Source organism: Cnephaeus nilssonii (genome assembly GCF_951640355.1).
Source record: "Cnephaeus nilssonii genome assembly, chromosome: 12".
Lineage (NCBI taxonomy): Eukaryota > Metazoa > Chordata > Mammalia > Chiroptera > Vespertilionidae > Cnephaeus > Cnephaeus nilssonii.
This window is the reverse complement of record NC_137083.1, coordinates 1,365,708-1,435,578: the sequence shown is the minus strand read 5'-3', so window position 1 is coordinate 1,435,578 and position 69,871 is coordinate 1,365,708. Positions and strand designations below refer to the sequence as shown.

Genomic DNA, 69,871 nt, shown 5'->3' with positions numbered 1-69,871 from the left:
GGGAAAGAGACCGAGTGGGATGAAACCCGGGTCCTCGAACACGTTCCGGCCTCAGTCGTCCTGACGAAGGGATGGATGGAAAGCTGGACAAAAAGCTACAAGCCCCGCATCCCTTAGAGATGCCACATCTCCTGACCTTCGCGTGTCCCGTGAACTCTCACCTGCGCGTGACTTGCTCTGTGTTTTATTATCACGTTGGCACGCTAGTGCCTCAGGGCGTCATTGCTGACCGGCCTCATGGGGCCTCCCTCCAGGGAGTCCCCCGTCCCTTCGGACCGACCTCCACCCCTGCCTTGGATGCTGAGACCTGACCCTGAAGAGCCCCAGGGCGCTCCCAGGAAGGCAGACCCACCCCTGTGCACCCCACTCTGTCTGAGGTCGGGGTGGGGCCTCAGGCTGCATCCCTAAGGAGCCCCCAGGTGACTCAGCGCTGCGGCTGGGGGTTTGAGTGACAGGCTCAGGTGGTAGCGTCGCGGGCTCGTCCGCAGTGGCTGCTCAGCTTCATCACCGCGGCAAGTCCCTTCGCCCTCCCAGCGTGCTCCCAGGCTCCCGTGAGGATGGCGGTCATGGATGTCCCGGGCCTTCGCTGGGTTCCTTCCCTTCCCACGGGCCCTTCCCTTTGCCCACCTGAGCCCCTCTTCCAGCCAGGCTCTGGCCTCCCTATCGGGGGACCCCACCAGCAGGGTCACCCCTGGGGCCTGGGCTTGGCCCCAGCGCATGCTCTCAGCTGTGGCCCAGGGACTGCGGCCCCCACACCTGCTCTTCCTGGGCCCGGGTTCGACACCGCCCACCCACAGGGCTGCCGACGGAGAGGGGGGTCTTGCTTCTGTGCCGAGCGGCCTTGGTTCATTCTCAGGGCACGCTCCCGCCTGTGAGCTGCTGCTCTGAGGGCGGCTCCGGCCCGCACTCCCCGGAGGCCGAGTGACAAGCGGCAACCGGAGAAGTGGTTCCTTCTAAGCATCTAAAGATCACCCCGAATCCAGCCGGCCTGGCCCAGCGGATGAGCGTCGACCTAGGAACCAGGAGGTCACAGTTCAATTCCCGGTCGGGGCACAGGCCCGGGTTGTGGGCTCGATCCCCAGTGGGGGGCGTGCAGGAGGCAGCCGATCCAGGATTCTCTCTCATCATGGATGTCTCTCTCCCTCCCTCTCTGAGATCAATAAAAATACATGTAACAAAAGACCACCCCGACTTCGCCTCCACGTGAGATGCCACAGACTATGGAGCAAGCGGAGCCGGGGCCCAGTTTCCCAGCTGCGAGGGAGGAAGCGGCCGCGCTCCTACGAGACGGGAATCGCCGAGCCGCCCGTGATTACCAAAGGCCGGGCAAGAAGTATGTCGTCTCAGGTGGAAATTGCTGCCCTTGGGCAACAGGAAAAGGCGGCCATTACATTAGCAGTAGGAAGCGGGAGGTAATGAAATCGCCGCCGAGCGCGGCGCAATCAGGCGGGTTTGCCTCATTTCCACGGCCCCTTTCTCTCGGGCATTTAAACCTCATCCCCCAGGTCAGCGGCAGATGAGCAGGAGATTGGCACAGCCGCCGTTATGATCGTCATTGGAGACGAACGCCGCTCAGTGTCAGTCCAATGGCCACGAGGTCGCCGGAGACGCCGGCACCTGAGGGCCGAGCTGGGAGTCGCACGCTGAGAGGCCGGCGCGGGCCGCGGGGTCACAGGGAGTCGCTGCCCTCGGGTCTTAACCGACTGAGGCTGCGGCTCAGTACAGTGTGTTCCCCCAACACGCGTGGAATCCTGTTAACCACATCCCTGGCCTGCTCGCCGGACATGCCAGGCCGCCGGGGGGTCGGGTTCTCGGGGAGAAATGGGGCAAAAAGGACATTTCCCAGCGCGCCGGACAGGAGTTTACTCCCAGGCCCCTGGAATGGCCTGCCGGTCACACGAGGTCCCCGCCCGAGCGGCCACGGCTGCGGGAGCCACGTGAGCGGAGGCCACGTGGCCTCCTCCTTCTGTGGCTTCAGAACACGGGGCTCCGAGAGGGGAGCCCCTGATGGACAAGTTAGGGCCCACGTTGGCCAGAGGCTCCTGACCCCCGTGTGGTGGGTGGTACCCACGAACCCTGACGTGGCCCTTCCCCCTGGCCCGCCCTCTGCCCGCAGTCTGCTCTAAGGTGGGGTGCACACGGGGAGACAGCAGGGAGGCCGACCCTGCCCCCTGCCCCCCCACACGAGTGGCCCAGGAGACCTGGCTGTGTGAAATCTCCCACGCTCAGCCCGTGGGCCGCTCGTGGCCTATGCCTGGGACAGCCGTGACCTGCCCAGTGACACGCACGGATGTTAAAGGGTCCGCAGGGCACGAGGAAATGGTGGTGGGCAGCCCCCCACCCCCGACAGCAAAACCCCAGCGGAGCTCGGGCCTCGGTCCCTAGGATGGCGCCGTGGAGGGAGGGGCAGGCCGGCCTTCTGGGCAGAGGAGGGCAGGTTGGGCCCAGTGGGAGGGGCTCGCTCAGTGCCACTCAGAGCATCACGGGCCGAGCCAGGTGAGCACCAGGGCGCGGGTGCAGGGCCGGGCCTCCCCCCCCGGGGCCTTCAAGGCCGCGAGCACAGGGCTCTGGGAAAGGTGGGCCTGGGCTGGGCGTCAGCGGGAACGGCTGACGTCAGGACCCCGATCACTTCTACAAGCCAAGGCCTGGGAGAGTTTGTCACGGAAGTCACGGGCTCTTCTCTCCCTCCCCCTCCCCCCCCGCCTCCCCTCTCTGTCACACACACACACCGCCCACCTCTCACTCTTCCCCCTTCTCCTCTCAAATCCAGATCCCAGCTCCTAACCGATGCCGTTTGGCGGCGCACGCTGAGCCCCTCGGCGGAGGCAGGGCTGGCAGGAACAGCCTCAGACGCGGGACAAGTTCACCCGGAGGACCCAGGGGCTGAGCAGAGAGGACCACCCGTGACTCGCGCACACAGCTGGGAACCTGGGCCCGACCCGCGTCCCGGGCAGCCTCGCCGACTCGGGACACACAGGACCCCGAGTCCTGTCTTCTCCCCCCGGGCACAGGCCACAGGCCCGAGGAGGGAGGAGGGGAGGTGGCCCCGCTGTTCGCTCCCCACGCTGTCCTGTCGGGAGAGATTCCGGACCCCCCCGCACGCCGGCCCCAGCGGCAGCTCCTACTGTGCGCCAGGCAAAGTGGTCCCTGCCAGACCCAGTGCTGCTCCCTGTGTTACAGCTGGGGAAACTGAGGCCACCTCCTAGGGAGCGGTCTCCGGGGTCCCGCCCAGCCCTGTGAGCTGAGGTCGGACCCCTGACCTCTAACCCCGTGGGTGTCTGCGGGGCAGACCTGGAGCAGCGGGGGAGGATGCACAGTGATGGGGGGTGGGGGACGGGGACAGCAGTGGAGGCAGACGGACCCCAGGTCCCCCCAGTGCCCTGGCGGAGCAGGTGCCACACGAGGTCAGCAGCTCTCAGGGGCTGGCAGCCGGGCCGGCCCCTCGCTGTGTGCGGAGGCTGGGCCGGCACGTTGTCGGCCGGGGATGCGGGCGAGGGCGCTGTGCACACTGAGCTGCGGCCTGGGCCCCGCCGCCGGGAGTGGGGAGCAGGAGCCGGGAGCGGGAGCTGGGCCGGTGCTGAGCGGGGGTGCTGGCAGGAAGCGGAGGCAGCTGGGAAGGCCGGGCTCCAGCCGGGCGGTTCCTGCCGGCAGCCGGGGTGCGGATGTGGTTTCACGCTGGAGGCCCAGCGCTGTGCCTCCTGGCCCTGCGCACTGATGGGGAGATAACAGCGCCGGGAGCAGGGAGGGGGGTGCCGGCCCAGACCCCAATTCCTGCACCCACCGCCTGCGGCTCCTGGTGCCCCTGCCCCTGCACGCTGCCGCCTCTGCCAGGCCCCGGGCCTCGGGGTCTGAGGCTGCCCAGTGGCCGCAGCCCTCCCGCCCCGTCCTCCCCCGACGTGAGGACCCGGCTCCGCGTGGGTCAGAGCCGCGTGGGTCAGAGCCCGCGTGGGACGGTCCAGAAACGTCAGCAGGAGGCAGCCTCCGTCCTGCCCATCGCTTCCTCGGCCCCCACCCCTGGCAGCACCCGCCCTCCTGTGCCCAGTCCTCACTGCGGTGCTGCCTGGCCACCGGCGCCCCCTGCAGGACTCAGGCCCCCCTCCCGCCTCTTTACCCCCTGAGCCGGCTCCTCCGTCTCAGCAGCCGCTCCTCAGGGCCTCAGGCCCAGCCAGGCCCCCTCCGGCCCTCCACCCTCCGTTCCTCACGGCACCGGTGCTGTCTCTGTGCCCACCTCACGGACAGCCGTCCCCTCGACCCGGCCACCCCAGGGCACCTGGCCAGGCCCTGCGCCTGCCGTCTGGTGATCAGCGTGGCCGGCCCCTCCTCCTGCCAGGCTCGGGGGCCAGGGGCCGGTCGGGAAGGCACTCGGGGGGCTGTGGGCCTGCCTGCACCTCCCTCCTGTGCCCGCCGGGACAGAGCCGTGAAATGGCGCCCACACAGCCTGAAGGGCACCGGCGCCTGGGCAGGAGCCATGGGCCTGGGAGAGGGGAGAGGGGAGTGGCCGGGCGGGGAGGGACGGGGACCCTGGGAGGGACGGGGATCCTGGAGGGTGCGCCAGGCACTGGGCCTCGGGGCCGGGAATCTGCCCGTGACAGGGACCTGCCTCCCTGGCCTGGTCTCAGCTTTCCCACCTGGAAATGGGCCGGGCCAGCGGGGGCGGGGGGGGGGGCACTCCCAGTCTCAGGGCTCAGAAGGAGCCGAGCGTGTTTCAGGGGCCTTTGTGCTGAGCGGCGGCGGCTCCAGGGCCGGCCTCGCCCCGTGAGAGGGCTCTGGGCAACCTCGCTCAGGGCACCCCTCCTGGCAGACTGACCACACAGCCAGGAGGGCAGGAGCGGCCTCGGGAGGAGAGGGGACAGAGGGCGCAGGCACTGAGCGCGGGAGGCAAGGGCCCGGCGGACCTCCATCCCGACCGACCGGGGCAGCAGCGCCCGGCGCCCGGCTGTCCGCGCCCGTGGTTGTGACAAGGAGACGGAGATGAGGGGTGAGGACGACCGAGTTCCAACGCTCCGCCTCTGGGGAGGGCTTCCCCTCGCTCAGCGCTAGCTCACGAGGAAGGACAGCCGGGCGTGAACTGGGGCCTCTCCAACCTGGGGAAACTGAGGCACGGGGTGACCTGACTGCTCCAGCCTGTACAGAGCGGCGGGTCGAGGAGAAGCTGAGCTCCCAGGCCCAGGCGCCGCCCACGGCGGGAGCCACCCGCCGGCCACCCGCCTCCCAGCTTCGGGCCCGGGCGCAGGGCTCTGGTGTACGAGGACCCCGGACAGTGGCCGCGGCGCAGGCGCTGGGTGAAGCCACGGGGTGCTCTGCCTCGAGCTGGGGACGCAGCCATTGCACAGCCCGCCGCGCAGATAAGGAGGGGTCCGCGCAGTGCTCGGCGGGGTGCCCACGCGCCCACCCGGCCCCGCGCTCCGACGTGAAATCACCAGCTGGCGGGAGGATTCGGAAAAACAGCCGTCTGTCCATCCAGCGGCCGCCACCCAGTGACTGAGGGGCCAGGGGGCTCCTAGGGGCCGTCCCACCTGGATCAGCGGGACGGACGGACAGACAGACGGACGGACAGACAGACGGACCGGCCCCAACCCAGCACGTCTGTGTGACCCTGGGCGCATCACCCCGCTCTCTGGGGACTGAGCTGATGGCCAGCGGCGGGCGGCCTCTCCTGCTTAAAAGATGGGACCTGAGGCCACCTCCTCGGAAGTGGCTCCCGGGGTTCCGCGTCGGAAAGCCGCTTTCCCCGAAGTCCTCCTGCTGCAGTGAGGCCAGAGTCCGCGGGTGCAGGGGTGGCGAAGGGAGCACCGCGGGGACGAGGCCTCGCCAGGCACAGGCCCGGGGCAGCCTGCCGCTTCTCTGCTTCTCCCATGTCGTGTGCCCGAGGCCAGCACGTCTGGTGGCCCCTCCGACGGACGAGAGCGCGGCGTGAGGCACGCAGGCGGCCACCACCTCACCCCCCACCCCAAGCAAGGACGGGGCTGCACAGGCTCTGTTTGGGGTCCCTGCCAGCGCCACCTCCCCAGAGGGCCTGCCCACCGCCGTGTGGGAGCAGCGGGGCGGCGCTCAGGGGGCAGGAAGGAAGACGGGTGGTGAGCAGGGAGGTCCCGGGGTCAGCTGGCGGGTCCCCTGAGCTGGGCGACCTCGGGCGGCGGCCTCCGCGAGGCAGAGAGCACCCGGCCAGCCGAGCGCCTCTGTCTGGTCCCTCCCTGCCCGCTGTCTCACCAGCACACCCTCACAGCCCTCAGCCTCCGCAGGGAAGACCCTCACAGCCCTCAGCCTCCGCAGGGAAGACCCGCAAACTCCACCCCCCAGCCCGGCCGGCCGGCTCAGGGCTGAGCATCGGCCTAGGAACCAGGAGGTCAGGGTTCGATTCCCGGTCAGGTCACAGGCCCGGGTTGCAGCTCAGGCCCCAGTGTGGGGCGTGCAGGAGGCAGCAGATCCATGATCCTCTCTCATCATGGATGCTTCTCTCTCTCTCCCTTTCCCTTCCTCTCTGACATCAATAAAAACATTTAAAAAAGAAAAAGAGATGAGAGCAGCCGTCAGCGATGAGGTCGGGAGGGCCCCAGGGCACTGGGCAGCGGGGACTGGCGCAGCGTGCGTCATGAGGGGCCCTTCGACGCTCCCCCAGCCACAGAAGTGTGGCCTCCATCTGCCCCAAACCTCAGCCTGCACTGCCAAAGGTCTTGGATGACGTCACAGGCCCCGCCCAGCTCACATCCCTCCCGTTCCACCCCGTGGACCTTTCCGTGGCATTTCCCCAGTTCCCCTCCCACGGCCCCCACCCCGACACATCGCTCCATGGGCCCCACCCCCGACACATCACTCCATCGGGGGGCCCCCAACCCCACCCCGACACATCACTCCATCGGGGGCCCCCCACCCTGACACATCACTCCATGGGGGCCCCCACCCTGACACATCACTCCATCGGGGGCCCCCACCCCGACACATCACTCCATCGGGGGCCCCACCCTGACACACCGCTCCATCGGGGGCCCACCCAGGGCTTCCCCTTCACTTCACACAGCCCCCGGCCTGTGCGCTGTCCTCACCCGACTGCTAACTGGGGCCCACGCCTGCGGCCAAGTGCCTGCTCCCTCACGCTCCATTTTGTGTGTTTTTTCAAATCCTCACCTGAGGATACGTTTTTACTGATTTTTAGAGTTAGGTGACGGGAGAGAGAGAGAGAGAGAGAGAGAGAGAGAGAGAGAAACATTGTGAGAAACATCGATCGGTGGCCTCCCATACGCTCCCTGCTCCCTGACCAGGAATCAAACCCACAGACTTGTGCTCTCCCAGACGGCGCTCCGACCGACCCACCACCTGCCCCACCGCCCGCACCCCACCCTGCCGCCATCTTCCCGCGACGGAGGGCGGGCCGTGCAGGCCTCTAGGCGGTGTCAGACTCACCTGAGCCCCAGCCCCTCCTTCTCAGAGGGAAATCCCAGCCCCGGGCCCAGCACCCACTCCTGGGCCTGCTCCTCCCCACGTGTGGGAGCCCCGGCCTCGCTGCCGTCCCGCTGCCGGGAACGGGGCCTCCTCACTGACCACACGAAGGGCCACCACGCTGTCCCCAACCTCACTTCACCTCTGCCCCGTCAGCCCCACCCCTGCAACCTGAGTTCCCTGTGGGAGTGGGTGTGGCCCCAGGTCCCCCAGTGCTCACACCCATGACCCCAGGGCCCCCCAGTGCTCACACCCATGACCCCAGGTCCCCCAGTGCTCACACCCATGACCCCAGGGCCCCCCAGTGCTCACACCCATGACCCCAGGTTCCCCCAGTGCTCACACCCATGACCCCAGGTCCCCCAGTGCTCACACCCATGACCCCAGGGGTCCCCAGTGCTCACACACATGACCCCAGGTCCCCCAGTGCTCAGACCCATGACCCCAGGGGTCCCTCAGTGCTCAGACCCATGACCCCAGGGGTCCCCAGTGCTCAGACCTATGACCCCAGGGGTCCCTCAGTGCTCAGACCCATGACCCCAGGGGTCCCTCAGTTTTCAGACCCATGACCCCAGGTTCCCCAGTGCTCAGACCTATGACCCCAGGGGTCCCTCAGTGCTCACACCCATGACCCCAGGGTCCCCTCAGTGCTCACACCCATGACCCCAGGGTCCCCTCAGTGCTCACACCCATGACCCCAGGGTCCCCCGGTGCTCAGACCCATGACCCCAGGGCCCCCCAGTGCTCACACCCATGACCCCAGGGCCCCCCAGTGCTCAGACCCATGACCCCAGGGGTCCCCCAGTGCTCACACCCATGGCCCCAGGGTCCCCCAGTGCTCACACCCATGACCCCAGGGCCCCCCAGTGTTCAGACCCATGACCCAGGTCCCCCAGTGTTCAGACCCATGACCCCAGGGCCCCCCAGTGCTCAGACCCATGACCCCAGGGCCCCCAGTGCTCAGAGTGGCCCCTCATTCTGAGTGAGGGACAGGGTTGATGTGAACAACTAAACGGTCCATTTTCCAACTCTGCCTCTGAGCACCCTGGGCCCTGCTCCTTCCGCACGAGGGTGTCCCCTGCACGTCCTCCTCACCGTCGGCCAAGTGGGAGACACCGGGGCCGAGAGGACTCAGAGGCACCGGGCCCCCTCGTCCCCCATCAGGCCGGGCCTGTGCTGAGCGCCCCGCACGTGGGTCCCGGGACAGAGGGGCACCGAGGAACAGGCACGAACGCTCGTGTCCCTCCCAGTTTCCCGGAGAGACCACCTGTCCAGGGGACAGACCCGCCGGGCCTCCCGCCCCTCCTCCACGCCCGCTGCACCTGGGCCTCCTCGCCGGCCTCAGCCCGAAGAGCCTCCCCTGCCCCCACCCGCCGGGAGGTGAGTCACAGGTGCTTCAAACAGCTCAAATGTCACCCCCTTTGAAGAGTACCTGCCCTCTTCCTGCCGCCCCCCAGGCGGCACGGCTCCCTGTGAACTGGGCAGGGCCTCCATGTGGGCTGAGGGCAGCTCCCCGCAGACCCGGGCCTCCTGCCACCCTGCACACGGTGCCCCCCGCCTGTGGGTGCCCCCCGCCTGTGGGTGCCCCCCGCCTGTGGGTGCCCTCCGCCTGTGGGTGCCTCCGCCTGTGGGTGCCCCCGCCCGTGGGTGCCCTCTGCACGTGGGTGTCCACCTCGGAATCAGGACTTGCCCCGCCCGGAGAGAGGAACTGGGCACCTGGGAGCCGGGGGGGGGGGGGGGAGGGAGGGGGGGGAAGCATTACTCCAGGGCGAGAGGGAGGAATATTCTCCCCCGACTTCCTCTCCGTGCTCGCACCCCAGCCCTGACGGCTGCGGTCCACGTGGCAGCTCTGGCGATGCCGCCTGCCCTGCGGCCCCAGCGCCCTCTGGCTGCAGAGACACCTGCCCGAGGGGGTGGAGGCCGCAGCGTGAGCCCCGGGCCCAGTCAGACCAGGAGGGGGGCGGGCCGCAGCGTGAGCCCCGGGCCCGGTCAGAGCGGGAGGGCGGGTGGACCGCAGCCTCAGCCCCTGGTCCGGGTCAGAGCGGGTGGGCCGCAGCCTCAGCCCCGGGCCCGGTCAGAGCGGGAAGGGGGGGGCGGGCAGGGGCCGCCAGCAGCACTGGACGCGCCAGGCCAGCGGGGAGACAGCGTGCAGGTCAGAGCGCGCAGAGGGCAGCCGCCAGCGAGCCCCGGGCACGGCCCCGTGACTAACAGCTCAGGGACACAAAGCTGCCTTCCCCGGGCGCAGCTGCCTGGGACCCCGCGCCCCCGCCGTGACCCCGGTTCCAGAAACACGGCCTCCTTTCTCCGCTCAGCAGTGCGGGGCCTGCAGGGCGGGGCCTCGTGCCCGGAGCGGCCAGACCGACCATCTGCAGGAGCAGCAGCGTCTCTGGTCCCTGAGCACAACCAGGGGCCCTGGAGACGCCGGTACCCTCCCCAGCTCGCGCACGCAGCCCCTACCTCTCCATCCGAAGGCGGCACGGCTGCAGGGGGACGGAGTCCGGGGCTCGGGCGTCCGAGGCGCCAGCAGCCAGTTCACCTGAGCGCCTCCCAGGCTGCCCCGGGCCGGCAGCGGGCGGGCCCACGAGGCGGCTCTGGGCTCCAGGTGGAAGGGGTGAGGATCAGGCAGGAAGATGGCCGAGCCTGGTGGGAGGGCCTTGCTCCCCACGAGGTCTGTGCAGGGCCCTGCTTTGCCCTCGATGAGCTCAGGGGACGCCCCTGCATTCATTCATTCATTCATTCATTCATTCATTCCCTCCCTCACAGGGAGTCACTGATCCTCCTCCGCAGGCAGGACCGTGCGGGGCCGGGGACGGGACAGCTGGGTGACCAGAGCTTCGGTGGGCGTGTGATGACCAGGGGACACAGCACGTGGGGCTCACGTGGAGGGTTACTGGCCTGGGCGCAGCCGGCTTCCCGGGAAGGGGCCTCGGTGCAGAGAAGGGGGGGGGTGGACGTGGGGGTGTGGGGGGCGTGGGAGCTCATGGGTGGAGAGGAGGGACGAGGAAGGCGGTCAGAAGGGAGAGGCCTCCGGGAGGCTCTGAAAGGAGCCGAAGCCTCAGCTGCGGGGGTGGGTGCGGGGCGGCGTGTCCCCCTCCTCCCGGCCAGCGCGGGGGGCTCTGTTCCTGGGGCACCGAGCAGGGCCGCACGCTCCCGGGAGGCTGTCCAGCGCCCAGGAGAGCACGGGCCCGAGCAGAAGCCTCCCTCGGGGCCTCGTCTCGCGGTGCCGAGCAGCAGGCTGGTTGGAAGAGTGAGAAGGTCCCAGGGGCCCCCCACTGGGAGGCAGCCCCAGCAGGGGGAACACACCGGCCAGGGCTCCCCACGGCAACAGGCCCCATCCGTGTTTTCAGCCAGGAAGCTTTGGGACGTTCGTCAGCTATCAGCCAATCGCTAAGCCTCGCCTCCAGCACGTCAGCCCTCCCCGCTCCCTCTCGTTCTGTCCGCCCAACGACGCTCAGCTCCTTCTCTGCAAGATAACGAGACCCTTGAGGACCCCAGCGGGACCCCTGCCCGAGGCTGCACCGAGGACGGAGCAGAGGTCCTGTGCCCTGACATCTGCCCGGTGAGCAGGGTGGAGGGCCGGGCACCGCCTGGCGCAGGTGTGAGCTTGGCCCAGAACCTAAGATGGTTATAACGGAATTTCTGGTGCGAAGACCTATAAGGGCTCCACCCTATCCATGGAAGCGGGAGCTCCTAAAATGTTAGTTGTGCTCAGATGCCCGTCGCACACAGGCACCATCTCATCTGCCATGCGGTGCCGGTGCGGCGGCCGTGAGCGCATTCCCGTGGGGTGCAGCCACCGCCCCCCCGTCCGAGGCCTGCGCTCCCCGCGGCTGCGCCACCTGCGTCCCTCCTGGCACAGGAGTCCCCATGAGCTTCTGCCGTAGCTGCAGGTTCTCCTGGCGCCACATTCCCACCAGCGCTGGTTTTCCGTCTGTGAATACGAGGCACCGATGGGTGTGGAGCTTCTGGGTTTGATGAACTAGGGCAGTGGTCGGCAAACCGCGGCTCGCGAGCCACATGCGGGTCTTTGGCCCCGTGAGTGTTCTAACGCCACTTCTTCAAAATAGACTCGCCCAGGCCGAAAACCGACGTCTGCGTATGGGCCACGAAGTTTCAATCGCACTGTACGCGCGCGCCCGCACGTGGTATTTTGTGGAAGAGCCACACTCAAGGGGCCAAAGAGCCGCCTGTGGCTCGCGAGCCGCGGTTTGCCGACCACTGGCCTGGGGGACCGAGACCTGGCCGCTCACACAGCGCATTCAGGCTCACCCACCACCAGGGCAGCCTGGGACGGCACTGGAGGGTGTGAGTGCGAAGTGTGTTCTCCCTGCTTGTCTTTTTTTAAAAAATATTTCTATTGGTTTCAGAGAGGAAGGGAGAGGGAGAGGAAGAGAGAGAGAAACATCCATGATGAGGGAGAATCATGGATCGGCTGCCGCCTGCACGCCCCACGCTGGGGATCGAGCCTGAAACCCGGGCCTGTGCCCTGACGGGCATCGAACCCTGACCTCCTGGGTCATAGGTCAACGCTCAACCACGGAGCCACCCGGCCGGGCACCTCCCTGCTGTGCTCCCAGGAGGGCAGGGTGCAGGCTCGGGCTGCGGCTCCCCTCGGCCGAGCTCAGCACACGGGCGGCGTGACGAGCGAGACCAGCAGCAGGTCCACCCGCGGGAAGTGTGTCTGCCCGGCTCGGCCAGAACAGGTCGATACCTGGACCTGCACCCGTCAGCCGCTCCGACCTCGGGGAAGTGCCAGGGGACGGCCCGCGGATAATTTTGGAGCCAGCTGCGGGTGAGTTATGACTTGTCTCGGCGCTTCCTGCTTTCGGTTGGGACGGGAGCGGGAGGCCGGCCTGCCAGGAAGCCTCCCCGCGGTTTTACCGGTCGGCTAATTTAGGAAGCGCTGGAAACCTCGCAGAAGCCCTCGGGAAAGTTCCACCTTGTGCTCCCGCCTCGGAGGTTCCACTCGTTACAAACCTCAGAAGTGACATCTGGCCGCCTGCGGGCTTATCTGGGCCCAGCACGGCGTCGTTCCTCCGGCGCCGTCCGGCTCAGGCTGCACGGCCAGGTGGCGGGTGGCCCGGGCGGGGCCGCCGTGGGGCCTTCTGCCGGCTCCGGGCCCCCTCCCACCCCCGCGGGCGCTGTCCTGCGAGCGGGCGTCGTGTGTCCGTCCCTCGGGGAGACCTGCGGTCAGGGCAGGCCAGTCACTTACCCAGCATCCCAGCCGGTCACCCGTCGGCTCAGCACCCGCACACGTCTCGTTGGAAAACGCAGCCTCCCATCGCCGTCCGTCTCTCAAACTCCTCTTGAAGGGGACCGAGCTCTTCCTATCGGGGGGACAGTGTAAGGTCCCCGTCAGACAGGAGCACGCCTGTGGCCTTCGGTCCAAGCTCGGCCGGCGCCGTGGGCCCGGGTCCCCGTGAGCTCCCGCCCTGGCTGCCCGGAGCACCTGCGCCCCGGCCACACCTGCCCTCCCTGGCCCCGGGCAGGCCTGCTCCCCCCGGGCCCCTGCGGCGGCCCCCACCCCATGCTCACCCTCCGAGGCCTCGCCCAAAGGCTTGCAGGAGAAGCGTGTCCTCCCTCTTCCCAGTCCCCGCAGCAGGACACGCGGACCTTTCCCATGCTCGCCACTGTCTCCCCGGGAGCTGCCCACACGGCCGCCCCTCCCAGAGGCCGTGCCCACAGCATGCCCAGCCGGTGCCCACCCTCCCGAGTCCCGTCGCGGAGCAGTGCGTGGCCAAGGGCCGCGGGGAAGGCAGTGGACGGAGCGGAAACCCCGTCAGCGCTGACATGAGGTTCAGCTGAGATCCGAGGCCGGGGCCAGGGAGGCGGCCCGCGGGGGGCCCGGTGGGGGGCCCTGCAGGACTGGCGTGTGGTGGTGCGGACACTCACGGGGGACCAGTGGGACGCCCGCCCTGTCCTTACAAATGGCCTCGGGTCCTCCATGGAGCAGAGAGCCAAGGAGGAGGTGCACACAGCGCTCCTGCACTGCCCACGGCTCCACGTGACGCACCCCTGAAGCTGAAAACGCGTCCACTGCGCCTCATCCACAGGGCGGATGCCAGCCCAGCCGAGCGGAGCCGAGCCGAGCCTGGACCAGTGGACCGAGCCGAGCCGAGCCGAGCCGAGCCGAGCCGAGCCTGGCCGAGCCGAGCCTGGCCGAGCCGAGCCTGGCCCAGTGGAGCCGAGCCGAGCCGAGCTGAGCCTGGCCCAGTGGAGCCGACCCGAGCCTGGCCCAGTGGAGCCGAGCTGAGCCGAGTCTGGCCGAGCGGAGCCAGGCCCAGTGGAGCTGAGCGGAGACGAGTCTAGCCGAGCCGAGCCTGGCCCAGTGGAGCCGAGCCGAGCCGAGCCTGGCCCAGTGGAGTCGACCCGAACCGAGCCGAGCCGAGCCTGGCCCAGTGGAGCCGACTCAAGCCGAACCGAGCCTGGCCGAGCCGAGCCTGGCCCAGTGGAGCCGAGCCAAGCCGAGCCGAGCCTGGCCCAGTGGAGCCGACCCGAGCCGAGCCGAGCTGAGCCGAGTCTGGCCGAGCGGAGCCAGGCCCAGTGGAGCCGAGCGGAGACGACCCGAGCCTGGCCCAGTGGAGCCGACCCGAGCCGAGCCGAGCCGAGCCGAGTCTAGCCGAGCTGAGCCTGGCCCAGTGGAGCCGAGCCGAGCCGAGCCGAGCTGAGCCTGGCCCAGTGGAGCCGAGCCGAGCCGAGCCGAGCCGAGCCTGGCCCAGTGGAGCCGACCTGAGCCGAGCCAAGCTGAGCCGAGTCTGGCCGAGCGGAGCCAGGCCCAGTGGAGCCGAACGGAGACGACCCGAGCCTGGCCCAGTGGAGCCGACCCGAACCTGGCCCAGTGGAGCCGACCCGAGCCGAGCCGAGTCTAGCCGAGCCGAGCCTGGCCCAGTGGAGCTGAGCCGAGCCGAGCCGAGCCTGGCCCAGTGGAGCCGAGCCGAGCCGAGCCGAGCCGAGCCGAGCCGAGCCTGGCCCAGTGGAGCCGAGCCGAGCCGAGCCGAGCCTGGCCCAGTGGAGCCGACCCGAGCTGAGCCGAGCTGAGCCGAGTCTGGCCGAGCGGAGCCAGGCCCAGTGGAGCCGACCCGAACCTGGCCCAGTGGAGCCGACCCGAGCCGAGCCGAGCCGAGTCTAGCCGAGCCGAGCCTGGCCCAGTGGAGCCGAGCCGAGCCGAGCCGAGCCTGGCCCAGTGGAGCCGAGCCGAGCCGAGCCGAGCCTGGCCCAGTGGAATCGACCCGAGCGGAGCCGAGTCTGGCCGAGCCTGGCCGAGTGGAGCCGTACCGAGCCTGGCCGAGCCGAGCCGAGCCTGGCCCAGTTGAGCCGAACTGAGCCGAGCTGAGCCCAGTCTGGCCGAGAAGAGCCGAGCCTGGCCGAGTGGAGCCGAGCCTGGCCAAGCCGAGCCGAGCCGAGCCTGGCCCAGTGGAGCCGAGCGGAGACGAGCCTGGCCCAGTGGAGCTGAGCCGAGCCTGGCCCAGTGGAACCGAGCCAAGCCGAGCCGAACCTGGCCCAGTGGAGCTGAGCCGAGCCGAGCCGAGCCGAGACTGGCCGAGTGTAGCCGAGACTGGCCGAGTGGAGCCGAGACTGGCCGTGCTGAGCCAGTGGAACCGAGCCGAGCCGAGCCGAGACTGGCCGAGCTGAGCCTGGCCCAGTGGAGCTGTACCAAGCGTGGCCGAGCCTGGCCCAGTGGAGCTGAGCCGAGCCGAGCTGAGCAGAGCCTGGCCCAGTGGAGCCAAGCAGAGCAGAGCCGGGCCGGGCCGGGCCGGCCCGGGCCGAGCCTAGCTGACTGGACCCAAGTCGAGCCGAGCCTGGCCCAGTGGAGCCGAGCAGAGCTTGGCGGGGCTCAGAACACTGACATTGGGGACTGGCCAGTTTGCCTCAGTGGATAGAGCATCAGCCCAAGGACTGAAGGGTCCCGGGTTTGATTCCGGTCAATGGCACGTACCTTGGTTGCACACTCGATCCCCAGCCCTGGTCAGGGACCCTTGCAGGAGGCAACCAATTGATGTGTCTCTCTCACATCGATGTTTCTCTCTTTGTCACTCACCCACTCCCTCCCATTCTCTCTAAAAATCACAACAAAAAATAAAATAAAATACAAAGCACAAAAAAAGAGAACACTATGAGGACAAATATGTGATACCTTAATCAATAAAGAAATTTAAACAACAAAAAAAGGAACACTGACATGTGCCCACAGCTGGACCAATCATCCAATTCGAAGCCTGTTTCATAATGAAGTGTTGACTCTCATGCAGCCTACTGACCACCGTGGCTCAGCACATGCACACGGCTCAGCACATGCACACGGCTCAGCCCATGCACACGGCTCAGCACATGCATACGGCTCAGCACATGCACACGGCTCAGCACATGCACACGGCTCAGTGCGTACTGCCCTGAGGAATGCTGAGCACAGAGCTGGCACTCACCGGGGTGCCGGGTGGGGCCGTGATGGGTCCTCCATCCTCTGTCTTCCCAGGAGGCTCGGGAGCAGTGGTGGACGACGGGGCCAGGGCAGCGTGTTCTGGGACTGATTTCACGTGACACAATGTCAAAACATGACATCGAACCACTGTCTTCAGGGACCATCTGTGCCATCCTGCACGGGGCCTCGCGTCAGCCACCCCACTCTGTAGTGAATGTTTGAGTGTGGCCCGCGTTGGGAGGTCAGGGGGGTCCCGGCCTCCGAGGGGAGACAGTGGAGCGAGGAGGGATCAAAGACAAGACCCCGTCTTCCCCTCACGTCTGTCGTGGGACGAAGCCTGGCGGCGGCCGGAGCAGCGGGGGAGACCACTTCATCCCGAGGACGGTGCCCTGCAGACGCAGGTCCACTGGTGGCAGCACCGTAACCCACTCGCTCACGCACTGGTGAAAAGCTGACCATCGAGAGGGAGAATCCCAGCTTGCATTTTCCTCCTTAAAATCGATGTTAACAACTAAGAACTGAGCTTCCCGCAGGCTGGCGAATCCGTCTATCCCAGTGGTCGGCAAACTCATTAGTCAACAGAGCCAAATATCAACAGGACAACGATGGAAATTTCTTTTGAGAGCTAAATTTTTTAAACTTAAACTTCTTCTAACGCCACTTCTTCAACATAGACTCGCCCAGGCCGTGGTATTTTGTGGAAGAGCCACACTCAAGGGGCCAAAGAGCCACATGTGGCTCTCGAGCCGCAGTTTGCCGACCTCGGGTCTATCCCAGTGGACAAATAGAGGGAAAGCCTTTAATACTCCGGGACACCCGTGATCAGGGAGGTACAGAGGCCCACCCCTGTTCTTCAGACATCTGGAGCTTTCATGTAAGCTCTCCACACGTGGTTTACATGCCCAGCAGCACTTGGAGCTAAAAAGGTAAGTTCGAATCAAAACAACACTTTCCCTGGGAAAGTGGGTCCCGAGACCGTGGCGGCCCCGCCGTGAGTCATCCCCATACCCCCGCCCCCCGCTGGGCGCCCGGCCACAGGGGCGGGCGGTGACTCAGAGCAGCCCTGGTCCCGGCGGGCGCCCACCTGGCTCTGGCGTGGCGGTGGGTGACTCACCCCGCCCCTCCCCTGGGAGCCGCTGGGCCCCCTCCGGGACGGGAGCTTCCTGTCAGCAGGGCCCGCCTCGCTGCTCATCACGGAGCAGGACCCACAGGCCTCGTCACCGCACGGGGCCGGGGACAGACGAGCCATTTTATTTACTTGTTTGGTTTTTCCTTATAAAGAAAGGCGTACATTTCTAGATCCCTTTTCTGACATTTCTTTTTAAAAATGTTTTTACTGAATTTGAGAAAGAGAGGAAGGGAGAGGGAGAGAGAATCCTGGATCGGCTGCCTCCTGCACGCCCCCCACTGGGATGGAGCCTGCACCCCGGGCCTGTGCCCTGACTGGGGATCCAACCGTGACTCCTGGGTCACAGGTCGACGCTCAGCCACGGAGCCGCCCGGCCAGGCCAGATGCACCATTTAAATGGGGTCAGTCCCGGGGTCCCCAGCAGGCCTCGGGGAGGCGCTTCCTTGGGGACAAGAGTGGGGTGAGCTTTCGGGCACCGTCGCTCCCACGAAGAGTCAGCACGGGGACAGGGGGCGCCGAGGCTCTGGGCGGAGGGCGCCTCTGCGAGGGGACAGGAGGGAAGGGCCTCTGCCCGTCTGCGCCGTGGAGGCCAAGGTGGCACGGAGCTGGGGCGTCCCGAGGAGGAAGGAGGGGGCCCCGCCTGTGGGGGCCCCGCTGGGACCAAGGAGAGCGGCAGGCGGGAGGGGCCGACGCCTGAGCAGGAGCAGGACATCCGGACAGCCGTGAGGGGGGACGGCCCCCGAGGCGCTGGGCTTGCAGCCGAGCGGGATAAGCTTGGACGGCGTCTCCGTCTCCGTGAACGCGGACGGAGACTCCCACGCCCTGGCAGCGAGGCCCCGAGGGAGGACGGGCGCCTTGGGCTGCTCAGAAGGGGGAGGCAGACGACGGGGATGACAGGAACCGGGATTTTTATTGCCTTTTCCAACCATCCAAAGCCGGCGGCACAGAAAAGGGCCGTCCGTCTGCGGGGAACCCTGAGCGGCACACGGCACCCTCCTCGCCTCGCCCCCACCGCCCTGTGCGGCCGCGCTGCCGTCCCCGAGCGCCACCCTTGCTGGTGGGCAATGAAGCCCACGTCATTGTCCCATTTCACGGTGGGAACGGCGAGGCCGGGCAGGCGCTGAGGAGCCGCTGACTCCCACGCTCTGGTCCCGGGACCGCCCCCAGGTGGATGGAGGGACAACCACTCGGCCGCCTGCTGTGCTGGCCTTCGGGAGCCTCTGCCCAGGGAGCCGTCAGCCCAGGGGGCCGTCTGCCCAGGGAGCCGTCTGCCCAGGGAGCCTCTGCCCAGGGAGCCGTCAGCCCAGGGATCCGTCTGCTCAGGGGCCTGTCAGCCCAGGGAGCCGTCAGCCCAGGGAGCCGTCAGCCCAGGGAGCCGTCAGCCCAGGGGGCCGTCTGCCCAGGGAGCCGTCTGCCCAGGGAGCCTCTGCTCAGGGAGCCGTCTGCCCAGGGAGCCGTCAGCCCAGGGAGCCGTCTGCCCAGGGAGCCATCAGCCCAGGGAGCCGTCTGCTCAGGGAGCCATCAGCCCAGGGAGCCATCTGCCCAGGGAGCCGTCAGCCCAGGGAGCCGTCAGCCCAGGGAGCCGTCTGCCCAGGGAGCCGTCTGCCCAGGGAGCCGTCTGCCCAGGGGCCCGTCTGCTCAGGGGGCCGTCTGCCCAGCCGTCAGCCCAGGGGCCCGTCTGCTCAGGGGCCCGTCTGCTCAGGGGCCCGTCTGCTCAGGGGCCCGTCTGCTCAGGGGCCCGTCTGCCCAGGGAGCCGTCTGCTCAGGGGCCCGTCTGCTCAGGGGCCCATCTGCTCAGGGGGCCGTCTGCTCAGGGGCCCGTCTGCTCAGGGGGCCGTCTGCTCAGGGGCCCGTCTGCTCAGGGAGCCGTCTGCCCAGGGATCCGTCTGCTCAGGGGGCCGTCTGCCCAGGGGGTCATCTGCCCAGGGAGCCTTCTACTCAGGGGGCCGTCTGCTCAGGGGCCCAACTGCCCAGGGGCCCGTCTGCCCAGGGGCCTGTCTGCCCAGGGGGCCATCTGCTCTGCCCAGGGGCCTGTCTGCTCAGGGGGCCGTCTGCCCAGGCACCTGCTCAGGGAGCCTCTGCTCAGGGAGCTGTCTGTCCAGGTGGCCGTCTGTCCAGGTGGCCGTCTGCCCAGGGAGCCGTCTGCCCAGGGGGCCGTCTGCCCAGGGAGCCGTCTGCCCAGGCACCTGCTCAGGGAGCCTCTGCCCAGGTGGGTTGGAGGGCAGAGGTGGAGGGTCATGAGCTATTGCGGAGCGGATTAGCCGTCCTCCTCTGCGTCTCCTTGAGAGGCAGCCCATGTCCCCATGGGTCTGGGACGTCTCTGAGCTGGCCGCTGTCTGACAGACGGAGCTTCCTTGAACAGGCGTCACCCTCGGGACACGGGCTTGCCAGGGAGAGGGAGAGAGAGGGCAGGACCAGGCTGCTGTCGTCCGTGGTGCCAGCACCGGGGCAGGCGGTGGGCACGGCACGCGTCCACCTGGGGAAGCGCGGGGCGGGGTGGGCCGGGAGGGCCTGCGGCCGGGTGGCCGGGGTGGAGGACCCGCTCCGGTGCAGCCAGAGCTTGTGGCCTTGCGGACCCTGACCACTTCGACCCCTTCCTCCCGGGGAGGAACCGCCTCCCGCCCTGGGGGCCTCGGATCCTCTCCATCGCCCCTTCCCACTTCCCTCTCTGGAGGAGCCAGGGCCCCGCTGGGACCATTTCCCGCACTGACTGCGGTGGTTCCTCAGGTCGCCGGGGCAGGGAGGCCCCCGCTGCTGTCTGCCCACGGGCGGGCGGGCGGACGGACGTTCCCCGCATCCCTGGCACGCACATTCCTTCCTGGAGAGGTCTTCTAAGGTTCCCGGAGGACAGGGACATGGTGAGCGGAGACCCTGCTCCCCCCGGGTCTCCGTGCTGTGGCCCACGGAGGAGGGAGGCCATTCAGCGCCTCCTGTGTCGGCGGCTGAGCCTCGCTGCCTCTAGACCAGCAGCCACGCCCATGTGCTCAGCCTGCTCTGGGCGCCGGCGCATGGGGCCCGCTCTGCTGTGGGTGCAGGTGTGAGGTGGGGAGTCAGGCTCTGCTGTGGGTGCAGGTGTGAGGTGGGGAGTCGGGCTCTGCAGTGGGTGCAGGTGCAGGTGTGAGGTGGGGAGTCGGGCTCTGCTGTGGGTGCAGGTGCAGGTGTGAGGTGGGGAGTAGGGCTCTGCTGTGGGTGCAGGTGCAGGTGTGAGGTGGGGAGTCGGGCTCTGCTGAGGGTGCAGGTGTGAGGTGGGGAGTCGGGCTCTGCTGTGGGTGGAGGTGCAGGTGTGAGGTGGGGAGTCGGGCTCTGCTGTGGGTGCAGGTGTGAGGTGGGGAGTCGGGCTCTGCAGTGGGTGCAGGTGCAGGTGTGAGGTGGGGAGTCGGGCTCTGCTGTGGGTGCAGGTGCAGGTGTGACGTGGGGAGTCGGGCTCTGCTGTGGGTGCAGGTGCAGGTGTGACATGGGGAGTCGGGCTCTGCTGTGGGTGCAGGTGCAGGTGTGACGTGGGGAGTCGGGCTCTGCTGTGGGTGCAGGTGTGAGGTGGGGAGTCGGGCTCTGCTGTGGGTGCAGGTGTGAGGTGGGGAGTCGGGCTCTGCTGTGGGTGCAGGTGCAGGTGTGAGGTGGGGAGATGGGCTCTGCTGTGGGTGCAGGTGCAGGTGTGAGGTGGGGAGTCGGGCTCTGCTGTGGGTGCAGGTGCAGGTGTGAGGTGGGGAGTCGGGCTCTGCTGTGGGTGCAGGTACAGGTGTGAGGTGGGGAGTCGGGCTCTGCTGTGGGTGCGCTGTCTATGGGCTGATGCAGGCGCGGGTGTACACTGCACAGCAGCTCAAGGTCATTGCTGGGGTCACAGTGTTTCGTGTTGACAGAGCCCTGTGGTGGGTGTTGACAAGCATGGCCCCCGTCAGTCCACACCGTGAGCCCGGGAAGTAGGTGCTGTCACTGTGCCCCTTCCCTGTGGGGACACTGAGGCCTAGAGAGGGAACACGCTCCCTGGAGACGGGGTGGCCATCGGCGGCAGGTCAGAATGCCCGTCCCGTCGGTCTCCCTGCAGAGCGCGGTCTGGCAGCCACTGCCCTGGGGCTCCAGGTGCATGAGGACAGACAGCGCAAAGGGCACACTCAGGAGGCTGCATGGAGGAGGCAGCAGGGGCTGGAATCTAGATGCTTGAGAAAGAACTGGCCAGGGGAACCAGAAGAATGAAAATTCCCAGCTGAAGAAACACTGTGCCCCGAGCCGGGTCAAGGTCAGGCGTGTTTTGGGAACCTCCTGCGTGTTTCGCAAGCGAACTTCCTGGGGAGGGTGGGGCGGGAGGCAGGCGGCAAGGGGAAGTGGGAGCGGCAGGTCGCGGGGCCCGCGGCGGGCGATGCAAAGCTGGAATTGGATCCTGCGCTGGGAGCCAAAGTGGGGCGCTGGAGTGGGGGGGTGGGGAGCTCCCTGCGGCTGGCTGCCGGGCTGCACGGGGTGGGCGGCAGAGAGGAGAGGTGGGTGGGACCAGCACCTGGGCGCCGCGACGTGCAGGTGGCGTGACGAGGGCTGTGTGGCCCGGGCCCTGGGAGGGGAGCTCAAGGCCTAGCTCGGCCGAGTGACCAGCACCTGAGTAGGTGACGTGGGGGGGGGGGGGTGGTCACCACGGTGTCCCGCCCTCGAGACCACAACAGACACGACTAACTGCAGCCCAGCAGGACTTTGTCTGAAGGAGCGGCAGCGGCTCCCAGGGCAGGGGGAGGAGCCGGCCCGGGGCGGCCTGAGCAGCTCCAGGCCCAGCAGCCGAGGGTGACCGGCCTGTCCTGGTGGCCACGTGCCCGCGTGGGGCTCCGTCTCTGCTCTCTCGGACTCCACGTGGGAGCAAACGCCTGCAGGGCCTCGCACCGTGGGTGCGGGAAGACACGTCACGTGTCCACAGGGAGCGCGAGGGGCCATGGAGGCCGCGCCGGACGACAGCAGCTCCGTCTCCTCTAGAAAAGGGTGAGCGGCCTGACTGGTGCTCAGTGTTAGAGCCTCGGCCCTCGGACGGAAGGGTCTCGGGTTCGATTCTGGTCCAGGGCAGGGATGTTGGTCGCAGGTGCAGCCCCAGCCCTGGCCCTGACCGGGGTGCATGCGGGGGCAACAATGCTGTGCCCCTCACATCGATGCTTCTCTCTGTCTCCCCCCCTCCCTTCCACTCTCTAAACACCAGTGGGAAATAGCCCTGGTTGAGGATTAACAAGAACGATAAGCAGTCTGTGTCTAACAAGTGAAATGGTTAGGGTTTGTCTCCAACTGGAAAACTAACCCCCACGGAACAGGAGCCGGTCTCGGGGGAAGTCCTCAGTGTGGCCGAGATGTGTGTGGCACTGGGCACCGGGGTCAGCTCTCTGTGGGCAGTGCCCCCTGCGTGTCCGTGCCCTGTACGGGGGGGGGGGGGTGAGCACTGAGGGGATGAAGGCAGGCACGTGTGTGATGGGCGGGCATCGGGTACAATACACAGGCAACACGCTGTGGCCGTGGCCTGGCTTCCAGACCAGCTCTGACTGACTCGCTGTGTACTTTGGGCAAAAGTACTTAAGTCCATGAATCTCCTTTTCCTCAGACATTTTAGCAAAAAACCGCCGCCCGGCGTGGCTTGGTGGTTGAGCGTCGAACTAGGAACCAGGAGGTCACAGTTCGATTCCCGGTCAGGGCACAGGCCTGGGTTGTGGGCTCCATCCCCAGTGTGGGGTGTGCAGGAGGCAGCCGGTCCATGATTCTCTCTCATCATTGACGTTTTTCTCTCCCTCTCCCTTCCTCTCTGAAATCAATAAAAAACAAAAAGTAAAAAGAAAGAAAATTCTGCCGTGTCTCCAGGGGTGGCTCCTGGTTGTCTCTGCTGGGAGCTTCCGGCAATCTCCTCAGCTCAGCTCCCAAATCCCTAAAACCCCCCGTTGTTGGTGATTCTGGGGTTGGCGGTGCCGCCTGTCGCACCCAGCCGCTCCCGCGTCGTCCTGGACGCTGGGGAGGCCAGTGCGGGCGGCTGGGACGCGGGCTGCCCTTCCCCGCGCCCTTCTGCTGTGGACGGAGCTCAGGGCGAGCCCGCCGCTGGGATGAGCCCTCCCACAGTCCTCGGCCTGGACGGCAGCCAGGTGGGCCTGAGGAACCGGCAACAACACGGTTAACCGCCCGCCGAGCTGCTTCCAGGGGCAGAAGTCAGGAGCCGCAGCCCGGGAAGAGCCCCTCGGAAAGAGGAAGCGCTGGCTGTGCGTGTGGTCGGACGGGCGGGGACGGGGGAAGGAGCGGGCTCGTGGGATCCAGTCCCATCTTCAACCAAAAGAGCAAAAGAGCGCTCGGAGGCCCGGGCCGTGGCCGTGCAGGCAGGACCTGCGTCTCGGGCAGAGCGCGGAGGGTGACCCTGGAGGGCGGTTCCATTGCACCCCCGGGCGGCATCGAGGCCCGCATGGCGCCTGGCGCGCAGCCGGTGGGCCGGATGCCTTGCGTCAGGCCTGGCCGAGGTGGGACGATGGAATCGTCAGAACCCTGACCAGGACACAGCGAGACAAGGCCACGTCCGATGCTCCAGGCCGTGGGCAGATGGCGGCGGCCTGGCCTGGGGTGCCCAGTCTCCCCGGCACAAACCTGTAGCTCAGGCCTCGGCACAGACGCCAGCCTCCTGGGTGCAGATCCCAGCCCGGCCACTGGTTGAGGGAGACCCTGAGGGTCACTAACTCCCAGTGCCGGGGATCCACGCGAGCGAGCTAGTCTCCCGTCGGCCGCCACAGCTCTGCAGTTACACGGCGGAGCAGTAACGGTGCCGTGGCAGCATGCTGTGCACGCGTGAGCATGGGCGAGTGTGCAGTGTGTGTGCCCACGTGTTGTGCAAGTGCATGTGAATGTGTGGGAGAGTGTGTGCATGAGTGTGTGTGTGTACATGAGTGTGTGCGTGTGTGCATGAGTGTGTGCATGAGTGTGCGTGTGGAGAGTGTGCGTGTGTGTGAATGCGTGTGTGTGTGCAGGCATTTAATGGGAGACGCGTGCACCATCTTGCACAGCCCGGTCTCCCGTCCCAGGACTAGTGGTGGGCGTTGGCACGTTCCCTGTTTCGGGAATGGCTCCGTGGGACCTGCACGTTTCTGATGAAGCATCACCTTCCCCCGGAATCGGTGCCTCTGGAACACGAGTGTCCGCCCTGCAGACGGGAGGAGGGCAGGCAGCTGCCTGGTGCATTCCAGAGCCCCCGGCGGGACCACCACGGAGGTCAGGCGCCCAGCTTCCCCAGCGAGGGGCAGGGGAATTTTCGGTTGGGACCCTTGGGCAATCCCCCGGCTGTTAGCAAAGGGTCACAGGACACAGGACGGCGCGGCGGGGGGGCGGCCCTGAAAGCCTCGAGGGGAAACGGGCGCAGAGGTGCTGGAGAGGGAACTGCCGCGCCCGCCCGCCTCGTCCAGAAATTTCCTGTGGGAGTTTCACTTCACGTTTAGGAAGGATTGAGGAACTCGGGAATCTAGTTCACGGCTGTGCTCCGGAGAGAGCCGCAGCCCAGCCTCCGGCCTCCGGCCTCGGAGCGCGGCGGCCAGTTCCCCTCCTGGACGATCCCATCGCCCACAGGTTTCAATGTGCCCGGGGCCGGCCGGGGGCTGGCACGTGGCACTGCTGTCTTCTTTTCTCTCCAGGTCTCAGAAAAAGAAAAGAAAGGGAAAAACAGGAAGCACTGCAGTGGTGCCTCTCGGGCACGTCCGGGGCTGCAGGAAGTGCGGGAAGACTCACACCACTGATCCCCAGGGCTCCCCACCACCACCAGCAGCAGTAAGACCAGGCAGGCCAGCGCTTGACACGGTGGTAAAGCACCCATCACAGCATCACGCCCGTCACAGCATCGCGCCCGTCACAGCATCGCGCCCGTCACAGCATCGTCCCCGTCACAGCATCATCCCCATCACAGCATCGCGCCCGTCACAGCCTCGCGCCCGTCACAGCATCGCGCCCATCACAGCATCGCGCCCGTCACAGCATCGTCCCCGTCACAGCATCATCCCCATCACAGCATCGCGCCCGTCACAGCCTCGCGCCCGTCACAGCATCGCGGCCATCACAGCATCTGGGAGGGTGCCTCCTGGCAGGGATCTTGGCCGCTCTGCAGGCGTTGAGCGCGGTTTGGGAAGACGGGAGAAGGGAGGCCGCGGGATTCCCTTTTCATTTCATGGATCCTTAACCCGTACTGAAGGCGGCTCTGGGGTTAGACGCAGCCAGTGCACCGGTAATTACTTCAAACATTTAAAAAAGCGAGTTAATGATGTTCAACATAAGTAATCATGTTAAATGGTAAAATTTAATTTCTTAAAAACTTAAATCCTCCTATCTCCTGGAACGCATTGTTCGGCGGGATGTCTTCGTAAATTAAATTCTCTCCGCGCTACAGCATCAGTTCCGTATGGTAATTACCTGCAGATTGGATCTGTCAGCGGCCGGGAAGCACGCCTGACATTATACCCTCTTCACAAAAAACGATTACAAAAAATTAAGACGAATGAGGAAAATTACGCCGCAGCCGGTGAGCCCCCACAAAGCCCTCATGGATCACCCGACGGGAGCGGCATTGTTGGGACTGAGCTTTAATGACTCGCCGGATAATCAGCGAGTCCATTACAGGCGGCAGAAGTCAGCGATCGCGGAGATAACGGCCAAAGTGATTTTCCGCCAAGTGGAAGCAATTTATTAGACACAAAACCGCCTTTCTCACGGAGGCGTCCGGGAGAGCAGGGACTTGGGGAAGTTGGACAAACGCGGTCAGGTCAGGTCCCGGGGCGGCCTTGGCCTCGGGCCTCCCTCTTGGACTGCGCGCAGCTGGGCAGACGGCCCCACGGCGTCCTCGGGAGCTGCTGGGACAATCCCCTCCGAGGCAGGTGCCTCCCCGCTGCTGCCTCGGCGCCTGGGCGAGTCCTGGGCGCTGCTCACCTGGTCGGCAGAGGCCTGGCCACAGTGGCGCCTTCGGGCGTGGTGAGCAGGGCCGGCCAGGCGCTGGGCGGGCGGGGCGGGGAGGGGAGGACTGTGGCTGCGCAGAGTCCACACGCCCTGGGCGGGGAGCCTGGGTCGGTCCCGAGGCAGGTGCTCAGCAGCAGCGTGGGTTGTGTGTGGAACGTTTCAATGTGCCCGGACTGTGCGCTCTCTCCTCGTCCCGGGGGCTGCACGCTGACAAGGCGGCGAGGCCGGCCATGCCTTCACAGCCCGGCTCCCGTCCGAGGGGCAGGGCACCTCGGTGGCTCTGGGGCCAGGAGCTGAGCTCCCGGCACAGACCAGAGCCGCCGGCAGGCCAGTGTCCTCGGGACACTGAGTCGTCCGTGTGCTGCAGGGGGTCCCACGTGGAGGCGGCCCCCAGACAGCCCCTTGGGGACAGAGAGAGGCCCCAGGTCCCCTCTCACGCTCCTGCAGGAGCCGCTGGCTGTCCCAGCACCGGGGTGAGGCCTGTCATCAGGCCACGCCTGCCTGGGACATCGCTGGCCTGTCCCCTGGTTCTCAGGGGCCCCTGGAAAGCCCCTGGTCCCTGTGTGCAGGCCACTGCTCCAGGACAAGGCCGGCTCCAGGGCCGGGGACTGCGGCTCGTAAATTCCGTAGGTGGCGACTCAGTCCACTGGCCCCCGCCTCCTCCCCCCCACACACACACTGCCCCCTGAGGCTCTGCCCCTGCTCTAACGTGTATTAATATTCCATGACCTTTACCAGGTAGCTGCTGACACATCCCTTTAAACAGCAAAACATGAATCCCTGAACCTGGACTGCAGGTTGCACCGCGGTCAGGAGCGATTCGAAGAGGCAGTGGGGGCAGGGTCTACGGAGAGCGGTGCTCCTAGATCCCAGTCTCGCGGACAGCTCGGACCCATGTCTGCTGCGCCGAGGCGAGTACCCCCTCCAAGCTCCACTCTCAGGTCGCCAGGGCCACGACACAGCTGGCGTATCTGACCACCTGGCAGAGGGCGCCCGCATTGGTCTCGTGGTCTGGGGGGAACACGCCCCCCTCAGGGCCTGCCCCCTTTTGCAGACGTGACCCTCCCCGCTCACCTGCCGGCCCTGCGCGTGGAGGTCGGTGCGAGGCGGACACGCAGCCTGACCCTGGGCCCGAGTGAGGCCCTGAGTGCTGGTGAGCAGAGGGCCCAGGGCCAGGGTTCCTGACGCCGGGCTGGGCCCAGCGTGGGAGACGGCTGTGCACCGGAGAACTCAGTGTGGCCCCGTGTGGAGCTGGCGCCCGCCCCTCGCAGGGGCCTCCTGACATTCTGGTGAGCACGCAGGACGGCCACTCACCGCTGTGACTCCGAGGACCCGCGGGGAGACGTGCTGCTTTGTCCCCTCCCCCTCAGGTGACCGAGTTCAGAGGGGGTGGCCCTGACCCGCTAACTGCAGGGGGCGCACACCCAGCGTGCCAAGTGGGGTTTGGAAACGCCCCCCCATCTGCAGAAATGAGCCCCCAGGTCCCTCAGCGGGCCACGGCTCTGGCTACCTCCAACCCAGCCCCCCAGTGTCTCTCCTCGAGTCTGCTCTGCCAGCGCCTGCCCCTCCGGCCATGGAGACCTGGCCTGCGGCTCTGTTCTGTGGGGGCCCAGGCTCGGCCTTGGGGCTCCCTCCTCACAGACCCTCCCGGACTCTCCAGGCTGAGTTCTCCACCAGCCCGGGCCCCCCACCCCCTTCTGTCTGCCCCTCCGCATGCTGCCCACAGACGCGCCTCCACACCCCAGGCTCGATTTCCAGAGTGCGAGTGCCGCGAAGTCAGGCTGCTTCGTGCGCAGGTGACAAGCGGGACCACCCGGGGCGGCCGCGGGCAGGTGCTCGGCACAGCCCCTTCCTGGGCCGGGGACGCAGGAGCAGCGGCTGGCAGGTGCCTGCAGCGGGGCAGCGTCTGTCGGGGACAGGGAGCCGCTGTGAGGTCAGCAGCTGCGCGTCCACTCAAAGCCAGGCGTGAGCGACAGACAAGCGCCCGAGCTGCAGCCACGCGCAGCCTCGGGGTGCGCCCGGCCGGAGCCCGCAGCCTCTGGTGCGCGGACCTCCCACCAGCGGAGCCGCGGCAGGGGCTCGGGGCCTCCTGACACAGGGTCACTTCCTCCTGATGAGCATTCGCTCGTTCCTCTCGGCTGCAAGACCTGCGCCTCCGCTTCTTTGTGCAAACACGTGCTCCTGGGTGGTTGCTCGCTTGGCGAAACCCTGAACGTCAAGTTGCAAAGTCTGAACGCGCTCCTGGCAGAGCCCGGGCCACATCGCGGCACCCTGGGGCAGGAACGGCGTCTGTGGGGTGAGGCGGGCCCTGCTCCGGCCCCGCCACGGGGCAGGCTTGGCTCCAAGGCTCCTGAGGGGCAGCAAGCGGTCGCCGATCATGTTACTTCCAAGTGTGATTGCGAGTACCTGTTGCCTTGTTTCTGTTGGTGCGGTGTTTTAAATCATGGACCGTTTTATAATAAATATGTCAATCTCTTGTCTGACATACTTTCCCGACAGCTTTGTCTTAAAACCTGGGCGGTATGTTTTTATTAACAATGCGTTTTTCCTTCACCATTTCTTGCTTCTTTGGAAGATGTTCCTCTGCCACCCATAACCCAGTTCCCCGGAGTTTCCAGGGAACCCGAGGCAAACGCTCCACTGAGAGCTGCTTCAGGAGCAGTACTTTCGTTGTCTGGGGGAGACCAGCATCTACCTTTCCGTTTATTTCCAAATAGTTGTCTCCATATTCTCTATTGATACTGTACGTGGAGGTTTAAATGATCGATCTGCTCATTTCCTCCTCTTCTATCATGGGTAGCAGCTGGCATATTACTGCACACGCGCCACGTTGTCGAATAGACATTGTAAAACCCTTCAATGCTAGAACGCGTTTGTGAGCTTGCACTTTCTCTCCCAGGTGCCGGTACTCTGACACGGCCTGGTTGTGTGTCATCCCTGGAGGCGCGCCCACGGAGAGGAGCCACGTGTGGGGAGCCTGCGCGGGGGAGAGGGCTGACGGCAGGAGGCGGGCGTGTGGGTGCCGTTGGATCAAGTCTCAGCCAGGCCACTGGCTGACACCACAGTGGACGTGCATGGTCATTTCTGCCGTGGCCGCCCTGGGGCCTGGGGTGCTGGTCCCTGGAGCCCGAGGGCCTGGCCAGGGAGGCCCGTCCTCCCTCGGGGCCTGTCCGCGGCGATGCGGCACCCTGGTGGCAGGAGCACCGTTTCTCTCTCCGTCAACAGTGACAACAGGGGGTTCTGGTCTGGACACTCTGCCTTCATGACCTCCCACGACCTCTGCCGTCTACAACCCGCAGCCCCACGCGACAAAGACTCTTCTCACACAGAGCCTGGCCGCCCACGGCCTCCGGAACCCTCGGCTGTGCCGGGCTGGGCCAGCACGTGCCCCAGGCGCTGCCCCTGACCCTCTGCCTGGTCAGAGAAGGGCATCGGACCTCACTCGCCTTCGGAGCGCACGCGGTTTTTATTCCCACGGGCCCAGCACAGCCCTCCCACGGCTGAGGGGTCAAGTCTCGCTCGCTCGGACGGCAGCTCTTCAGTAGCCTACAGTTTGCCTCCTGTTATTGAAGGGGTTGTAGGGCTTCACCGTTGTGACCATCCGGGACAGCGGTGCCTGGCGACGGAAGATGGTGACGGCCATGTCTTTCCTCAAGACACTGAAGGAGAAAGAAACAAACACATCAAACAAGCACAAAAGACACAACCTCGTCTCCCTCAACTGACGGTGCCCACGTACCAGAGAGAGAATGTCAGAGAGAAACGAGAAATTATTAGTCATTGTGTGCATTGTTTCATTTATCACATTACATGCATTATATTGCCATCAGTTTTGTTTTTCTAATATATTTCTATTGATTCCAGAGAGAAAGGGAGAAGAGAAAGAGATAGAAACATCAATGATGAGAGGGAATCATCAATTGGCTGCCTCCTGCAGGCCCTACACTGGGGATTGAGCCTGAAACCCGGCGTGTGCCCTGACCAGGAATCCAACTGTGACCTGCTGGTCCACAGGTCGACGCTCAACCACTGAGCCACACTGGCCGGGCTGCAATCAGTTGCATTGATTAAGAATCTGTGTCTAGAATTATAGTCGGTGCCAAGAATACAGAAAACCCAGCTAAAAGGAGGGGAGGCTCTCCAGAGGCAGCAGACAGCCCCAGGGTTCCCAGTCTCTGTGGGGGGCTGAGAGTGGGAGGGACTCAGAGGGGTCACCTCTGGGCCTGGCGTCCATCCTGTCTCACATGGATGTGTGTCGTGCTGACTCCCTTCAACCAATGCACCCTCCTCAGCAGCCATGCCCTCGGCCGCGGCCGCACACGGCGGGGACAGTGACGCAGGAGCCCACGCACAGTGGCACGGGGCTGCAGGGCTGGCAGTGCCCTGCGGAGACCCAGGGTTTGGCCACGAGGGCCCAGCGGTGGGTTCCCCGGAGCCATGACGCCCTGCCCACCAGCAGCCCGGCCCCGCTCCTGTGAGACCACGGCCAGCCGAGGGTCCCTGTGGGAGCCACGTCCCGGAGGCCTCCTGGGCCCTGACAGATGGACGTCCTCATCTGCACCGGGAGGCGCCGCCCTCACAGGGCGCCGAGTCGGTGCGGGAGGCAGCACACAGACGCCGGGAGCCTGGCGGACAGGAAGCACTCGGCAAAGGAGGTGGCGGCCAGGATGACATCCGCCGTCCTCTCCTTAGCTGCTTAGTTCTTGCTCCCTCTTGGGCTGTGAGCTCCTTGCAAACTGGGTCTGATTCCTGTGAATTCCAGGCCACAGTCCACACTGGCTGACCCGCGGGAGAGCATGGGAATTAGCCAAGGAACGCCTGAGCCAGTGAGAGGGAGTGCGGCGTGGACTGCACCTGGCCCAGCACCCGCCAGCCGCTGCCTTTCCGGGTGTCCCGGGACTCCCCGGCAGGCGCTCGGGCTCCGCCTGAAGGGCCCGCTAACTCGCCGGTCCCTCCAGGTGCTCGGCTACATCCCGCTCTCTCCACTCCACGGCTCCGCCGGCTCCAGCACCACCCGAGTGCTCCAGGGACTGCCCGCACTGCCTCTGACTTCCCCATCAGCCGGCAGCTCCTGGGAGGCGGGACTTTCTGCTCAGCCCTGGGTTCAGTGCCCGGAATGTGCGGCCCAGAGTGGCCGCTCCGTGAGCGTCTGATGGACGCATGGCTGAGCTGCCGACAGGAGGCGAGGCCCCTTTTCCGGAGACCTGCCGTCCTGCGGGGGGGCAGACACCCCCAGCACCTGAGCTTCTCTGGCCTCTGGGCCGCAGCTGCCCGTGAGGAGCGCATCTGCATTTTCAAAGCCGAGTCACCTCCTGTGCAAGGCCTGCGGCACCCGCACTCTCAGATGCGGGTTTCATGGTGGCCATGGCTGCTTCTCTCTAGCAGCGTAAACAACAGGGTCAGTGGCCCTAACCTCCCACCTCGTGTTCTCAGTTCGCAAAATGTTTAAAAATACAGGACTTCCCCCAGAGCACTGCCTCCGATGGGAACGTGGGTGCTACCCACGAGGAGGTGGTGCCCCTGCAGCACGCCCTGCGCTATGCGGCCCCCGACAGCGCCGACGGTGGGTGTGCAGCGCGGAGCCCAGAGGCAGTATGCAGCCCCCGGCACCCAGCGCGCAGCCTCCGGCACCCAGAGGCAGACGCCCGCTGCGAGCGCTCAGAGCTCCAGGCTGCTCACGCCACAGCAGTGGGAACGCCTCTCCGGGCCTGGGGGCTGGCACCCCATTATTTAAACCACGGGAGTCGCCTGTTAGCAGCTAATTGCTCTGTAATGGCAGGACCGTCATGAGGCGCCCCGGTCCCTGCACATTGAAGGATGGGCCATACTCACCGGTGCACCTCGGAGTCCAGCGAGGGGACGGCGGCGGGCACGTGGGAATTTGCTGGGTGGGTGGCTGTGAAATGGACCTTCCCCGTGTACCCTGGGATGTTGGCAGAGCTGCAGGAAGGTGAAGAGAGGGGAGGAGAGAGAAGGAAGACTGATTTGTGGCGCAGCCGCGGCACCGGCACGCACGCTCGGAGATGCAAAGGCGCACGCAGTCTCTGGCGCGGTCCTGCGAGAGGTCCGGCCAGCTGCTGAGCGGAAGGTGCAGGCGGGCTCGCCCAGGACTGAGAAACTGACCTCAGGTCCACGTTTTCTCACCACAGTGGAACCTCGTTTCTTGAACTTAATTCCTCCCAGAAGGCTGTTCGAGAAGCGATTTGTTCGAAAACAGAATCATTTTTTCCCGACAGAAATAATGTAAATGAATTAATCTGTTCCGGACCCCGAGTGATTCCTGTGCCACCCTTCCTGGTATACCGCACACGTGTGCTGTGCGGTTTAATCTGCACATAAACACTTTTCTCAAATGGATCGAACCACCCCACTAGCGTCCCAGGAATTCTTGGGACACGCTCTACCCTACTGCCGTGGTCTGCAAACTGCGGCTCGCGAGCCACATGTGGCTCTTTGGCCCCTTGAGTGTGGCTCTTCCACACAATACCACGGCCTAGGCGAGTCTATGTTGAAGAAGTGGCGTTAGAAGAAGTTTAAGTTTAAAAAATTTGCCTCTCCAAAGAAATTTCAATCGTTGTCCTGTTGATATTTGGCTCTGTGGACTCATGAGTTTGCCGACCACTGCCCTAAGGCACTGTCTCTGATGCTAAGCCGTGGAATGCAGGCATGTCACACGATCAGAGCCTCAGTGCGCACACGCCTCTGGACACGCGTGACTAATGCCGCGGGAGCACTGCGCCCAGGCACCTGTAAAGGCGTCCGTGAATCGCCTGTTTCATCCTCACGCGGCCGTGTCGCTGAGGGTCCGGGGTCAGGCCCATTTCTCAGATGCAGGCCTGGGGCCTCAGAGAGTCTCCGTGCTATGCCCAGAGCTAACTCAGCGGGCAAGTGGCAGAACGGACCCCACGCCAGAGGCCAGGCGGGACGCATGCACCTGCTGGGAACGCCTGCCCTCCCGCCCGGGACCCCGGGCCGAGCCAGGAGAGCTGTCTGGGGACAGCGGCCGCGCGGGGGAGGGTGCGAGTCCAGTCACCGACTGTCCTTCATGGAGCGCGCTGGCAGCGCAGAGCAGGCGGGAGGCGAGGGGCTGCTGACGGCCTCCCGCTCAGGACAATGCAGGTCTCACCTGGGGCTTAAAGGACCCAGCGGCCAGAGACACGCCCGCAAAGGAAGAGGGTGAGAGCCACAAAGGGGCGGGGGGCGGGCCCAGGGAGCTGGCACTACCTGCAGGGCGCCCTGCCGGCCGCGTGCCCTCACACAGGCTGGAGGCTGAGGTCGGGCAGCTCCTGTGGGAGCGAGTGCAGAGCCGGCGCAGGGCATGCTGGGGCGGGGAGAAGTGGGGGGGCCCCAGGAGGTGCAGGCTGGCTTCGGGAGGACTGGGTGGAGCGCAGCGAGAGGGAGGAGAAGAGAGGCCATGGGTTGGCTCCTCTGCTGCCACTGCGGCTGAGAAGCCCGGGCACGGCGCCCCGTGCTGGTCACTGGACTGTCTCCGGATGTGACTGGACGCCGGCCTCGGCTGTCAGGACTTCGCTTTTTCATCCTCACCGGCCAGCGGCTTCTCCCCGCTGTGCGGAGGATCTGCAGCTGCCCTGGCAGCAGGGGCACGGCCACCCGGACGAGGGGGGAGGGCTGGGAGCAGGGCCCTCCAGGCTCCGGGAGGAGAGCCCTGGCCTGGCACCAGCTCTCCCGCCTCGGCGCCCTGTCCAGTGGGGCGGCTGTTCCCGCACGCTGACCGCACGCTGTTGTAGCCACTGAGGCAGAAGTGAGAGCTCTGGAAGGCAGAAGCGGCGGCGGCGGGAGGGGCTGCGGTCCGAGCCTGGCTGTGGGAGATGGTTTTTAAAAGGTGTGACCGGTCGGATCATCAGGCGGCCGCCTCCGCCTGGCGCCGGGGAAGATCTACGCCTGGAACCTGGGCACAGTCCCTGCCGGCCATCCAGGGGCAGACGGGACGACAAGACCACAGCTCACGCCCGGAGAGGCGGCAGAGATGGCGACCACCTTCCCTCCAGCGGGCCCAGCTCATGGCACAGCAAGGGGAGAGCGCCCGCAGACGGGGGTTTCCAACCTCTGCACAAAGGGGGCGTTTCGGTTGACAGCGTGGTTATAACCTACTGTCCTCAGTTCTTCTGTACTTTCTCCATAATGATCACATTCAGTTCTACAATAATGTTTACCAAACTCTAAACTCTAAGTGCAATCACACCGGTTTAAAAATGCTGGTCACGCCAGATGGCTTGGTCATGCCAGGACACAGAGCCAATCAGTAAATGAGCTGTGAGAGGCACCCCCTCGGGAAAGGGGTGACTGCGATGGAGCCGCCCGCCGGTCTCCGTCCCGACTCTGCCTGAGATGTGGCTTCGACGGATGGACGGCGAGAGTAAGGCCTCGAGCCGTGAGGAGAACCTGGGATGACCTCACACAGGCGCCCCTCACACAGGCGCCCCTCACACAGGCGCCCCTCACACAGGCGCCCCCTCACACAGGCGCCCCTCACACAGGCGCCCCTCACACAGGCGCCCCTCACACAGGCGCCCCTCACACAGGCGCTCCTTAGAAAGCCTAGATGAGACCGACAGGAAGGGCCGTGCCCGCCCTGGCAGGACGGAGCCCCTGCACTCAGCTCCCACGCTGACCTGCCACGGGTTTGGACTTCATGCAGATGGCATCGCACTGTATTGCCGTTAGCTCGATGTGGTTTTACAGAAACAACATACTTTGTTTAGAGATCCGTATATGTGTATTCAAGTTACCAAGCAGAGCGAGCTCGGGCAGGCAGAGCCTGGTGGAGGTGACGTCTGTTGGGGAAGGGACCAGGCGAGGTGGTCGGGAGGGCACGCGGTGGTTAGAGATATTCCTGAGATACTATTCCTCTAGCGAGGCGGGGTACAGCACTCACTTGTTACTCTACTTCGTATGAAACGTGGAACGCGACATTTTGTATCTATCCGTATTTCATAATAAAGTCGGAAAGCATTTCTTTGTGAAATGAGGGACATCCATAATACAACAGTAAAGATACATTTTTTAAAAAGGTGAAGAATATGTTCAAAATTGAAACCTAAACGAAGGAAGGAACTCTGCAACCTCGCAGGCCCTCTAGTGCCCGAACTGCGTAACTACAGTTAATGTCTTGGATTCTTTTGCCTGATCCCCTCCCCTCATTGATCTCTAGGGCAAGGGAAACAGCAAACAAACATCAAGTCACACAGGCTTTGCACACAAGGGAAAGCATCAGCACCCAAAGAGACACCTACTGAGTGGGAGAACATACTCCCCGACGAGCCATCCGACAAGGCTTAATAGCCTAAATTTATAAAGAACTTCACTCCACTCCACACCAAAAACACACACCACAACATCCAACTGGAAAATGGTCAGAGGACCGGAATAGACGCTTCTCCAAAGAGGACACACAGAGGGCCGACAGACATCTACAATAATAAAGCATAATGTGCAAATCGGCCAAACGGCCGAACAGCGGAACCACCTTCTGGACGACCACATTATGACACCCACTGGCGCCAGCCCAGCCAAGGCGGTGCAATGTGATTGGTGGGGGGCCCCACCATCGCCCCGCAGAGGGAGGCCCAGGCCACCGGCCAGTGGGGTGATCAATCGGGGGGCTCCACGATCGCCCCAAAGAGGGAGGCCCAGGCCGCACACCGGCAGGCTGCAGCGGGTGGGCAGGCCTCCCTCTGCGGGGACGATCCATCAGGGGGCTTCCAGGCTGTGAGAGGGTGCAGGCAAGGCTGAGGGACCCCACCTCCCCGAGTGCACGAATTTCGTGCACCAGGCCTCTAGTATGAAAATAAATGCTCAGGAGGGAGAAACCAAGATGGCAGCATAGGTAAACACCTAAACTGCTGCCTCGCACAACAATTTCAAAATTACAACTAAAAGACAAAACGAACATCATCCAGAACCACAGGAAGGCTGGCTGAGTGGAAATTCTACAACTAGAAGGAAAGAGGAAAGCACATGGAGAATCAGAGGAGCTGCAAAAGGCTGAGGTACGGAGACACGCGCGCGGGTGACTGAGTGCCTGGCTGGCTTTCTCTAGCGGGAAGGAGACAAAAACTCCCGACTGCGCTGAACCCCAGTTCCGACTGCACTGAACCCCAATTCCGACTGCAGACTGTCAGGCGGAAACTCAGGGAGCCGAGAAAGGCAGAGGTCTGGAGGCGCGCGTGCGAGTGCACGCAGAGAGGACTGACTGCTGTGTGCCGCTGGCTTTCTTTAGCAGGAAGGAGACAAAAGCTCCTGACTGCGCTGAACCCCAGTTCCAACTGCACTGAACCCCAGTTCTGGGCGAGACCCTGGGGACCCAGGCTTATACGGGGGGATTGTGGACTGTCAGGCAGAAACTCAGGGGAGCCGCGAAAGGCAGAGGTCTGGAGGCGCGTGCGCCAGTGCGCGAAGAGAGGACTGCCAGCATAGAAGTTCTCCCAGCGTAGACACAGCTGATCCTCACAGCCAGTTGGCCTGGAGGTCAATTCCTCCAGTGATACCAACAACAATCAAGGCTTAACTACAACAAGGCTGTGCACACAGCCCACAAAGGGGTGCACCAAAAGTGTCCACCTCAGGTAACTGGGGAGGCTGAGCCACTGGGCCCTATAGGACACCTAGCACACAAAGCTACCCTACCAACTCAGGGAAGCAGCGAAAATGCGGAGACAAAGAAACAGGTCACAAATGAAAGAAATGGAGGAAAACAAACGACATATCTGGATATGAGTTCAAAACCACAGTTATAAAATTTTTCAAGAATTTTCTAGAAAAGGCCAATAAATTTAGCAAGACCCTCGAGGATATGAAAAAGGATCAAGTAGAAATTAAGCATACACTGACTGAAATAAAAAATATTATACAGAGACCTAAAAGCAGACTAGAGGATCGCAAGAATCAAGTCAAAGATTTGGAATACAAAGAAGCAATAAACACTCAACTGGAAAAACAAAAAGAAAAAAGAATCCAAAAGTTTGAAGATAGTGTAAGAAGCCTCTGGGACAACCTCAAGCGTACCAACATCAGAATTATGGGGGTGCCAGAAGAAGAGAGAAAGCAAGATACTGAAAACCTATTTGAAGAAATAATGACTGAAAACTTCCCCCACCTGGTGAAAGAAATAGACTTACAAGTCCAGGAAGCGCACAGAACCCCAAACAAAAGGAATCCAAAGAGGACCACACCAAGACACATCATAATTAAAATGCCAAGAGCAAAAGCCAAAGAGAGAATATTAAAAGCAGCAAGAGACAAACAGTTAATTACCTAGAAGAGAGCATCCATACGATTGTCAGCTGATTTCTCAACAGAAACTATGCAGGCCAGACGGGAGTGGCAAGAAATATTCAAAGTGATGAATAGCAAGAACCTACAACCAAGATTACTCTATTCAGCAAAGCTATCATTCAGAATTAAAGGTCAGATAAAGAGCTTCACAGAGAAGAAAAAGCTAAAGGAGTTCATCACCACCAAACCAGGATTATATGAAATGCTGAAGGCTATTCTTTAAGAAGAGGAAGAAGAAGAAAAAGGTAAAGATAAAAATTATGAATAACAAATACATGCCTATCAACAAGTGAATCTAAAAATCAAGTGAATTAAAAATCTGATGAACAGAATAAACTGGTGAATATAATAGAATCGGGGGCATAGAAAGGGAGTGGACTGACAATTCTCAGGGGGAAAGGGGTGTGGGGGGTGCGGGAAGAGACTGGACAAAAATCGTACACCTATGGATGAGGACAGTTTGGCGGGGGGGTAAGGGCAGAGGGTGGGGTGGGAACCGGGTGGAGGGGAGCTATGGGGGAAAAAAGAGGAACAATTGTAATAATCTGAACAATAAAGATTTATTAAATTAAAAAAATAAAAATTAAAAAATAAAATAAATGCCCAGTGTCACTAATTGTCAGAGAGAGCAATTAAAACCACGAGGTATCACTTCACACCCATCAGAAAGGCTATAGTCAACACACCAGCCAACACGTGCTGGCGAGGATGTGGAGAAAAGGTCACCCTATGCACTGCTGGTGAATTGCAGGCTGGTGCAACCGCTGTGGAAGATAGCGTGGAGTTTCCTCAAAAAACTAAAAATGGACCTGCCTTATGACCCAGCGATCCCACTTCTGGGAATTTATCTGAAAAACACAAAACGCTGATTCGGAAGAACGTGTGCACGTGTGTGCACTGCTGCTGTTTGCAATAGCCGGGCTGTGAGGCAGCACGGGCCTCCAGGAGGTCAGGGGTCAGAGGCTGGTGCTGTGCGCACGGAGCACCCCTTGGCCACACACAGAAGGAAACCTGACCATTGGCGACAGCATGGCTGCACCTGGAGGGCGTTGTGCTCCGTAAAGTCAGGCCGTCAGAGAAAGACCAGCACCTATGGCTTCACGTACACGTGGAATCTAGAAACAATATGAGCAAACAAACCAAATGGAGACAGACTCACAGATGCATAGAACAGACTCATGGGGGGGGGGGGGGCTGGGTGAGGGGTGAAGGGACCAAGAAGCACACCTGGGAGGTCCCACCCCAGTCACGGGAGGCGAGTACAGCACAGGAAACAGCCAGTAAGCCCGTCAAGGGCTGAGGGGAGCCTCAGCAACACATAACCTCCTTTGAACTTCAGTCACTCAGGCAAGTCACCTTCCTCCTCAACCCACGGTCAGAGCGTATTCCTTCATTTATAATAAAACCCACCACCACACTTCATCCTGAATAATCAAGGTCGGGCAGCTATGGGGGACTCACCAGCTTGTGTTTGAGTAAAGGATTTTGGAGCATCGAGGCCTGGCCAGAGATGTGATGTCCCCATAGGGGTTGTCAATGTCATCAGCGTTGGTGGACTGCACGTGGCCACTGGGAGCAGGAAAAGAAAAGACAGCAGAGGTTTCTTTCTAAGAAATACGGAAGGAACAGATAAACAGTGTCCTAGCTCCCCCTAATTATTTGCCAAAATAGATAAAAAATTGACAATGCAAAAAAAAAAGAAAAAAGCATGATGATGGAACAATTTGCCTAAAAAATAGGGAGAGGTTTTCTCTTTTTCAGAACAGGAGTTGCCTGGCTCTTGTGAATGTAAGTTTGGACCAGAGTGAGGGGAACGGCTGCCTGTGCGTCTGAGCACAGAAAGGCTGTTTCTGCAGAACTGACGGCCCGTCTGCGGCCCTGGGATGACCCGTCTTCGGTCCGGGGAGGCGGCCGGGGCAAGGCAGGAGTGGGACCTGCAGAGCTGGCAGGGCCCCCGGGGAGGTGGAAGCGGGCCACCAGCAATGCGCTTTCTGTACTGAGGTCTGGACACGTCTCTGAGGAAAGCGCGGACACGGAGCAGGCGCTGTGCTAGGAAAACGTTAGAATTCTGTGACAAAGCACACGCTGTCAAAGAAGAGAGGCACAGCCATTCAGATGTGAAGCTAGTCATTTCAGAACACGAGGAAACATCACTTACGTGTAGTGAGGAATGTACTTGCTTCTAGAACTTGGACTCACACTTAGGAAAAGAGAAAATAGGGCAGTTGAGTTCTTGGTATCAACTTACAAAACCTCCACTTGTTACAGCATTTCTTTCTCAAATAAAAGCAAAGTTTTCAGAGCCATCTAGGAATTGGCCTCTACAAGCCTCTAATGTGAAATAGGGTCCCTTAAAGCTGTAGCTGTAAGTGAAAATCAAACACCGAACACACTGGCTCCCCGCTCTCAGGGACACGTCTTCGCTGACGCCATGACCTAGCGCCGACGCGAACCTCCCCACGCGTCTTCCTTTTGCTCTATGCTCCCTTAGTGGTCACACAGGGACTGTGGGTTGTAATGAGAACCAAAATTAAGGGACTTTCAAAAGCAGAAGTGCCATTTTTTAGACTAAATGAAAAAGATTACCTATGTGGAAGGATGTGTGATAAGCCCATCGTTTTTAGCATTAATAGAACCCTAAAGAAGTCTGTGACACCAAGTTTGATAAAAATAACTTCTAATCCCCGAAGCTCACAGGCGTGGCCGCATTGGAATACTTGGTGTATTTCGGGGGCACTCTGGGTTAGGTTGTGCTGCCTGAGCAGTCCAGCCTTTAGGGTGCAAGAGGCAGGGCGAGGAGGCAGCGGCCTGAGCAACTGCACGGGATGGAGTGTGGGGGCCTCTGGGCTGCCCTCCCCCAGGGGCTGGGCATCAGCTCTTGGTAAACGTGCGATGGTGGGAGGCCTGGGGGTAAGCAGAGTAGGAGATACAACTTACAAATTAACTGGTTTTGCTGGTACCAAGAAAGATCTTGTTTGAAATCTGTCCCAGAGTCCACCGACCATCTGAAACCATCAGAATGGGGGACACACTTAGAGAACAAGTCCTGTAAGTCGCAGTACATAAGCTCCACCTGCTGTAGTTCCTCATACGCTAGCCCAGCGGTCTTCACTGGCCCGTCACCCCAGAGGCAGGCCCAGGGTCCCCAGGAAAAGCACGCCCAGCTCCCTCACAACTCGGCTGGCTCCAGAGCCACTCCTGGTCTCGGCCCCTTCACGCCAGCTGTTTTCTCACAGCTGGGACCGGCGCATTCCCACCGCTTTCAGGACGAAGCCTGGGGAAGCTCTGGCTGTGGCTTTCACCCCAGAGACTGGGCCGACTTGGATCCACCTCCGTGCCCCACTGCAGCCCCAGCGGGTCCCCGCTTTCCTGCCAGCCCCGCCCTCAGCTCGGACCCGCATCATGCGGGGAGGACTTCGGATGCAGTATAATTTAACACCATTATCTGTAATAAAATGACCGAGATATAATACTTCCATGTAGTTGAGAAATCCTTAAAAAAAACAGTGATACGTTAGACACTTTCTTTTGTCCTTTAATTGAATTGAATTTCTATGTGGAAATCCCCTGGTGAGACCATATTAAAGCTGTTTTCCTCACTGATTATCTTCTCCTCCGTAAAAGCTGAAGGAGTTTTGCAAGACAATGTGGGCTGCTTAGCCTGTGGCTGTGAGCCTCTGAGGGTCCATGGCGAGGCCTGGACTCAGTGTCACTGGTCCCCTCCAGTCGGATGGACTTGAAGCGCACACATTGAAACTCCATGGCGAGCACAGGCCCGGGCCCGCCCAGCTCCGAGAAATGAGGGCGGGACAGGCGAGGGCACCTGGGAGCAGACCTGCCAGCACAGAGCGGGGCTGCTGGGAGGCGGCAGTGAGGCCTAAGGTGATAGAACCTGGCGGGTCCTTGGGATTCAGCCTGGAAGAGACAGCCTGTGGGCGAGTGAGGGAGACCCGTGCAGGTCAGGGGGACAGACTCACTTTGTGCCAAGTGCTGGCTCCATGGGAGGAGTAACAGGAAGAGGGCCACCCTGCAGGAGGGGCTCCCTGGCTGTGGCGGGGCCACCACACCCCCTGGATGGACCCCGGTGCCGAGCACTGAAAAGATGGGCCGTCTCTATGGACACCCTTTGGGCTCTGTGTCCCAGGCTCAGGACCACCCCACGCTGCCTCGGAGAGCGCAGCGGCTCGCTCTGTTCCGGGTAAGCGCGCCCTCAGCAGGTCCTCTGGGGCACAGTGGTCACTTCTGTGTCCTCGCCACTGACGCCTCCTTTTCCCATTTCTAAAATGAACACTGTCCATGCAAATGACTTCTGAGAAAGGGGCAGTCTTAAACAAAACGTCTAAAATATAACACAGATGATATTAAAGTACTTGAGCTTATTGATAACTTCTATGATTATGGCACTTTCAACCCATACGTGTATAGATTTACTTGTTCTTCCCATAATGCTTAGCAATAAAGTAAGTGTTACTGTTGCGCAGAGTCTGGGAGTTCAGTTCAGTACTGAGACACTGCGCCCGATGGCCCCTGACCTGAGTTAATGCTGGGATCCGTTCGTATCTTTTCTGTGTGAAACACTGTGAGACGAGGTCGGCAGCTCTTTCCACTGTTGTCTCCTCTGGATCGAGTTTTGGTGCCAGCATCTTGTCCCAAGGAACGCTTTCATAAGCTCTATGAAAGTATTAAGTAATCGCATTTTACGAAAAACACGTGTTCAATTGGTATAGTTCACCACAATATCAGACATTGTCCTAGGCCAGTGGTCGGCAAACTCATTAGTCAACAGAGCCAAATATCAACAGTACAACGATTGAAATTTCTTTGGAGAGCCAAATTTTTTAAACTTAAACTTCTTCTAACGCCACTTCTTCAAAATAGACTCACCCAGGCCATGGTATTTTGTGGAAGAGCCACACTCAAGGGGCCAAAGAGCCGCATGTGGCTCGCGAGCCGCAGTTTGCCGACCATGGTCCTAGGCAGAATTCTAAGGTGCCCCCCAAATTCCTGCCCCCACTGTTTATGCCATGGATAATCACCTCCCCTCAGGTGTGGGTGGAGCAAGTGGGTGTGATGGCAACTGCATATAGCAAAAGGGATTGTGCACATGTAATTAGGGTCCCTAATCAGTTGAATTTGAGTTCATCCAAAGGGAGATGATTCTAAACGGGTCTGATCTAAACTGGTGAGTCCTAAAAAGAGACAAAACCACCGCAGACACTTCACAGTGTCCTGGGACAAACCCTGTGGTCCCGCGGCTGCGAGGAGCTGAATTCTGCTGAGATCATGTGGGTCCTGAGCTGCCAGCCTGAGCGACCTTGGAGGCTGAGGACGCAGCCGTGGCTGACACCGGGACCCCAGGCTGAGAACCTGAGCACTGAGCCAGGTGGGGCACCTGGACTCTGCGCTACAGAAGGTGTGAGCAGAAATGGGGAGGCTTCCAGTTGCTCAACTTGTGGTCATCTGTTACCCAGCAGTGGGACCTCACACACGCTTACATACGCCATCCAGCTGGCGAAAAGCAGCCATGACGCAGATGCCGGGCTCCAGCTCTCCACCTGTCGCAGGGCACTCCCCCCCGGGCCCTCACCCAGGCATGTGGCCTTACGTACCATCTACGCACCATGACACCCAGAGGTATTTCCCAGCACAGGCCTCTCCCGGACCCCAGACCAGTGCGCCATTGCCTAACTGACAGCCACGTCGATGTCCAACGAACATCTCTGTTTGGCATGTCCAAACGGACACAGGAGCCTTCCCGCCACACCTGCTGCACCTGTGTTCACGTGTGAAGTGATGGCGTGTTCACCACGTCCAGCTGCACAGCTCAGACCTGGGCTCATCCCTGACTCCTCTTCCTTCAGACCCACAATCTCCTCGCGGGGCAGGCAGTGCTGGCTCCACCTTCCACGCACACCCAGGGCCAGCCACCGCCTGCACCTCTCAGCACCCTGCCCGGAGCCCCTGCTACTTGTGTCCCAGGCGACAGCATCTTCTTTCATCTTTTCGTAGACTTCTCTCTACGATGTGAGCTATTTACTTATCATGCTTGTTGCTTATTGTCCACCTCTTTGTAGAATCAGCTCTTTGAGATGGGAGAGCTTTGCTTTAGTCACTGACAGATCTCATAGTTTAGGGAGTAGACACATAGTAGGTCCACTATTCATTTTTTAAATGAATGAATGGATTCCGCGTCAAGCTTTCCCTGCTGCTGTTTCCTATGATGCTGCACGCACCTCCTCTCTCTCTCCGAGCATTTCCGTTCTGTTCTGGTTTTCCTTTTTTAGTAAACATAGGTTTTCTTTAGATTCTTCCTTGACCTGTTTATGTTAGCAACAACACAAGTAACTAAATAGCTGGGTCTCATGTTTTCTGAATTTCTCATAGGATTCAGGATAATGTGGACACGAAGGGGCTATATCGTTAAGTATAAAATAAAATTTTTAATCAAAATTCTATTCAAACAAGTTCTTACTTTTGTGTTGAGGACTTATAAAACAAGTCCTTGGCATCACACTTCTTGTTTGGTTGTGAAGGTGGCTCTCCGTCCTCCTAGAAGGCAGGAATACAAAACAGACCAGACATAAATGGGAACGGAGAGTGCCCTCAGCCCTCAGCCCCCGGCTCCCTTCTTCCTTCCTTCACTTTTCTTCTTTGGCAGCATCTTGTGGGTCAACAAGTACATGCTTCCCAGCTTTCCTCTCCTGCCTGGGAAATTCACATTTTGTATATATTCTCCTAACGATTAAGTTAAAGTTTACAAAGATGTATATTAAAGTTAACATAATGTCAGATTTTTATGAGGAAGCTCTTGAATTTTTAATGTTGGCAAATAGTGTTTAATTCCATAAAATTACATTAAAAACGTCTTCTCTGTCTTGTCTAACAATGCAAGCCCCTTAGTTCTGAAATACTACCCTCTTCCTATCGTCCATCTTATTTTATCGAATTAATTGTTGTTGTAGCCGTTGCTGTTACCGTCCGTGATGGTTCCCTTCCTTCAGGTTCACCCCCACACGCACCGTCCTCTGCCTGCTTCCGCTCCTGGCTCCTCCTCGGTTTGTCCCGCTGGGCCTTGGTTCTGTTCTCTTCACTAAAGTTCAATGTTCAGTAATTCCTCCAAGGATGCCAACTTCCTCTAGCCCTATTTTTTAACTCATCTTCATGTTTGAATAATGTTCTACACGGGTTCAGAGGTCTAGTTTAATGGTTATGGTTGTTTAATAACAAATACGTCTCATTGATTTTGGACTGTATTGTTCACTGACTTTGGACTGCACTCAGTTTAACTGCTTGCAGGTGTTCTGTGAGCTCCACTCACCCCTCCTCCCCCTGTCAGGTTATAGTTAGGATATCTGTATTGGTTTTCCTACAGTTTCAAGATAATTTGTTTAGGAGAGGCTAGATCCCTGTTCATCTGTTTTCAGACTTGTTATGCTTCTTCAGTCTGAGAATTCGTGTCCTCCGAGCTGGTGGCTGTCAGCCATGGACGTCCATCACTCCCTGCTACTGGAGGAGGGTGCTCTTGCCAGCGATGGGGGTCTGGATTGGACACTACCAGCCTCTACTACTCAGTCCTCCCCTAAAGTATAGCTGTGGGGATGGCACAAGATAATGCCAAATACACAGTGATTGTGAAGGTCTGCACGGTGCCTGGTACATAAGGCGTAGTTTACAAGTGGTAGCTATTTAGGCTCAAATTATAAACAACACAGATAATGAACTAAATGAGTTACGAACACCACACTACACTCCCCGGTAAGAAACCTTACTTTACAGGCCACTTCCTCATCGAACGTGTACGTGTGAGTGACTGAGCTCCCTTCATGCCGAGGCTGCGAAGGAGTGACTCTCACCGGGCTGGTCCAGCCTGAAAACAAACACGACAGGCTTCCCGTTACCTGCAGCGAACACCTCTTCTTCCACCAGAACTGTTCCTATGAGGACACTAACATGGGTGCTGTGAATTAACTTTTCGGTGGATTACCTAACAATTTTTCTCATCATTGAGAACAGAATAGCTCTGAAATTTACATGTTAGGATTGTTATAATAGTGTAGAATTGCTTGGTATTTATTCCACATTATTGGGAAATTAGAAATTGAGACAAATGAAAATACACAACATAACAAAAGTCATGGGACTTAGCAAAAGTATCGTTGACGGAGAAATTCATAGGTATAAACCCTTATATTATAGAAGAAAGCTCTCAAACCAACAACCTTAATTTGCACCTTATGGAGCTAGAAAAACAACAAACTAAACCCAAAGCTAGCAGAAGGAAGGAAATAATAAAGATTAGAGCATAGATACAAAATAGAGAAAATTGATGAAAGCAAAAGTTGGTTCTTTGAAAAGATTAAAAAATTGACAATTAGCTAGATTGATAAGAGAGAAAGAAGACTCAAGTAAAATCACAAATAAGGAAACATTACAACTGATTTTACAGAAATAAAAATAATTATAAGAAACTAGAGGCCCAGTGCATGAAACTCGTGCAGGGGTGTGGTCCCTAGGCCTGGCTGGCGATCGAAGCATGAGTGTCTGGCATGGAAGGGAAGGTCCCAACTGACCTCTGGGCCCTGGGCAGCACCTGGGCCCCCAGGCCCCCATGCGCCCCCCTCCACCTGAGTGACAGGCGCCTGAGTCCCCACTCGGAGATGTGGTGAGCGCGGCTGGATGCTGCAGGCCAGGGCGCAGCGTAGGCCTCTGGGCTGCCCAGCAGCGCCGCACAAAAGCCAGGAGGGCAGTGCACTCTCTCCCAGCCAGCCTCGCAGATTGGCTCCTGTGCAAACTCACGGGGAGCCTGACCAGCCCTGCAGTCCCGGCGGCTGTGGTCCGGATCACCCGGAAGAGGCTGCGCGGGTGCGGGGCGGGCTCCTCGCGGGCACACGGCACCTGAGCATGGGGGCTTCCCCGGAGCACAAGCCCTGGCATCCCGGGGGAGGGTAGCAGGGGGAGTGAGAGTGAGCTCGGCGGATACCCCACATTCTCACCGCACCTCCGTCCCCATCACCCCCGCCCCCAGGTAGCTGGCAAGAGGTTGCAGTGCATCGCCAACACCTGCCATGTACCACACCACCCCCTGGTGGTCAGCACACATCATAGTGAGCGGTCTAACTCCTGGTCGAGGGGACAATTTGCATATTAGGCTTTTATTGTATAGGATTACTATGAACAAAATAATTATATGAAATTACTGTACACAACAAATTGTATAACCTAGATGAAATGGACAAATTACTAGGACCACAAAACCTACCCAGACTGAATCATGAAGAAACAGAAAATATGAACAGACCTGTAACTTCTAAGGAAACTGACTCAGTAATTAAATACCTACCCACAAAGAAAAGCTCAGGACCAGACGGTGTCACTGGTGAATTCTGTAAAACGTTTGAAGAATTAATACTAGTCCTCCCCAGGCTCTTCTAAGAAAAATGAATGAGGAGGGAACACTTCCAAACTCATTCTATGAAGCCGACATTACAGGGATGCAAAAGCCAGACCTTATCCCTGCTAAACACGGATGCAAAATCCTCCACAAAACACTACAGGAGAGAATTTAAGGGCATACCAAGAGGATTACACACCATGACCAAGTGGGTTTTAGTCCTTGAAGGCAAGAAATTGGAATTCTGCACTATTGGTGGGATTGTAAAATGTGGCAGCTGCTATGGTAAACCGGGTGGTAGCTCCTGAAAAAAATTAAACATAGAATCACCATGGGATTGAGCAATTCCACTCCTGGGCACATAGTTAAAGAATTGAAAGTGGGTTCTTGAAGAAATATTTGTATATGTGTGTTCACAGCAGCATTATTCACAACAGCCCAAAGATGAAGCAACCCAAGTGTCCATTGATGGATGAATGGATAAAAAAAAGTAGTATATACCTAAAATGGAAAAGTACTCAGCTTTAAAAGGGAAGAAAATTCTGACATGTGCTAATACATGGACTTTGTTGTCCATGATGACATTATGCTAAGTGAAATATGCCAGTCACAGAAAGACAAATACTCTATGATTCTACTTATATGAGGTATTCAGAGGAGTCAAATTCATTGAGACAGAAAGCAAAATTCTGGGTTCCAGGGGCAGGAGGAGGGGAGAACTAGGGAGTTAGGGTTTAATGGGTAAGAGTTTCAGTTTTGCAAGATGAAAAACGTTATGGAGATGTATTGTGGTAATGGTTGCACAATGCTGTACTTAATACCAATTAACTATATGCATTTAAAAATGGCTGATAGCTGTGATGGGCGTCATAGTGACAGGTCGTACGGTCGTTACGGCGTTCTGGTTGCTGACTTTATATATATATAGATAGATAGATAGATAGATAGATAGATAGATAGATAGATAGATAGATAGATATTAGGATGCTGAAGGTAAATCACAGAGGTTGCAATAGGCAACCTCTTTTTTGTCTGTGACAAGGGCGACGTGTCATCTGTTGCAATGAGAACACAGAGACCAACCAATAAAGGGTTTGAATATGATTAGGATAAGTTTGGAATACTTGACTGGTGCCTAAGAAAGAAAGCCAACTCTGAACAAAAAGGAACTACTGCGCATCAGTTAAATGTCTAGACAAGGTTGGAATTGGGCAAGAAGTCAGCCATCTAATCTTTTATGATTTGGCTTTGGTATTTATGAAAACCCACTGGAAAGCATACTGGGCTGTGATACAATTAATTCTGAGAAGATGTGCTTCCTTATCAGAATGCATTAGGAATCACATGTATTTAAGTTTGCTAAAAACTGAGAGTACTTATTTATAAATAATGACTATTTCCAGGATCTACAAAGTCATTGAAACCCTAGGACAAATTATATTGAAACCAATCTCTGAACTCCTGGTATTATTCTTTGAAAATGTTAATAGCTAATAATAATAAATGCTATTAACTGAATGCTTTACCACGTTCCAGAAATTATGCTAAGTATTTTACATGTTAACTCATTATTTCTTACACTTTATAAGAAAAGTATTATTGCCAATTTACGTGTAAAGTGACTGAAAACTCTATAGACTTTGCTTAACTTTATATTATCTAACATTTATTGGTTCCTTCCTTAAATGTCAGACATGTTTACATGAATGACACTAAATGGCCCTCACTGTAATTTCATGAAGTATTTTTACTAGCATGTGAACTTATTTTACAAATAAGGATACATGGACATAAAGAGATAGTAACTAGCCCAAGGTCATAGTGAAAGTAAGCTTTGTGCCTGGCTATGAGCCCAGACTGTCTGACCCTAGGGCCTAGCTTCTGAATGCTTTTGTGCTGATGCCAGTAGCACAATATGGAGGCTAGATGAACTCTGTACTTGGTTCTGAGATGCTTGTACAACCTCTGTTAACCCTATTTTAGTGGGAAATTAGCTTTAATAAGCTATTTCTTAAACTTGTAATTTGTTGGAAAACAGTTCTTAGAAAAACTTACAGAAACAGCCCAACCTGAGGCTGGGGCTGTCTGCTTACTTGCCTTCAATGGGACCACTATGAAAAATGAGCTCAGTTCTTTTAAGGAAGACTCCTTGACAATGAATACTATTACACACGGAAACGTTAGCAAAAACTTGCGCTCCAGGCCTTGCTGACAGGCTAGAGAAGTAATTGCTCATTCAGAATCAGTGCAATGTGCTGTCTGAGGGACCTGAACTCACCAATGGTCCCCTCCTGCTCTTACTTAAGACAATTCTTCGCCTTAGATAGTATTTGATTCTTAGTAATACTGTTCTTCCCTAAGTAGTATTTCCAATGGATTGTAAAATAATTATTTCTTAAAAACTGGTAGTTGAACCTTATTTACATTCTTAATATGAAAATTCCAAACTCAGGTATTTCCCTAAGCCCCCTGTTAAGTCAACAACTAGAGTGATATTAAAAGCATAATTCTTATCCTATGCTTACTAGTATACGTCCTCAAATTGCTCTTTTTGGTTCAAAAGCAGGTACCTGGAGGGTAGGGCTTGGCAGCGTGATATTGTGGCGTTATTTCTATTCCCTTTATCTTTTTTCTTACCCCTTTTTCTGGTCTCAATTACCCATGGCTTCTCTCCATGCAGTGTCAGGAACCATGACTGCCCACTGCTCCACCATATGCTGCTGCCACTGTCCCTCCCCCACTGCCCGCTTAGGCCTCTGGGCTAGGCTGGGTGCGGAGAAGCATGCGAGGCCGGTGCAGCCTCTCGTGCTAGAGGAAGCTCAGCATCTCTGATGCCGTGTTTGGCCATTTCCTTTCCACCTGCTCGAAGATGTTAGTCTCTTTGCACTTCCTGTCTACCAGACACACTTCCACACAGGACTGTTTCCTGGGGCTTTCCTTTGAAGCTGTCAGCACTGTTGGCCAGCCTGGTGACAGTCCCTGGGAGCACCTCCAGAAGGTATGGCTGTCAGTAGGTTCACCAATTGTGTCCCCAGAGCTGTGTGACGCTATTTCTGAAGGGGCTGCTTCTCAGCTCCTATTCTTACCAGATGCCAAATTTCACTTCAACTACTTTCCCATTCCATTTCAGTCCCTGTAACCTAACTCTTGCATAACCATCAGATTTACTTTTTCCAGAGAGATAATGAGGCATGCTACACAATTATCAAAGTCAAATATAATTTGCCTTATGGTACAATTAGGTTATCTATCCTATATAATAAAAGCCTAATATGCTAAGTGTCTGACTGTTCAACCAGTCGCTATGATGCGCACTGACCACGAAGGGGCAGACGCTTTGACCAGTAGGTTAGCTTGCTGCTGGGGTCTGGTCGACCGGGACTGGGCAAAACAGGCCGGACATGCCCTGAAGCTCTCCTGGGGTCCCTCCCCAGCCCCAATTGTGCACTGGTGGGGTCCCGCAGCCTGCCCTGCACCCTTTCACAATCTGGAACCCCTCAGGGGATGTCAGAGAGCTGGTTTCAGCCCAATCCCTGCAGGCCAGGCTGAGGGACCCCAATGGTGCACGAATCCGTGCACTGGGCCTCTAGTATTTATATAATAAACTAGAGGCCTGATGTACAAAATTCATGCAAGGGGCTCGGCCCTCACAGCCCCGGCTTCGTCCAGAAAGTCATCTGGAAGGATGTCCAGAAGGTCGTTCAGCTGTCCGGTCTAATTAGCATATTATGTTTTTTATTATTATAGATTACCTGACATGTAATTTGTGTTGGTCACTTATACTAATGAATGCACTTTTAAACACAAAATATTATTTTACAGATAGGTATATAAAAGGCTTATCATTTTTACTTTTTCCTTACAATTTGTAATTTAAAAATAAGATTTCCTCATTTGGTTCTTTACAACTTTATGTTAAATTATCTACTGAATAATGAATCTTATATCCATGCTCCTTCTCCCTGGTTTCAATGTTTAAAAATTATAAAGCCAATGTCACTTTATTTACCTCCAAGTCTTGCTCTGATGGAAATATCTGATGTTGCCCTGGAATTCCATTTTCTGTCTTGTTTTAGTTCTTCTAATAAAATTTTTTGCCTTTTTAGCGTCGTTTGAAATCCCGTATCTGGCCTGGGAACTCGTTGCTGAGGTTTCACGTCACTAAAACCCACCAGACTTGGGATGGTTCTTCCAATGCCAGGCTTTAACTCAGCATCGCCACCAGGACTCATGAACCCTGAACAGGGATCACCTAAGGGTACATCATCACGGAGCGGAAATAATGGATAATCTGGCCCATATGGTGGGGGATAAGGATAGTGTAAATGATAGCCTGGTACGAATGAAGGGGGGTAAGGGTGAAATTTCAGAAAAGTAGGGTTGCATTTCTTTTCCATTCTAGCACAGTCATGTCTGTCCTCAATTCCTTTCACAAAAGGCATGTTCATTTTCCTTAAGAGATTACAGTAGTGTGGGTAATCCGCACTCTCAGCAGCCTTTGTTCCTGAAAGAATGGACCGTTCAGAGATACTTATCTTTCCAGGTGTGTACTGTGAATGTACATCCATAGCTTTTCTTAGAATATTGGATGGCTGTAAATAAGGTGTTTCTGATGACTCCTTTCTCTTTAACAATAAAACATGTATGTCCAATAGTTGAGAACTGGTTAATTTATCCTATCAGTATTGACTTGACTTTCTAAATGTCGACAAGGTGGGGTTTTTGTTTTTTTTTTTTCTTTTTAAGGTAAGTATTTTTTCTCGACCAAAGGAGTATAGGGCAGTAACAAACCAGGGCAGAAAAAAACAAACAGAACAAAGCCCTTGTTGCTCAGCAACAGCTAGAACGCGGACAGCCCGGGTCCCTCCTGTCTTCCTGTGGAAGGTGACAACACACGTTGTCATCAGGCGTTTTGTCTTCCGTGGCCGGAAGCTTCGTTCTTGAGTGCATTTGCACCAGCTGCACCGAATGTATTGCTAGCGACTCTGTTCCGACTGAGTACCCCTCCGGCTGCGGAAAGCAGGCATCCTCCTCTCCCACACGCTGTGGCCCTCGCCCTCTGAGGCTGACAGGAGGCTCCATGTCCGTTCTCTGACGGCGGCGTGTGGCCTGGACTCCATTTTGTCAGGCGGCTCCTCGGTTCCCCTCAGCCTCCTCCGGGGAAGGCCTCGCTTGCCATTCCATCTCCAGCGCCTCCCCAGGGCGCTCCACACATCAGGGCAGCCCCAGCGGCTCCGTCCCGAGACCCGCCATCCTCCGGCCTCCAGCAAGGACGCAGGCGGGGCTCCTGCCTGGGCTTCCGGTCCGGCCCTCGAGGCCGAGGCCTTCCCTCGGCCCGGCCGCAATGCACGCAGGGAAGGCGGGGCAGCTGCCCGCGGCCGTTTCCTCAGCTCCGGGGCCGGCTAAGGTCGCCGGTGCTCCCGGTGCCACAGCGGCCCGGTGCCCAAGGCCCCTACGCGCCCAGCGGACCGCGGCCCCGCCGCCATGTTGGCCCGGCCCCGCCCCCACCCTGCCGGAAGTGGCAACCAGTACTTCCGGCCGCCATTGTTCTTCGGGCCTCCATTCCAGTTCGCCGGTGGGCGGGCGAGTGGGCGCGGGCTGGCCAACGACTGCCGGAGTCCACGGTCGGCGGGTGGCGGGCGGCGTGTGGATGGAGGCCTGGGCCCCGGGCCTGGCGCGGCGGGGCCGGCGGCGGGCCTCGGGCTCCCCGCTCTCCCGGGCCGCCGTCGTCCTCCTGCTCTCGGCCTTCCTACTGCGGGCGCCCCCGACAGGTGAGCCGGGGCGTGGCTCCGGGCGGGCGTTTGTGTCACGTGACCGCCGAGGGCCGGGCCTGCGGGGCGTGTGCACGAAGGGCCGCCCAGCGCCCACGCCATGTCCGTGGCCGTGTCCGTGTCCGTGACCGTGCGGGGCTGCGCCTCAGGGCCCTGCGTGCCCTCTGGGCCGGACCTGCCTGGCTGGGCTCCCCCGACGCCCCGGGTGTCGCTGTCCGCGGTCCTGCAGCGCCACCTGTCGGGGGGAGCCGTGACCACAGGGGGACTCGGGGTTCCCGTGAACACGGGGCCCAAACACTGGCCATCCTGGTTCAGATTCTGTCCCCGATGCTGATGAGCAGACACGAAGTCAGCATGACCTGTTGCCATCTCACTAGGAAGCTTTTGGCTGCGTTCTTTTGTGTTCAGGATTCAGGCTTTTTTTAAAAAAAATAAAAAGTAAAAAGTATGTCCAAGCATGAGAGGGATTTGTTCAAAATGCTAATAATTGTCCCAATAAGGGAGAAGGTGAGGAGACGTCCCCCCAAGGACATGCACGGAGACGCAGTGGCGGCGGGCGGGGTGAGGAGGAGGAAGGGGAGACGGAGTGAAGATGACGGGCACCCCGGAGGCCAGGCATCAGGACCCTGGGGACCACCCCCCTAGGGAAGGTGGGGACCGGCCGGTCCCTGTTCAGTACCCGGGGGAGCAGGCACTTCCGGCCGTGGCTTACTGCAGGGGTGACTGGGGGCGCGCCTCCTTTTAATCCAACGAGGCCAGACCAGAGGGGTCAGAGTGCAGTGAGCAGGAATGTCAGCCTCCGCGCTGTGGACAGGAGAGACCGATATTGATGCAGCATTTTATAGCGGACGCAATAGCCCATTCAAATCCTGCAACAACTCCCTAAGTCCGGAATTTGGCCTCATTTTTCAAACGAGAAGACAAACTCCGAGAGTTTAAAGTGACTTTCCTAAGGCCAAAAAGTGGCAGTTACGATTGAAACTCGGGTCCTCTGACGTTGAGAACCATACTCTTTTTTCCTTACTCCCTTTCTATTACAGGTAACTTGGGAAATGCTTTATAGCATTTTTATACTGTTCCTCCCACTAGTTCTGTGCACGCTATTATGTCCATCACATTTGCTCATTCAACAATGGCGAGAATATCAGGATATATTATATTTAACAATCATTATTTAATATTTACTAAGTGCAAGGTACAGTACTTCATACTGATTCTTGATAAGTTGACATAAATACTGATCATACTAGCCATGGAGCTTGTGATCTAGTAAGGAAAATTATATATGTGCACACAGAACGGTAATACATGTGGAGCGGGTGTCATCAGAAGGGTGCTGATGATGTCCTGTGGAAGGTTAGAGGGGACACAAACAAGGTTTGAAGGAGGAGGGGACATGTGATCTGGGCCCTGAAGGATGCCAGATTTGGACTTTTACAGATGAGGAAAGTATTCTAAGTGGATGCAGTAAAAGCTGGAGGCAAGATATAATAGGGGCAGCAGCGGACCGATTCATTTTATTGGAGCATGTAAGGGGAGAAGAGTTGAAACATGGATGCCAGGTGTCAGGGGACATTGGTTTATGGCTTGCCCCTTCAACCAAGATCAAGTATCCTCCTATATAATAAGAGCCTAATATGCAAATCAACCAAACAGCAGAACGACCAGTAGGCGGGAGGCGGGGCTGGCGAGCGGGTGGCACCAGGTCAGCCAAGGCAGGTGCCAGTGGGCAGAGGGTGGTGGCAGCGGAGTGATGGGGGGAGGGGTCGGCCGCTAGCAGGCCGGTGCTGTCCCCCTATCAGCCCACAGAGGGAGGCCGACTGCAGCTTAGGCCGCTCCCCACGTCGGACATCCCCCGAGGGCTCCTGGTCTGCGAGAGGGCACAGGCCGGGCTGAGGGGCCCTCCGGTGCACAAGTTCCGTGCGCCGGGCCTCTAGTATGATAATGTACTATTTGAATATCTTGGAATTTCTCAGGAGGCAGATTGTTGCTCATTTCTTTTTTTTTTTATAGTTGGATATTTGATTCGATTACCAAGAAGTTTTAGCTTGACCCAAGATTCGCTGAAAATAGTAGGATCACCAAATTATCCAGGTATTAATAGATAAATATTCAGTAATTTTTAGAAAGTAATTAGCATTTGTTTAAATTTTATCAATCTTGTCCAAAAGGCTAATGTTCTTCAATGATCCTAGTCTCCTAAGGCCCTTTTCCTTCTAGGACAATGGATTATAGTTGTTTCCAATAGTCACATTCACCACATCTAATTATGTAACTGCTTAAGTGTGCAAAAAATAGTTATTTCTAACAGGTATGTAATTAAAGTTGCCTATAGTGGTTTCTTGTTATTATATAATAATTCCCATATTATTAAGTGTATATAGTTCAAATATACGAAAGCTTTTTTCAAACGAGATCTATATATCATAAAGATTTTGGATTCATAATATTTCGCAGTAGCCACATAAGGTATAGCAAGTAAAAATGTTTTGTATGTTTTCTTATTGAGGTGAAGTCACCTGCCTTAAAGCTCCCTGTAAAGCACACGGCGCGGTAGTTTTTAGTGTATTACCAAGTTTGTGCGGCCATGAGCACTGTGTAATCTTACGTGTCATTGGTCCACGAGAAATGCCAGACCCATTACGTGACCACATTCCAGCCCCTTTAAGCCCCTAGCCTGCTTTCTGTCGCTCTGAATTTGCCTTTCTGGACACTGCATGTGAGCGACCGACGCACCGTGTGGCATCTTGTGCCTGGCTTCGTTCACAGGGCCGTTCATGCTGTCGAATGTCTCGGGACTTCATTCCTTTCTATGGCTGAGTGGGATCCCACGCGTGGATATACCACTGGCAGTGCCCACCGGGTGGGTACCTGGGTGGTTCCCACTCTCTGGCTGTGATGAGGAATGCTGTGATGGGCACCCCGGACCAGAGTCCCTGTGAGGTCTGTGTCAGCTCTCTGCGTCTGTGTGGAAGGGGCTCGCATGGTGGTTTGATCTGCATTTCCCTAGTGCCGATGCCGATGCCGTTGAACTTCTCAGTGCTTGTTGGCCATTTGCATACCTTCTTTGGAGACATGCTTATGCAAGTTCTTTGCCCATTTTTAATTGGGTTGCATTTTTATTATTGAGTTGGAAGATTTTTTTAATACATTTTGGATACTAGACTCTTATCAGATATTTGACTTGTAAATATTGTCTTCCATTCTGTGGATTGTGTTTTCATTTTTAAAATAGTGTGCTTTAAAGCACACATCTTAAACTTCGATGAAGTCTAATTTTTATTTGTAATTTGGTGCTGGTGCTTTAGGTGTCATGTCTTCAAAACTTTGTAATCAGCAGTCACAAAGTCTTTTGTAAGAATTTTATAGTTTTTCCTATTATAACTAGGTCTTTAATCACTTTGAATTAATTTTGCATATGGTGTGAGGAAGTGGTCAAATCTTCTTCTTCTTTTTTTTTTTTTTTTGCATGTGGATAGCCAGTTGTTCTAACTCCAGTTGTGGAAGAGGTTTTTCATTCTTGATTGAACTGTCTCCATGCTCTTGTCGAAAAGCAGTTTACCATAGATGTCTGCTTTGTTGTTGTTTTTTTCCAAATTCTGTTCCATTTATGTCTGTTTTTAGGCCAGTACTACACTATCTCCATTACTCTTGCGTTATAGTAAGTTTCAAAATCATTAAGGTTGGTTCCTTCAAATTTGTTACTTTTAAGATTGTTTTGACTATTCTGGATCCCTTGCAATTTTATATTAGTTCTAGAATTAACTTGTCAGTTTATGCAAAAAAGACCATTTGGATTTTAATATGGGTTGCATTAAATATGTAGATCAACTTTGGGAGTATTACCACCTTAACAGGTGGTAAGTCTTCCAGTTCATGAACATGGATTATTTTTCCATTTATTTAGGTCTTCTTTAATTTCCCTCAGTGATATTATGGCTGTCCATGTACAAGTCTTATACTTCTTTTGTTAAATTTATTTCTAAATATTTTATTTTTCTGATGCTATTGTAAATGGAATGGTTTTCTTAATTTAGTTTTTGGGTTGGTCATTCCGATTGTATAGATAGATATACAGTTGAGTTTTGCAAACTAATGTTGCATCCTGTCACCTTGCCACCTTGCTGAATCACTTACTAGCTTTATTTTTTAGTGTGGGGTGTGTGGGGTGAAATTGGTCTTTAGGATTTTCTATATATAAAACACCACATCATTTGCAAATAGAGGTAGTTTTATTTCTTCCTTCCCAATCTGGATGTTTTCATTTCAGTTGCTTCAGCTAAAAATTCCTCCAGTTCAATATTGAAGATAGCAGATGCCTTAATCTGATCCCTAATCTTAGGGGGAGAGCAGACTGAAGTCTTTCCGTACTGAGTACAGAGTTGGTAGTGAGCTCTTTGTAGATGCCCTTTATCAGACTGAGAAAAGTTCCCTGTGTTCCTCCATTGTTAACGGCATAAAGCGTTAGTGTGAAAGGGTGTTGCATTTAGTCAAATACTTGTTTTGCATATATTGAGATGATAATGGAGTTTTGTCCTTTATTCTATTGATGTGATATGGTAGTGAATGATTTTTGTATTTTGATCTAACCTTGCATTCCTGGGATAAAAAGCAATTGATAAAGATGTATAATTCCTTTTTATGTTGCTGGATCTGGTTGCTAACTCTTTAAGGATTTTTATGTCTATGTTCACGAGAGAAATGTATAGTTTCCTTGTGTAGTATTAGTCTGATGTTGATCTTAGTGTAATAGTGACTTTATTAGGTGGGATGTGTTCCTTCCTATTCTATTTTTTGGAAGAGTTTGGGAGCTATGTTAATTAATTCTGCTTTACTTGTTTGGAAAAATTCACCAGTGAATTTATCTGGGGTTGGACTTTGTGGGATTTTTTTTTTTATTATTACTAATGCAAACACTTTGTTTTAGGTCTACTCAGACTTTCTATTTCATATGGATTCAGATGAGAAATGAGCTACTAATTTTATTGAGGATCACATGTATGTGATGAGTTGCTTCTCTCTTGCACAGCTGGAGAGGGGAGAGGGGAGCAGGGCAAGTCAGAATGCTGCAAGCGCTCAGCTCTTGGCAAGCGTGTTAGTTTTCTAGGGTTGGATTGAACCACAGGAAGGTGTTACCTCACAGATGTGGAGACTGGAAGTCCCATCATGCAGGCAGGGTTGGTTCTTCTGGGTGTCTTAACAACAAAAGATAAAGTACAGACATAGAATTATCTTAATACTGTATAATTAAATAACATTCTGAGAATAAAATAAACCAGTATATATGACCCCTTAATAAAAAGACCAATGCATCATGCTCAGATTGAGATACACACACACAAATAATATATGTGTATATTTTTAATGTTAGTTACCTGGAATGCAACGAAATTCAGTCCTCACTAAGTAATAGCAATAATCCAAACAAAACTTATGAGAACTTGTAATCCTAACTGCAAATATGAAAGCACAAACCGTTATTGGAGCGTTTTAACGTTGTATTTCAGTGAAAGTGTATGTTATGGTCCATCAGAAGAGTCCACACGTGTTATGTGTGACCCAAAGGCTGCGGAACTCCGAGCTGATAGACCCCGCGTTCCAGTGGCACGGGCCCAAGGGGAAGATCGTCTCAGGTAGGCCTCGTTTCCGCCGGCCATCCTGAGCCGCTGTGTCTGAGATATCCAAGAGCAGAAGGAACGTTTGTGTCTCGAATGCATTCATCTGTCTCCTCACTTCTTTTTCCTGCGATTTCCTTCTGGAGTTGTAATCCAGCAATGGGGACGGTGTGCCTGAATTTTAGATGCAGACATAACTGTTTGGGAAGTTCTCTAAGCATCTACTAGTATATTCCAAAAGGTGTTACTTTTTTTAAAGTTCATAAAATCATTTTGGTTACCTCAGCCAGACTCATGTTAGTAACGTATATGTGAAGAAGCAAATATGATTCAGGTTTTTGTTAAAAATACAAATGAACACTTTGAGCCACACACTTGTACATATGACTTTGCTTGTTGTATACGGCCCCACACCAGGGAAATTCAGGACTTTATTAGTAGTTACAATTTTATACTTTTGAGTTCATAGTTCCTTCTGACCAAAATCCTGACAATATGGATATTTGATTTTAACTTAAATATTATTATCAAATTTTTTTAAATGACTAAATTTAACATTGAATATATTATATCAAAAACATGCTTTTAAATATACTTCATGGTTTGTTAGTGGTTGTGTATTAATATATTACTTGTGCTTGTAAGAGAGTTAGTTACTTAGCATTGGCATATATATCCAGAGGAAAAAGTGGACTCAAGATACATCTGAATGGTAGCCTTGCACTTTTCAGATTTTTAAGAAACAAGATCTTATTCTCATGCAGGTACTTTTCCCACGGGGCAGTTACTGTTGGTATGACTGATTCATCAACATTTTCTTCATTCAACTTCTTATTTAGTGATTTTGAAATGCAGATCTTATTTTTATTCTAATGTTTCATTTGCTAAAAGCCAATTTATTTTTGCATTGCAATTCAAAGCCTGTAGATGAGCTTAGCTCTGTTCTTTTCAGCCTTGAAAATTCAGATGAATGAATTTTCATCTTGAAGGTCTGTTCAGTGAAGCACTTAATCATTTTTGTACATCTCCTGAGGAAGTTTTTCTTTATTGCTCTACTAGAGGCCCGGTGCACAAATTCGTGCACAGGTGGGGTCCAGCTGGCCCACCCCAACAGGGGCCATCGGGCCGGGCTGGTTGGGGTGTGTGTGTGTGGGAGGTAGACCAGCCCTGCCCCTGATGGGGGGGGTCTGATCGGGAGCAGGGCCACCCAGGGGGAGGGGCCATGGGCGGTTGTGGGGGGCAGTCAGGGCCCCGATCAGGCCAGTTGGCTGCCACAGTGTATGTCATGGCAACAGGCCATTCCATTGTTCTGGTCACTTGGTTTTTATATATATAGATTCCCCTTCGTTCCTTCCTTCCTTTTCCCTCCCTCCCTCCCTCCCTTTCTCCTTTTCTTCCTTCCTTCACCTTATTAGTATATTGATATGGTGCTTGCGGAAGAAAACGCACAGGTTTACTTTGTCACCTTGGATGGAGGAAGGAGGAAATATATTCATACAAAGACTTGCTAAAGAAACATTCATGGGAGTTGTTTGTTTTGTAGCATGTTTTGATATTTTATATAGTTGAATGATCTCAGCTATGAAGTATCCGATACTATGAAGCATCTGACATATACATGTGTGTATGAGATACATGCAAGTTATGAAGCATGATAAGACAAACACATATGAGCCTGCTGTGCAAGTCAAGATTTACAGTTTGAACCTCTTAATAAGTGGCTTTAAAAATACCATTAGTCTTTTCCCAACCCCTCTATCAGGTAAACACTGTCCTGAACGTTTACAATATTACTTCTTAGCTTTTCTCTCTACCTTTACCATATATATACTAGTAAAAGCCACATTCAAATACATATCATGTATAAGTATATGTGTATGTATTTTTCAAGAGTATGTTTTCACATTCTTATTTTGAATTTATAAAAATCACAAACATTCGATATCTGTCAGGTGCTGGCTGCAGTTCTCAGCAGTTTGCACATAACTGACCCCTTAGTTTGGCAGCAGCCCTTGCAGTAAGCACAGCCATTGTCTGCACTTCACACATGGACACAGCTGCATGTATGTAGATCTGAACAGATATCTGAGAATGCCCAGTTAGAAACTGATCCTTGTAGAATTCGTCTCTTGCCACTCAGGTGGCCACACAGCTGATGCACTGAGGTTGGTGACATTCTGACACCAAGGTCACCCTGGCACCTGCCGTCAACCAACACCAGATGCAACCACGGTTATGCCCCCAACTCCTGTGAATGATCCTGCGGATAAATGGTGACGCTTTGCTTAGTTTGGAAAGCATTTTGTAGTTTATCTTGATCTCATGTAATTAAGGAACGGCCGCGTCTTGTGTCTTCCTTAGAGAACAGCACCACACACATCACCACCACGGGGAGCCTTGTGTTCCAGGACTTCGAGGAGGGCATGACGGGGGCGTACACGTGCTTCCTGGAGTACAAGCCCACGGTGGAGGAGGCGGTGAAGAACGTCCAGCTCAAGTTCATCGTGTATGGTAAGCGGTGCACCTCCTGGCACGTCACCCTTCCTTTGTGTTCTCCAATGTTAACCGCGTTAGCACGTCTGTTTTAAAGGGACTGTGTTCCTTTTACTCTTTCAGGTCAGAATTGCTGGCTGCCTCTGTTGTACAGACCCTTTGTGAGGAGGTCACGGGGAGGCAGATCTGCTCTCTGCAGGGCTGTCTGTGTAGACAATCTATTTATCCTTAAATTTCCAAGATGAAAGTAAAATAATTCCCATCTTAAACGATGTTAGGGAATTTAAATGAGTTACTATTTGTGAAGTGCCTAGAATAGCATTTGTCAGTAATGTTTAGATAAATTGTTTATTAAGTTGAGATATATAATAGCTTTATTCCATGCAGTGATTTCTCTTGAGTAGTTGCAATGTATTGGAATTGCATAAGTAACTGTTGTGTGTTGCTCTCTGTTCATTTTTCGCAGCGTATCGTGAGCCTCGCTTTTATTACCAGTTCACAGCTCGATACCATTCAGCTCCTTGCAATAGTATCTATAACATTTCTTTTGAGAATAAACTTCTACAGATTTTAAGCAAACTGGTTCATGACATTAAATGTGAAGTTTCCTTACAGAAGTCTGAATGCCATCATGTTAAAATGCAAAAAGCTGGTTTTCAAAATGAATTGTTTTTTAAATTTGCAGGTAAGGATATACAATTCTCTAAAGAATACAACTTGAGGATAGGAAGCCAATGTTAAGACCTGTGAATTGCCAGCAGTGGTTTTCAATGTAAATGTTGTAACCTGAGTATCTTCATGTTCTCTACTTTGACTTAGTTCTAAGAGCCCCCAAATAATATTCTACTGATTTATATACTTAGTGAAAAGTTTGTACTCCCATAACTGAAACCTTGCTATGATATTTTACTTTAGAATGGGATTTAGTATAAGGAATGTCTATTATGATATTTAGCTACAAGGTGGAAATATTATGATATAATACATTAGATCCATGATCAAATGTAATGTGTTTTCTCAGTTTCATGTATAGATACTGAAAAAGAATCCAAGCCATGTGACGACCATACTTGTGACTATTCCAAAAGGCTATCTAAGGTATGTATGTGAGGCTGGAAATAAGAAAATAAATGAGTGAGGCATAAGTAGACATCTTAGCCACTCGTAAAACAAATCAGTCCCCCCCCACACACAGGGAATTCAACAGTGATAACAAAACTTCATAAAATAAGAAATGCTAAGAGTTTAACAGAGGCAACATTTTGATGGAATACTTTGAAATTTAACGTTTTGACTATATTAAGATGATTCCCATTTATTTGGCTTAGGATGAAAATTATGCTTTAACTCCCAGCAGCAATTTAATTTACTTGTTTTTTTTAAATTATACTTAATATATTGTCATGATCAGTAAACTTATGGTGATATTTTTCTATCTCTAAGTATCCTAAATTACCACATATACTTTATAAAATTATTTTTAAATATTTGGAATATTAAATTATTTATAGTATGATGATTGTAAAACTTTCCAATTTAAGATGTAGGTATTGCACTTGAAAAGGTGATGATTTCTTTTTAGTCATTTATTTTTTAAAGTATATGTTTTTTATTGAGTATATTGGGGAGACATTGGTTAATAAAATAGCATAGGCCTCAGGTGTACAATTCTATAATACGTCATCTGTATATTGTATTGTCTGTTCACCCCAAGGCAAGTCTCCCTCGTCACCATTTATCTCCTCTATACCTTCTTGTACCTCTCCCACCCCCTTTCAATCTAGATTCTGTCCTTATTCTTAGAGGGAACATAAGAAATAGGAATCTGATTTATATGGTCATTTTAATTGCCATCAGGTTTTGTGAGACCCTGTTTCATTGATACGTATTTATTTATTATTGGATGCAGTGTTAGGAAGCTCAGTGTTTCCTGAAACTTTTAATTCGAGTTTGGCAATTAAACATAGTTAATTAGGTACCATATTTCTATCTCTGATTAATTCTTAAGCACTTTCTTATATAAAATTTATGCTTGACCAAATAAGTATCAACAAATTCACCTGAATTTATTAAAAGCTCAAGAAAGCCACTTAAACTATAAAAAGATAATAATTGAGTAATGGAATTAGAGTTGTATATATGTGTTAAAAGAAATGCATGGAAAAGATTTTAATAATTACTTATAGACATTTTTATGGAAGGGAAATAACTTGTATAGTGTCTGAGGTGCACCATCAGTGGTTATAGGTCAGCGAGAGTCTGTTCATCCATGCTCCTGACTAGGTCAGAGGGGAAGCTAGCTGTGAGAACCGAGCAGAACCACTGGCTTGTAGAGGGTTTGAACCCATGGCCACACCTCGTGCTTCAACAGGTAAAATTGTCAGTCATTGAAAAGTATATGCCTCTTGTTAATTTTATTAGTCAATCCAGAATAATTATTACAGACAAAAATGTAATTAATGATAGGTCACAGTGATGCTGTGATGATCTTTAAATTTAATTTTTTTGGATCACAGAACTGGAAGTTGTGACCTGTTTAAACCTGATTTTTGTTGGTGGAGAGCGAGGGGCTGCCTCAGGACATAGCCTCCTGAGAGACTCTTAAAGCACTTCTCGTTCATTGCGTTGGGTTGTCAGAGTGCGTTTCCCGGAGGACATTTAATTGCATAGAGCAGTCTTGATTTCGCTCACAGGCCCATCCACATATCATTCAAAATCCCAGGCGACCAAAATGTGTGGGTAAATGTCCAAGTGGTTTCGCTGGGCTATGCTCGGCAGGGCATTTGGAAGTCGTTGAGGTCTGCAGTTGACATTCTTTAATTTTCATGTGTTATCTACATCCTATGAATGCAAAAAAGGAAAGAAAAGAACCTCAAGAATGTGGGTTCCCCTGCTTCTAAATACATGAGCAACCTTATGTATTCTAAATTACACTTATTTATGAAAATAATTTCTTCACGTTGTATTTCTATTTTAGGCTAAAAATCTCATAGAGAGATTTTTCAGTCAACAAGTAGAAGTTCTAGGCCGACGTGCAAGTCCGTTGCCTGAAATATACTATATTGAAGACACCCTGCAAATGGTCTGGATTAACCGCTGCTTTCCCGGGTACGGAATAAATGCTGTGAAGCATCCAAAATGCCCTGAGTGCTGCGGTAGGTCATGGACTGCGCTCCCTGCTTTGCGTTTATGAGCATTCGCTATGTTCGTTATGCCTAAGTGACCGCCTAGCATGTGTTTACACTATGTCATTACTTCTTAGTTTATTGGAAATAGTGTTTGAAAAGACTGTGAGTCTGAAGATGTAAAAGAGAAAAGCTGGCTGGATTTCGGCCAAGGGGTTAATACAGCAAAGAGGGTGAGGCGTGCTGGGCAGTGGTCGAGGGATGGGGGGAAATAGTAGTTACGAGCCAGAGTTCTTTACCCGAAAAAGAGTCAAGTCATCTTCCCTTTAGAACCCATTCCTGATGAGCGCCCATGTGTATGGTCTGGATTAGGTAACACTCACCTCTTCTCCTTTTGGAAGAGGTACATGGATTGCTTCATTACCAGCTGTTTTCCGACTTTGAATCCTGGCCCGAGAGGCTCTGAGCCGCTGTCTGGCGCTGTGCGTTTTTGGGGTTTGGGAAAATGGCCAGTGACATACACCCACCATTATAGTGTCACACAGAGCAGCTTCACCCTAGCTTCTCCCATTGTCTCCCTCCGGTCCCTTCTTCACCGATGGCTTAGGGCCTCCCTGGCTCTGCTCTCACAGAATATCAGGTCCTTCGGGCCACACAGTACATAGCCTTTCAAGATGGGCTTCTTTAAGTAACATTTTAGTGTCTTCCTCCATTCCATTTACAAGAGAGCAAAATATGTTAGGCTCTTCACTTGGAGAGAGAGCCACGTTGGTATCTGCAGCCTCCACCACTACGTGGTGCCATCACATGGGCCGTCTCGGCAGCTTTGTCCGCTCGGAAAGCAGTCAGTATGTAACAGCTGATGGGCTGGCGAGATGCCTCGTCCCAGCGCCGCCCTTCCCGGGCCCTCAGGAAAAGCATCGCCTCTCCGTGCGCACTGATCCCACGCAGGGCCTCTGCCAGCATTTCCACGTGTGTGTGTGTGTGTGTGTGTGTGTGTGTGTGTGAGAGAGAGAGAGAGAGAGAGAGAGAGAGAGGGAGGGAGAGGGAGAGGGAGAGGAAGCGGGCCATGGCACAGGCCTTTGGAAACATGACGTTGCAGCATTAGAATTTTACCACGTGTGTGGCCACCTTAAGCACCCTTATTACTGCAGCAAATAAGTCTAGCTAACTGTTTAACCAGTATTTTTTTCCATCTGAAGTATTATTTCCCAAATAAAATGTCTGTTAATACGAGAAGAACTCTGTGGAACCTAGAATGGAAAATTCTTTCTCTGAATAACAGTTTAAATATTTTGCAATTTGAAAAAATATGTGTTAAAAAGAAAGCTATGAGGTTAAGTAATAGAATCTGGCCCAGATCCCAACGATGGCGTGCGTTTTCGCCTCGTGGTGCGGGAAAGGGTCCTTTCTGAGGCCAGGGTCCCGGCCTCGGGTGCACGAGGCCTTTGCCTGCCCTGGTGACCTGAGGGGCAGGGGCAGAAGGAGGGCGAGGATCAGACCCGCCAGTCGGGGCTGGAGCGTCACATGACTGCCGCCGCCTCTGCCCAGTGGGAGGAGTGGGCCGTGAGCGTTTAGTGACCCCGGATGCTTTTTGGTCTAAGTCCTTGGTTTTCCTACCTTCTTTACTTTCTCTTATGCAGAGTAACTATGGTAACACATTCACGATATGATATATGTTATTCTTATGTTGGGGATGATCAAACTCAGTTAAGCTGGGCTAAGTAATTTTTTTTTCAAAATTACACATTGAGCAATTGATAGAAATAGACTTGAATTGAGATACTGTTAGGAATACGGTCCATATCCTTCCATATTTGGCTGTCTTGAACCGCTAAGTCATGGCTGTTGTGGGCAATGCCAATCACAGTGGGTCCACCCACCGTCTCAACCTCCGTGGCTTCTGCTGTAACTGACAGGACAGCCCAGTCAGCCTTTAAACTCAACATCATGTGATCAGTAAAACGATTGTAGCTCACAATCTTAGTCTCAGCCAGGATCGGAGTAAAAGGTTAAGGCTTTTCACTTGTAGGAAGTATTTCGAGTGGTCAGACTTGACAGAAACAAGTAGCAGAATGGGGGCTGCGGATTGGGGAGGGGAGGCGGGGGAGTGTGATGGGCCTGGGGCTGCAGCTTTTCCCAGTGAAAACGTCCTGGAGATAGTTGTGCAACAGGTGAGGGACTTAACACTACTGGCCTGCAGAACGGCTACATGGCACATCTGATGTCATGTGCCTTTTAACACAATTAAAAACAAAAGATTGAAAGTACAAGGAATCTTCTTAGAAAGTGGCCCCCGTGCGCGGTTGGCTGGCGTGGCGTGGGGGACACGCTCTCACCCTTGTTCTCTCCACAGTGATCTGCAGCCCCGGCTCCTACAACCCCAGCGACGGGACGCACTGCCTGCACTGCAACAGCAGCCTGCTCTTCGGGGCCAAGTCCTGCTTGTAGGCGCTCCCCACGCTGTGGGGATGTTGACACGGACGTATAGTTTTGAAATATTAATACCTAATAAATCACTATTATGCCAAATTAAATGTATCAGGTTTTACCAGAAAGCGGTGTCCTCGTTTCACTTGCAGCACGCAGTGTCCCGTGTTTTATGAGCGGAGCATCCAGGACCCCATGCTCATTCGTGTGAGTCCAGGATACTCCCTGGGTCATCGCTCTTCAAACACTGCATCAGGCTGGCGGGAGCTCTTCTAGAAAGAGCCCAGCTCCCTGCACTGCCGCCGCCGCCGACTGCCTCAGGCCCCCAGGCTCCCCTATAACCTCGTTCCCTTCATGCAAGGATGGGATTTGATTTCTGTTAGTTTGACCTTCCGTAGTTCAAAGTCACTTTTTAAAAAGACTGTTAGTCTTATTATTGCAGTTTCTAGCCACTTTATAAGGTCTCGTGCCAACAACATAATGGGTGGCAGTCTTTACGTTTTTATTTTAAAGTCCTTTAAATTACCTTCTTGACATTTTAGAATGGAGTAATCATTGTGTGCGCCTAAATGAAGGTGTGAACTTCCACCGTGAGGTGACAAAGAGAAACAAGCAATTTCTTTCCCCAAGAATGCCTCTGGGGAAGAGGGTGGACAATAAAAGTAAAGTTTAACCAACAAAAACAGTGCTCCCACTCTCACTGCATTGCTGACGCTGTGAAGGTACAGGCCGCCACCACCTCACTTCCCCCTCACACTGCGAAGCTATGTCGAATAGAAAAGCCGCCAGAAATTGTAAAGATTAAGCACCAGGGAAATACATGAGTACCTGACAGAACCCGTGGTGCTCACCTTCCTAACCGAGCAGCCGCCCACCGCCCAGGCCAGGTGCCCCGAGGCAGGCGTCCCTGCCGCCGGCGGGTGGGGCTCTAACGGAGAGGGAGGTATGGGCGCCAGGGGGCCGGCTGCTTCTCGCTGCACTTGGTGGGGATACGCAGTCGGGGCCTGAGACCCGGAAGCTTCCTATGGCTTCCAGGGAAGCAGGCCCTTCCCGCAGCGATGGCTGCCGTGCAGACTTCTGGGCCAAGCGGCGGAGGGAGCACCTGCCCGCACCACCTCAGGCATGGCTCGCGGTAGAGGCAAGTTGTTACTTGGGAAAGAGACCAGGACCTTCCAAGCTGAGGTGAGGCCATGGAGGCTGAGCCCGTGCACCCAGCAGCCTTCCTGCCCGAGGAGAGGACGAGGGTCTCCTCCCTCCAACAGTCGTCTTGCCTTTGCTTCTGAGCCCAGACCTGACCTTGGGTCCTGGCAGTTTGCAGGGTGTCTGGTTCCCCGTGACCTGCCCTGCACAGCAAGGGCTTGCGGCGTCTGGGCAGTTTGTATCAGAAGTCTGGGGTGCACAGGCCCTGCCAGACACACCGACGGCCGTCCCCTGAGTTCTGTTCTGGAGAACCCTCTCCCCTTGAGTGTGGGTAGGACCTGTGACTGGACCAAAACAGAGTTCTGGCGGGGAGAGTCCCTCGTACGATTACATGACACTGAGGAGCATGGTGTGTAAGGAGTTGGGCTCAGGCAGGCCCCGAAGGCAGAGTACTTCCATGAGCAAGTGGCTCAGGATCTCCCGGTTCCTCCTCCTGCCTCCTCCCTTCCGCCTGCGCCTGAGCTCATTCAGGGGGAGAGATGTCCCAGCAGACTTCCAGATCGCTGCCAGCGCCCCCAGAGGACAGCTGCAGGCGCCTGGGGCTGCCGGAGCGGAAGGGGACAGCTTGCGCAGGCAGAACCTGGAGCCCGGCACGGCCCCCCCACTGGGGGAATGAGGGCTGCCTGGTGTGGGCTGCAGACATTTGCAAACAAGTCGGCGATCGGAGACTCGGGAGAACAGGACGGGAAGGTGGTGCCAAGGTGCTGTGAGGAAAGGCGCCTGCGCAGAGCGGCCACTGAGGAACTGCAGGACCTGACCAGCCAGCGGACCGGACGGCCGTTCTGCGGCCCGGGGGCAGCTCCTCGTCGTCGTCATGGGGACAGAGATGGACGTTCTGCCCGGCCACCAAGGTGTCACCTGACCAAGCCCCTCTGGGTGCCCGGTGTTCCCACGCAGCAGAGCCCAGCAGGGAGCCCGGGCGGCAGGCGGCTCCCCCTGCCGGGTTCATGTCGGAGGGGCCAGCTCTGTTTACACCGGAGCTGGAGGTGGGTCTGCGCTCCGGGATCGCTGCCAGCACCACCATCTGGGAAAGCGCTAATGCTTTTTACCGCTGTCGCTTATTTGTCACAACATGCTGCTGCCGGGAGCTCATTTGGCAGGAAACGAGCGATGGCAGTGGGCTTCCACTCAGGTAATTTACTGGCAACACCACGGACCCCATTTCCTGGAGCATCTGGACCAAGGGGGCTGCGGGGAGCCCGTCAAAGGCTCTGATGGCACCAGCAGAGTGGCATCGCTGAGTAAGGGAGGTGCCGTCCTCCTGGGTACGACTTATGCTCTGAATCGCCAATAGCAGCCGGCCACGTGTCCCTCATTGGTTCATGTCTGGGGAGCGACGGTGATGGTTGTGAGAGGGCCTGGTGGAAGCCCCTGGAACTTTCCACCTGTGTGACAGGGGTGGTTGGCGGTGCTGCTTCCACAGCTAAACTCTTGGGTCCCAGAACGGTGCGTGTGTTGGCGGGAGGGCGGTAGGAATGGCTTCTCACGATTACGCCGTGTGGAGTAGCAGAGCATGTCTTGTGTCTGCAGTTTGGACAAGGCGAGCTCAGAGGTACTGCGTGAGGGAGGAGCGCTTCTGTGAAGTTGTAACCCAGAACGTCCACCTCGTGCTGCTGAACCAGCCGGTCAGAGGAGGGGACTGTACTGGGTACAGGGCTGACCCCAGCCTTCCAGGGGAACTGCATGCCGTGACCCCGGGGCGGAGGAATGCCACCCATCCTCGTGCATGTCCTGGGGTAAAAGTGGATTGGAGGCCGCAACGCCCACTGCAGGAGGCGCTGGGGATGGCAGAGAATGAAGGTGTCACAGCTCCGACCATGGCCTCTGTCTTCCCCTGCGAGGAGGAAAGGGGCTGGTGACCCGCCGCTGCCCTCCACAGCCACCACCGCGAGCACCAGCGACGCCTCCTCTCCCATCCCGACACGGCTGGCTGCTCGGGCCTTCTCTCTCGTTCTGTTCCCGATCGAGTGCATCAGGGTGACAGTTTTTATTGTGGCATCTCCTTTGTCCCAGGGGACATTTAGAATTCTATTTCTTAATTTGCAACATAGGAAGAGTTTTTGTTTGGCTTTTCTCATGACGTATAGTCTAACTGAACTGGTGTCAGGATTTACATTCTGTGATGTCAGTTCTTCATAATGTATTATGGCTCGGCATAAAGTCTTTGTTTATAAATTTTCCACGTATACTTTAAAAAATATGTATTCCATAATTTTTTCAAGAAGAATTATGTACGTGTCTACTAGGTCAACTTTGTTAATTATAATATTCATGTCTTCTATATCTTTTATTATTTTTTTCTCCTTTTCATTCTACCAGTTAAATGTAAAAATATTACCCTATAAATTGTAGCATACATCCTTATCAATATCTAATTGTTGGTTCTTCACCATTTTATAAGCTCATCCTTTAAGAATGCAGTCGACATAAAGATATTTTCAATTGAGTAATAGCTGAAAAATACTACCACTACTAGAAATTCATTTCAAAATATACCAAAAATTATTCTGCAGGCAGAAGAAAATTATCTGCAATAAAAAGTGAAAGAAGGAATCAATTAAATCACAAAAATGGGGATATAGCTAAATCAATAGTGGCTATTAGAAAAATAATAGTAAAGACTTGTCAGATTTAAAATACACAG

At 56.2% G+C, this 69,871-nt stretch overlaps 2 protein-coding genes across 2 annotated transcripts; one reads left to right on the top strand and one right to left on the bottom strand.

Moving 5' to 3' along the window:
- Positions 1-29,445: 29,445 nt before the first annotated feature.
- SPMIP7 (sperm microtubule inner protein 7) lies at positions 29,446-51,164 on the bottom strand (the record flags this gene model as incomplete). The annotated part of the gene is made up of 9 exons (XM_079786779.1): positions 50,603-51,164; positions 44,972-45,069; positions 43,675-43,751; positions 41,735-41,873; positions 40,140-40,207; positions 39,361-39,402; positions 38,664-38,771; positions 31,740-31,847; positions 29,446-29,566 (listed from the first exon to the last, which is right to left on the bottom strand). The coding sequence occupies exons 1-9, from the start codon at positions 51,159-51,161 to the stop codon at positions 29,446-29,448; spliced, it is 1,320 nt and encodes a 439-aa protein (XP_079642905.1). The 5' UTR covers positions 51,162-51,164.
- Positions 51,165-52,237: 1,073 nt separating this feature from the next.
- Positions 52,238-66,082, top strand: ZPBP (zona pellucida binding protein). Its single transcript, XM_079786525.1, has 8 exons — positions 52,238-52,364; positions 54,378-54,458; positions 57,872-57,997; positions 60,341-60,490; positions 60,939-61,157; positions 61,494-61,570; positions 63,450-63,627; positions 65,954-66,082. The coding sequence occupies exons 1-8, from the start codon at positions 52,244-52,246 to the stop codon at positions 66,046-66,048; spliced, it is 1,047 nt and encodes a 348-aa protein (XP_079642651.1). The 5' UTR covers positions 52,238-52,243; the 3' UTR covers positions 66,049-66,082.
- Positions 66,083-69,871: the final 3,789 nt, after the last annotated feature.

Coding starts and splice junctions, on each gene's coding strand:
- ZPBP (XM_079786525.1), top strand. CDS start 52,244: ATGGAGGCCTGGGCCCCGGGCCTGGCGCGGCGGGGCCGGCGGCGGGCC. Junction 57,998..60,340: donor CAAGGGGAAGATCGTCTCAG/GTAGGCCTCGTT, acceptor TGTCTTCCTTAG/AGAACAGCACCACACACATC. Junction 61,158..61,493: donor ATTGTTTTTTAAATTTGCAG/GTAAGGATATAC, acceptor GTGTTTTCTCAG/TTTCATGTATAGATACTGAA.